The 72,089-nt window shown below is 37.7% G+C and overlaps 3 protein-coding genes and 2 non-coding genes across 6 annotated transcripts; 4 read left to right on the plus strand and 1 right to left on the minus strand.

Annotated features, from left to right (window-relative positions):
* Positions 1 to 1,539: 1,539 nt before the first annotated feature.
* LOC104889374 (transcription initiation factor IIB-2) lies at positions 1,540 to 8,232 on the plus strand. Of its 2 annotated transcripts, XM_010674574.4 has the most exons (7): positions 1,541 to 2,098; positions 4,407 to 4,431; positions 4,839 to 4,968; positions 5,057 to 5,187; positions 5,281 to 5,369; positions 6,037 to 6,113; positions 7,483 to 8,232. In XM_010674574.4, exons 1-7 carry the CDS (start codon positions 1,746 to 1,748, stop codon positions 7,614 to 7,616), a joined length of 939 nt encoding a protein of 312 aa, XP_010672876.1. In that variant the 5' UTR covers positions 1,541 to 1,745; the 3' UTR covers positions 7,617 to 8,232. The 2 variants fall into 2 exon arrangements, with proteins under 2 accessions (XP_057249145.1, XP_010672876.1); XM_057393162.1 differs by lacking the exon at positions 6,037 to 6,113 and having other exon boundaries at positions 1,540 to 2,098.
* A 140-nt stretch (positions 8,233 to 8,372) lies between these two features.
* On the plus strand, positions 8,373 to 12,973 carry LOC104889375 (putative disease resistance protein RGA3). Its single transcript, XM_010674575.3, has 2 exons — positions 8,373 to 12,212; positions 12,737 to 12,973. Exon 1 carries the CDS (start codon positions 9,586 to 9,588, stop codon positions 12,205 to 12,207), a length of 2,622 nt encoding a protein of 873 aa, XP_010672877.2. The 5' UTR covers positions 8,373 to 9,585; the 3' UTR covers positions 12,208 to 12,212; positions 12,737 to 12,973.
* Positions 12,974 to 31,713: 18,740 nt separating this feature from the next.
* LOC125496147 (small nucleolar RNA R71) lies at positions 31,714 to 31,820 on the plus strand. The gene has a single exon (XR_007272850.1). It is a non-coding gene; the product is annotated as a small nucleolar RNA R71 (small nucleolar RNA).
* Positions 31,821 to 46,284: 14,464 nt separating this feature from the next.
* Positions 46,285 to 46,430, minus strand: LOC125496207 (small nucleolar RNA snoR135). Its single transcript, XR_007272904.1, has one exon. It is a non-coding gene; the product is annotated as a small nucleolar RNA snoR135 (small nucleolar RNA).
* A 13,517-nt stretch (positions 46,431 to 59,947) lies between these two features.
* LOC104885164 (zeatin O-glucosyltransferase) lies at positions 59,948 to 61,639 on the plus strand. The gene has a single exon (XM_010669869.4). The coding sequence runs from the start codon at positions 59,975 to 59,977 to the stop codon at positions 61,412 to 61,414; it is 1,440 nt and encodes a 479-aa protein (XP_010668171.2). The 5' UTR covers positions 59,948 to 59,974; the 3' UTR covers positions 61,415 to 61,639.
* The last annotated feature ends 10,450 nt before the right edge of the window (positions 61,640 to 72,089 follow it).

A 72,089-nucleotide genomic window follows, 5' to 3' on the forward strand; every position in this document is an offset into this window, starting at 1 on the left:
GTGGCGGGTGGTGTTGCGGTTGATTCCTGGCATAATCTGTGGATTCGAGAAGCTTGGCGGACGGGGATGGGTGGTTTATCTCACTTTGTGCCGTGATGGCTTTTGTGGTTAGAGAGAGAGAGTCTCCCCTCTCTCTAGACATTCTCTCACTGAATAAAATTTATTATTTTACAATAACCTTGCTCTCCTGTTTCACCCGATCAACCACATGGAAATGATGGAATAGTTTGGTGAATATTTTCAATAACCTTGCCTCTCATGTTCATCCCATTTAAAATAAGTTGAACTCAAAGTGAAGAGGACAACATTAGCTTAAATACATAATATCATCTCATATAGAAGTCAAGATGAAGCCTAAGATTCTAAACTCAAGAAACATTCGAAATCGTAAGCAATTTTACATTTCATTGAATATATTAATTTCCATGAAGGTTGTATGTTTGGAGGAGAGAAAGAAACAATGTAAGAGAAGAATTTGGAGGTGAGATACAATGAAAGAGAGAAATCTAAAGGTGAGAAACAACGAAAGAGAGATAAATCTCGTACTTCCTCCGTTTCGAATTATATACAACAAATGCACTTTTTCAATATTCACACTATTCACTTTGATTAAGATATGTGATTTATATGTAATGAAAAACATAGTCAAGTGAAATCTTGTTAGATTTGTCTTGTGACATACTTTCATAAAATGTAATTTTTAATAATTTTTACTGATATGTAATTATAGATATTTGTCATCAACATAATGCATTAAGATGCATAAAAGTGCATTCGTTGCATTTGATTATGAACAGAGCAAGTAATTAGTAAAAAACATAATGTAGAAGAAACTATTGAAGAAGAAAATTCGCTCATTTGAAAAATTTATTACAAAATTGTCCATATATAAGTGCACCATAAATAATATATATACGCTCAAATCTACCAAGTTCAGATCCTCTAAAGTTTTAATAGAACTCTATAACACAGAGTTGCATCAAAATCATACATTTTAAAATTAAAGGCTCATATTAATGGGAAGGGGAAAATTAAAAGGTGTATTTTGATGAGAACAAAATAAAAGGAAAAGATTTTTCGAAAAAATTACTCAAACTTACCTAATACAGTTGTCTTACAACTCTAGAAGATCCAAACATAAAATCTACAGTATATGATATATGTACACTTACACACAATCACCCGAGTCAATTGGTTATGGTAAGAAGTGGGATTAACTTAAGACAAAGACATTCCAAGATAACTAGTTCTTTCCCCTAATAGTAGGTCTTTTGAAGTTTGAATGCACAATAACAACGGCAAAAACCGCATTAAAAAACGTGGTAAATATCATTACAAAATAACGTAGCAAACCTACCATCGGTCCAATTAACATTTAGACGACTTTCATGACTAGTAAAGTTACAAATTGGTGGGTCCTATTAATTAATATTCAATATTTATACACACATCAGTTTCCAATGACTTTCCTAACTATCCAACAAACAAACAAACCCCACACCCTCTCTTCCGTCTATAAATACTCTCTTACCCCCTTACTTTTCCAGATTCTCTCTCCATTTTCCCCCTTTTTTCCCCCAATTTTAGAGAGAGAGAGAGAGAGAAAAATCATAATCATTCACAATTCGTAATTCAATCGAATCGAATCAATTGAATAATTGAATAATTGAATAATTGAAGCTCGATTGTTGAATTATCGAACTTTCTAGGGTTTGTTTTGAATTGATAATAAAGTTAGGAGAATAATGGGGGATGCGTTTTGCAGCGATTGTAAGAAGCATACGGAGGTGGTGTTCGATCATTCAGCTGGAGATACGGTGTGTTCAGAGTGTGGACTTGTATTGGAATCTCACTCGATCGATGAAACATCCGAGTGGAGAACGTTTGCGAACGAGTCGAATGATAATGACCCGGTTCGTGTTGGTGGACCAACTAATCCGTTGTTATCTGACGGAGGGTTGTCCACCGTTATATCTAAGCCCAATGGTACTACAGGAGATTATTTATCGTCGTCGTTAGGGCGGTGGCAGAATCGCGGTTCTAACCCTGATCGAGGCCTCATTCTTGCCTTCAAGACCATCGCCACTATGGCTGATAGGTCTGCTTTTATTCCCTCATTTGTTGTCATTTCAATTTCACTATGCTAAAGGAATAAGAAATGTTCTTTTTGTTTTTGGGAGATTTGAATAGATATATTTGGTGGAGAGATATGTGTCGATCTAGTTGGTTTTGTTGAAGGAAGTTTTTTTTTTTTTTTTTAAATTTTTTTATGGAGGAATTAGGAGACAAATTGAGTGGTGATTTAATCGTAGTGAGGTACTAAGCTGAGGTGTATTGTATCCATGTGGTTGATCATGGTCTGAAACTGTGAAGTTGAACTTATATTGCACCTTGATACACGAGTAACAGAAAAGGGGGAACTTTTTAATTTTTTTCGTGGAACGAGTGATCAATATGTGTATAATTGAATGAAAGTTGGTTTAGGGGAAGGGGTGAAGATCTTTAGTCATGATTTTAGGGAAGTGTTGATTTGGTCTGTTATAATGTTCGGGGAAAATATTGGAAATTAGTATGGCTAATTTACTCGGAATAAATATTGTTTGAGGGAAATGTATGGAGTTGAGTGATTCTTATGTTGGATAGACTAAGCTGTGGTGTATTGTAATATTGGTGCGCGTTAAAGATGAACTTGTATTGCACCTAATATGAGAAAGGGAATCTAGTGGTTTAGGATTAGGGGTGAATTTAATGGTCTTATTCATGTGAATGTGTTGATTTTGTCCGTAAATTTGGTTTGTTGATTGGTGTAGGATTTTTGGGAGAAAATATAAGCAGAATGATACTTGGAGTAGATAGTATTTTGGGGAAATGTAGCCAATAGGCCTAGTATGTGGAAGAGACTACACAAGTTGTGTGATATGGGTAGTTTGTTTTAAACTCCTACATTTGAGAATTTAACATATTTTCTGCATTTCTAAACATACTGGCATTGCGCTGCAAGCTGTTTTATCTTGATGAGTGGATTTTGTCACCTGTCTATTATGTGATTAGCTGACTTTAGAGTATGAGGCTATATGTTTTGGGTGCCAAGAATGGATGGATGGTGGGAGCTGAGCTGAGTTGAGCCAGGAGTACTTGTTTTATAATTTGCAAATGGTCCTGCAGAAGTGTATGTGTGGTGTTGGGTTTGTTACCTGGTTTTGAGGTTCTTGGCAACTTGTGGATCTTCAATGTATGCTGAAGTAATATTTTATGGTACTGCTATGTGTGTAGATGTTTCCTTTAAGCTGAAGTAACTGGGAAGGAAATTTGTGGCATGTTGGTCTTGCTGACTAACTCTAGTGAATAGTACTTTGAGTAAATTTTGACATGAGTCACTCTGAAGTTGAATCTCTTTTGTCTTATTTAACACTTGTGGTATAGAGTTTGGAATGTTAGTGCTAGAGTTGTAACTTTTCCATTAGATGTAGCTTGATTGAGAGAAGGGGCCAGGGGGGAGGTGAATTGAGATGGAAATTATAACCTGCTTAATATGGTATTATTTAGACATAAAAGAAACATCTATTAATTATTTGAATATGCTCCTGTTGTTTAGCTTGGTGGGAGAAGTACTTGATGTGTTTTCTTGCAATCCCAAAGCGTTGGTGCGCTTTCATTACCTCCCTCTCATGGAGGTGGTTGTGAATTTTCGAAGCAATTGCCTACAGTTTAGTCTTTATATTAAAGGAGGTTGTGCTGTTAAAAATTCTATTTTTTTTGGTTTCCAAGATTATTAGTTTCATTGTCCTTCTGATAAGTGCTCCAGAGTTTGTCATATGTCAGTAGAAATTTGAATTGATTATGCTGCAGCTTCATGTCAATTAGTTACCTTCTTCTTGCATCTGATTCTTCACCGTCTCCTCTTCTCCCCTGCCCTTTTTTCTTCTCTCTCTCTCTTTCTCTTCTTCTTCTTTTTTTTCCTTTGTACTTCTTATGCTTCAATACAAGTACTGAATTCTTGCGATACGTACTTTAAGGAGTCTTATGTTCTCTTTTAACTAGTTTCTTGCTAAACTTTGACTATATGGAAGCTAGTATATGCAGATCTTTTTTTACCCCTCCATAAATAATTTGTTGCTGGGTTGTAGATTTATCTTCTTTTGACTGAGCAATGTGCTGTTTTTAAACTCACTCAGTGTATGAATTGGCACTTGCTTGTGTCGATTATGTCAAATCAGAACACACTGTGCTCCCTTCCTTGCACTAAAACCTGGAAGTTGTATTAGATTATTCATTGCAATTTCTGAAGTAAGAAAGTGTGGATGTTTTCCTGGTGATCTTTTACATATCAACCATTACGCTTTTAATTAGCGTTTTTGAAATCCAAATTATGAACTTCATCTAACGGGGATCTTTCTCCATTTCAGGCTGGGCCTTGTTTCAACTATAAAGGTATGAATTTTACTTTGGCTTGTTGATAATGGTTGTTTGTGAGAGATGTTATCTAGCTGAAACAACATTTACAATTTTCCATTACTTTCTTATGTTTAGTACTCGGAAATCTTCTGTTCTGATTGATTGACATCAGTGTAAATCTGTTGTCGATGGTATAGTTAGACTAAGAGGATCTGAACATGGGTGCTGTGCACTTTTATTACTGTGACTGTGGAGCTTGAAGTTTTTATATGGTGAACTTTTGAAAAGATGTTTTAAGAAATTTTTTGAAATATTGTGCTAGTATTAAATGTTTTCTTCTTGCTGAACTTCCCCGTATAAAAATGTAATTACTCTTGAGGTTTCTTTCACATTTGATTTTGTATTGTTTTTACCTGATATGAGGGTTCTTTTTACCTTTACAGGATCGAGCTAGTGAGATATACAAGAAGGTAGAAGATCAGAAGTCTAGTAGAGGAAGAAATCAAGATGCAATATTGGCTGCATGCTTGTACATAGCTTGTCGGCAGGAGGACAAACCTCGTACTGTAAAGGGTACATCCTTAGATTCTTATAAATTATGGATCTTCCTCCCTTTTTTGTGTCTGAACTTCATTTAAAAAAGCACATGGATTTCGTATAGAAATCTGTTCTGTCGCCAATGGAGCGACGAAAAAAGAGATTGGTCGGGCAAAAGAGTACATTGTGAAACAGCTGGAGAGTGAAATGGGGCAGGCAGTTGAAATGGGAACTATACATGCTGGAGACTTTCTGGTGAATACCTCTTCCCTTTACAAGAAAACTTTCTGGGACATTTTTAATATGTTGCTGTGAGATATTAATCATATGCTACTGACAATCTTATAGAGACGCTTTTGCTCAAATCTTGGTATGAACAATCAAGCGATGAAAGCTGCCCAAGAAGCTGTTCAGAAATCTGAAGAAATTGATATAAGGTGATACTTTAAGTTTGTGATGTAATTTTAGCTTTGCGTGCGCCTCTCGCGTGCGTGCATGCGTTTTGTTTGTGTCAGACGGTTATATTAATAAGTATCAGAATTGTTCCGAGCGGTTTAGAGAATATGCCGGCCTCTAGTTCCATCATCTGACTTTACATTCTCCAATGCACATCTTTGACCCTAATATTTTAGTTATACATCAAAAGAACATGTAGAAGTTAATATTTTTGAAGTACTCTTCTAAGTAATCTAACACTATACTACATGATAATGTTGTTACTTGTTACATATGTATTTTTTAGAGAATACAATCAAATTATATAAGCTTTCACCATAAAAACTCAAATGGAACATCTATATGAGGATGGAGGAAGTATGGTAATTTGTAGAGGTTCAGGGTGGTGGTCTTTTTATGAGGAGGAATACCTTCTGGTGAAAATGAGATGCATGAATCTGAAAATAGGTTCCTAGAGTAGTTTAGTTTGTTATGCAAATTGTGACAACTTTGTGGTTTCCATGTTGAAGTATTTTGTTTGTAAAAGTTGTTAAGCCACTTATCCTGCTATGGTATTTCCTGTAAGAAATAATATCTGTCCTGCATTTCTCGTTGCACAAATTAATAAGTGTGCACGTGTTGACATGCTATTTCTTGCAATTTTTACAGGAGAAGTCCCATATCTATTGCAGCAGCAGTTATTTATATTATTACCCAACTTTCAGAAGAAAAAAAACCCCTTCGAGGTTTGTTTCTTTGGTTATGTTGTTTGAATGCTTTAGTTGCACATGCAGAAGGCTGTCCGGATTCAGCTTTTGGTAGATTATGACTTGCTGATGCCATTGGTACCATGACCCTAGCATGTTTTTTGGATGCGTAATCTTAATCTGTGTTGGGGTTTTTGCATTTATGTACACCTCTGAAAGTGCTGTTTATTCTATTATGTGGTCCGTGGGAGATGATTGTGTGTTTTGATTAAAGTCTGTTTTCCAATCTTCATAAAACTGTGGTAAAATGGACTCCTTTTGTTTACTTACGTAAAAATGAAATCATCATATGGATTTTGGTAAGAATTTTCCTTAAACTTTATTTGGGACATCAATGTTGTTTCTTGTGAGTTTTTTTGTTGTGGGTGTCTGGATGAAATGGTGAATTGAAGGTTCCTTGGCCTCTGCTTTGAATAGCATGTCGAATCACCTTAGGCTTTGTGAAGTTTGCTGAAAAGATTCGCCCGTTTCCAGTATCTTGGAGTATGAGTTAGCCGAATGAACAAAATGGATGAGACAAGAATAGGGGATTCATGTGCAAGTGTTCAGTAAGGGCATTTTGGTCCTTTAGCCAATTGTTACTTCTGTTAGCCACATGGGTTTTCCTTTTCCTCACAGTAAGAGCAGTGTATCCCTCCTGAGATCATGAGCTGTATTCTAAGAAATTGACGCTTCTTGTTAGGCATTTGGACTCTTTTAATAGTTAGTGAATTATACGAATGGGTACTACCACTAAAATCTTGAATTACCAGTCTAACCCACTTTTGAGAATTCTGGTTGCGTTGCATAAATTTTTACAGCAATTAGAGATTTATGAGTGACTCCTCAAATTTAAAGTGAAGGACAGAAAGTTGGGGATACAGATGCATTTAATCTTTCATAATAAGAGGTTGGATCCACTTGTTGCAGCTGTGTGACTTGCATCTTGTGCTATTAGCATTTAATTCAGCTCCTGAGTGTTGCTTAATTCAATGTGGGTGGACGTGTGCATGACTGGAGTGATGTGGTTTGGTTGGGTTGATGACGGTTGTGCATACAGGTGTATGAAGTGGACGTTGTCCAAAGGCCACCAGTCTCTCTAGTTTCGTGGGATTGATTTTTTTTTTTTTTTTTTTGTCGTTTCTCCTTTGCTGACAACAGTCAACCAAAGCCTAATCTGTGCGTAACGGTGTTTCACACGCAATATTGGCTTGACGTTTTGATTATTTGTTTATTGCCTGAGAAACCAATAATGCACATGAATAGTTTAACAGCAGCAGATATCTTTGTTCTCATGTATCTGAAGATTTAATTGCAAACATGTTTAAGCTCTCCTATATAGCTTGTAAAACCTTTTTTATTTGTGCAGATATATCACTTGCTACTGGTGTTGCTGAAGGTACCATCAGAAATGCTTACAAGGACCTTCATCCCCACATTTCTAAGATTATTCCCACATGGTATGCCAAGGAGGATGACCTTAAAAACCTGTGCAGTCCATAGAAGTATCACGGAAGCATGATAGAAAGTTTGAAGAAGGTTATGAACTGTTCTGATGTGGTCTCTACAGATTTTCTTCCAGTTTGTTGCCTTTTTGGTGTGAGGATACAATTAGAGGCCAGGCCTAAAAGATGTAATTGGCCTCAAAGTTCATAATTCCTCCGGAACGAGCAATTGTTTTTTGTCTTTTTTAACTTTGAAGAGATGCACCCATCTCTGGTGTGGGGGCGACTTACCAATATACACTTCCCTGTCGCGTTTACTCAGCAGATGTAGAATCTGGGTGCCCAGGGATCAATTTGGGAATCGGGATCAAATCACAAAGGCCGGTGAAGAAGTTCTCCGGTTGCTGGGAAAGATGGGAAAAACAGAAATTATAAGTTGACAAAAATTGTTTTTAAGTTATTTTTTAGGGGTTTGCCAATCAGGCAATCACGAACACTATGGTCAATGATGATTCTTTCTCAGCGCAATGTGCTAAAAAAATATTTATTTTTCAGATGAAGTTCATTTATCCAGATTTTGGCACTGCACTTGCTTGTATTGACATATCAAATTTGCATGGATTATGCCATGGATTATTTCATAAACCTTCTTGTGGAGGAGTTATTTATTTTTACTTTTGAGGGTATGCTATATTATATTTAGGGGTGTTAGTGAGTCTAAAATCTGTGAGGCCAGTTTATGATTTTTATGAGTTGTATATAGCTAAGTTTGACACAAAGTTCGCCAACATACCAGAGATATATCTAGTATCTGTATTCTTTTGAGTTTTTTTGCCAGAAATAATTTTTTATAGTCACTTTTTTGCGAAAAATAATTTTTTTTTTTCCGACTTACAACCTTAAACCAAAACTTTTTTGCGAAATGAAATCTTTTTCGATTTTCCGTCATTGACTGTTAACTTCTTCCTAACCATCAGTTTGTTTTATTCCTTTTCTTTTACATTTCATTTTCCTCTATTTTGACCTTAAAGTAAACAAAAAATCCCTTTTGTATTCTCTTTTTTTCTCTCTTTCTCTCTCCTCCATTAAAAATCTACTCTGCCATCCTACTCAAGAGTATGGCATCATCACTCTTCCACAGCAGCTTTCATTGAAAGGGAGACAGGAATTCTGGTCAGCATTTAGTCAGTTTAGTGTTTGTTAGATTGCCTAAGCGACCAAGAAAGCAGAGTGGGAAAAAACTCTATTAAAAAAAAGTTGGAAGAGAGAAAAGATCTGTTTCAATTAGTGGCAAATGAAAATGGTGGCTGAGAAGTCTAAAATAGTTATTCTTGGTGCAGGAATGGCGGGTTTAACAGCTTCCCACAGACTTATAGGGGTAAAAGAGTCATTTGAGTTTGGGGGTGATAGAATTGAGAAGGGTGCCACTTGGATTCATGGGATTTGTGAGAGTCCAATTTATGAAATTGCTCAAAAAAACAAATCTTTAGAATTTGAAAAATAATGGGAATGTATGGATGATTTGTTTGAAGAGAATTTGTCAACTTTTGAGACTAAAGCTGAAGATGAGTTTTTGGTTAATCCTTCAATTGTTGAGTCCATTTCATCACTTTTTCAGAAACTTATCTTCTTCCTCTCCACAGTGTCACCCCCCCACGCATTGCCATCAGAACATCCTTCAAAACAATCGTCGAGTCGTCAAAGATTATGGCATGCATGTGGCTGTTGAGCATAAAGTGGATCTTGAAAATATTATATACTTAGTAATTAGTAGCTCTGTGTCTTTTAGCTTGTGAAACATGTGCATTGGATAACGATGGTTCCCGCGTTATTGCTTTGTGCTTTGGAGATCTGTATTGCTTTAGCCTCTTATGTACTACATTTGTTATATATTCCCCCCATAAAATAATCCAACTACAACTGGTAAAACTCACCCCCTCCTTAATCTTATAACCCACCATGTTTCACACATTTCATCCAACTACAATGCTTTCTTAACCTCGGCTTCAACCTCGGTCACAGTACTGATGGCGGAGGCAATTATATTGTCTCTGGCGACGTCCATTGCAGCAAAGATCGCGCATCTCACAGGTGATGCTATCTATGCCTCTGTCAGTGAAAGACTCAAAGCATCCAAGTGTGCTAAAAAAGATCTTGTGATCATAGCTGAGTATATGCATGCCATTTGTGCTGTTGTTGAAGATGCTGAGCAGAGACAATACACTAACAAGGCCATTAAAATTTGGCTAAGAGATCTCAAGAGCCTCGCTTATGAAATTGATGACCAACTGGATGAAGTAGCATTTGATGCTTTGGAGCGCAGGGTTGATGAAGGCCATTTTCGTTGGTACGACAAGATCAGGTACTCTATCTTCCCCTCAAATCCCACCACTCCTCGCTCTCATTTCAGTCGCAATATAAAAGACCTCCTTGTTGAATTAGAGCATATAGTGGATAAGAAAAATAAATTTGGTTTGACTGAGCGTCCAATTGAAAGCTCAAGGGACGAGATCAGGGATGAGTTAGATGTATGTAGGTTTGTGCATGAACGAGCTGCTATTGGAAGAGATGAAGCTAAACAAGATATAATAAACGAAGTGTTAAGAGCCAGTTACTGTAGTACAAGTAGCCAGCCTTGTATCCTTCCTATTGTTGGGATGGGTGGGATTGGGAAAACTACATTAGCGAAGTTAGTACATCGCGATATCTCTAGCTTTGATCTGAAGCTGTGGGTATGTGTCTCAGACAGATTTCAGATACACACAATAGTAGAGAACATTCTGAAAAACGCCGGTTTTTTTAATACTTCAAACCAAAGTTTAGATACATTGTTGAGCTGGCTCAAGCAATTGTTGGAGGGGAAAAAGTACTTTCTTGTGTTGGATGATGTCTGGGCACATGACTATCGGAGATGGGGAAAACTGCAGAACATATTGACAAACGGTATGGCGGGTAACACAATTTTAGTTACCACAAGAGAAGCAAATGTTGCTTCAATTACTCAAACTATGCCATCCTACGATGTCCGCAGGCTCCCTGATCACGTTTGTTGGTATATATTTCAACAGTTAGCATTTAGGGAAGGTGAAGAAGGTAGATATTACAATTTATACGAGATTGGCTGGTCTATTGTTCAGAAATGTTGTGGAGTCCCACTTCTAGTGGAAAGTTTGGGAAGTTCGCTAAGAAGTGTGAGGGATGAAGACGAATGGCACCGAATAAATTCAATGGGTAGCTTCAGGGAGTTAGATGAGCAATATACTAAAGTAATTGAAGTTCTAAGAGTAAGTTATGACAAACTTCCATCCCACTTAAAACCATTATTTGCTCACATGTCATTATTCATGAAGGACACGAATATGAACTTAGACACACAATATTTGTGGAGTGCACTCGGTCTGTTGCGACTAAGAAATGAAAACAATGAGTTTCATAAACATGCATACTTGTACCTCAAAGAAATGGCATCAAGATCCCTTATCCAAGAACCAAATCTTGAGATAGAGGGAGCTGTATTCAATTTTCAAATGCATGATCTTTTGCACGATCTAGGTGCTAGTATCTTGGGAGAAGAACTAGCCATTGTAACTTGGAGGGAGCTCAAAGTTTCAAAATTCACAAGGCATATAGTTTGGGGATATGAGGATGATGATAGTCTCTGTTTTGAAGAATTTCCGGAAAAGCTTCTTCAAGCCAAGAACAGCCGAACGTTCAGATTTGGTTATATACTTAACCGGCATATAAGTTCCTCATTTCTCGAAAGTATGATATCTACTTTCGTTTGCTTGCGCTTTTTGGATCTTGGTTATAGTTTGTTTGAGGTGTTGCCAAGCTCAATCGGGAACTTGAAGCTTTTGAGGTATCTCAACTTGGCTTATAATTGTGTCCTGAAATCACTTCCAGATACAATATGCAAGCTATTGAATCTAGAATGTTTACGACTCCATGGATGTACGGAATTAGAAGAGCTTCCGAAGGATGTGTACCACTTGCATAACTTGATGGTATTTACAATTACTACAAAGATGAGTTTACTTCACACAAGATTAAATGAAATGAGTTCCCTACAAAAGTTGGGCTTTCATTCATGTGAGAATTTAGAACCATTGTGGGACAATGGTTATGCAGCGCGCCTCCCTTCCCTCCAAAGCTTGATTATCAAAGACTGTCCTCAATTTACATGTCTTCCAAACAGCACGATGTTCCTCCAAGGCCTAGAGATATTACAGATTACTGATTGTGAAAATATGGATTTAAGTGAAGGAGAAGGCCTAAAGGGCCTTACAAGCCTTCGACAATTGGCAATTACAAGGCTCCCAAGGTTGACTACTCTGCCTGTTCGTATCAAATATGCTGCAAGCTCTCTTGAGTACCTCCATCTCATAGATTGTGAAAATTTGACATTTCTGCCAAATTGTTTGAGACGTTTTACCTCCATTCGCATAATTAGAATTGGAAAATGTCCTAATTTGCAGTCTTTGCCCAAAGTATTTAACTACCTCACTTCTTTGCAAAAGCTCTCTATTTGGAAATGCCAACACCTATCAGAAAAATGTGCTGTACCCACTGGCGAATACTACTCTTTCATACAACACATCCCGTTGTTCAAGCTTGATGGTGTTAGTTACACTCCTTATCAAAGTGAATGAATCAGGTATTAATTTCAATTTTAGTTATGACATTATTATTCGATTATGCCTTCTCTGTTTTTTATTAGATTCATCTTTGATGGCTTGTTCATCAAACATAGGCGCAATAGCTATTATAGTAACTATTAGCTGTTGTAGTAGCTATCGCAAGAATTGTTTTAATATAACTACTATAGAAATTGCCTTTAAAACAATTAGTATTCAATAAAACTAGTTGTTGGGTTTCGGAAAATAACAAAATCGAAATATATTTTATTTTCAAAAGCTAGCTAAAAACTTCCTCCAACCCCAAAACTAATTTTCGTAGCTTTTCTAAAGCACTAATTCAACTACCAAAAGCGTTATTCTATTTCACCAAACACTACTTTTCACAATTAATAAAGTTTTTACGTAGTCCAAAACAATAACTAGTCAACTACCTTAAAAGTTGCTGTTGAACACGCTCTAGGACTAGTTGTCGATTTGATTATAAAGTTTTCTCCGATAAAAATATATCGATTGACTTTCTGCTATATAATTCCTGCTTCAGGTAGGAGCTGGATTGTCATGCATGGTTGCAGCAAGACAAGGAAAGTATGTGTTTCCGTGTACGAAGCCGAGTTTAGTTTGCCGTTGATTGTTTCAACTTTCAAGTTATTGTTTTGTCTTTGTGTTTATGTGTTTATTTATCAAGTTCTGGATTGTGTTTTTCAGCAAATAAAGTGAATTTCTAATGTTATGTTGGAACACTTCAATATTGATTGAATTGTAATTCTTCTGAGACCTATATTTGGTGTACGTTATCTCACTTTGCTTTTGATTGTTTTAAACTCTTTGCTGGGTTTCCAGAAAGTATTTAGGTACACGAGTTATACTTGTTTATTAAGTTATACTCTTTTTTTTTTTTTACCTCATTGGGGACTCTTTGGTAAGAAGAAAAGACCATACTGGACCAACACCTCTCGCAGGTTAGTCAGCCCAGCTACACGGGTCAACGCTTGAGAGTAGAAGGATATGAGGAAATTTCCTACTTCTAAACACAAGTAGATAGTGGGGTTCGAACTTGAAACCTCAAAGTCACAAGTAAACTTTTTTTCTTTTCTTTTTAAAGGTAAGAAAAAGGCGTCCTAAATAACCGGACCGAAATCTCGCACAGGTTAACCCGATCGGGTTTGCAGGCAAGGCCCCTTGAGAGTAGGGGGAGAATGGTAAGGGAAAATCCCCATCCCCAAAGTCCTCTAGTGGGGTTTGATCCCACAACCTCAAGGTTGTGATATACAAACCAAATTACTAAACTAAGTACTACTTGGTCACAAGTAAACTAATCTTTTTTTTTTTTTTGATAATTTGGTTCTTGTATTAAGTGGTCGTGAAAGGTTTAAAGCATTACAATTACATATCGAGGTCGAGAGAAGCCCAAAGACATTCTCTGACCCAATCTACATAAGATTAACTAGACATTCAGACTAAACAAACTTGAGCCAACTCCATCCACGCCACAAAATCGTCCCATCTGAGAAGGCCCTGCTTCGCAAGGGAGTCAGCAACCATGTTGCACTCTCTACTTTTGTAAACAATACTAATACCCGGAGATGAGATCAGTGTGCTACGGATGAAGTTTATAATAAAGTTCAGACACCATGGACCTGGACATTCACCGTTACACCATTTCACCGCATTTGCCGAGTCAGATTCTACTATTACATTTGATAGGCGAAGGTGGGAGGATGCCATCAAAATCTTCAAAGCTCTATGAATAGCAAAGACTTCAGCATGGTTTATTTCCATTAGGGGGATTGGGCTTGAGAAAAGACACATGAACTTTCCGTCACTTCCACGAAGAACACCTCCAATAGCGGACTTTTGGGAAAAGGCCTGCAGAGACGCATCAACATTCCATTTTAGTGTGTTAGCTAGCGGGGGAATCCAATGCACCTCACTAATTCTGGAAATTTTGCCGTTTGTCCGGCTACTAGAGTTACCATTGGACCATTGGAGGCATGATGGATTTCGGATGATGTCGTCCGAATTGTAGGGGAAATCGTCGTTCCATCCTTTGACCCACCATGAGAGACGCAGGAGAACAAGATTTTGAAGATGGGCCAGATTATTAGATTTGTTTTCAAAACATCTACTATTTCTTTCCTTCCATAAGTTCCTGGTGATGATGAAGAAAGAGGCGCACCAAACTTTTTTGAAGAAAGGCTTGAGGCAGGGGTGATACCATTGATGAAAGGCCTGATGTAGGGAGGATGGCGGCACCCAGAAGAGGCTCCATTATTGGAGCCACGATGACCAAAGGCCCCAAGAGATATCACAGTGCAACAATAGATGGGTTGGAGTTTCTGGGTAAAGCCCACAGAAGGTGCATACCGAGTTTGCTGCCGGAATGATACCAAGGCGCCCTAATTTGGCCTTTGTGTTTAGTTTTTCCTGAATTGCAAGCCATACGAAAATTTCTATGCGAAAGGGAACAAGTCCTTTCCACAGCCCCTTGAATGTTTTGTCAGAGTGATGAGATTCAGCATTTGTGAGTTCCATGACCACCGAGTTAACAGAGAACGAGCCACTTTTGCTAGGGGACCATATGGTGATGTCCGAATCAAAAGGGGGGAGAGAGACTTGAAAAAGGGCTGCCAGGAGGCCCTGCTGCTCTTCGATATCTTGTGGTCGGAGTTGCCTTTTCCATCCCAGGCACCACTGCCATTCCGAGCCGTCCCATAGGCCCATGGATGCAATGGAGCCCATTTGATTTGGGCTAAGGCGGAAGAGTCTTGGATATGCATATTTAAGTGGCCTATCACCAAGCCACAAATCATTCCAAAACAAGGTATTACTGCCATTACCCACCTTTTTCCGGATACATGTGGAGACCATTTTTGATACATGTGTGTTACGCAGTAGAGAGGAACAGATGGACTTCCACGGCCCACCAAATTTTGGGCGTTGAAAATCAGTAGCACACGTAAGAGCCTTGTATCCATATTTCTCATGAATTACTTTTCGCCACAATGCTTGTGGTTCAGCCATAAACCTCCATAGCCACTTGAACAGAAGTGCCAGGTTTTTATGTAGGAGATTCCCTACACTTAGCCCTCCCCATGTTTTCGGAAGTTGAATTAGGTGCCATGCTATAGGAGGGAGATGTTTTTTCTCCATTGAGCCACTCCATAGGAAGGTTCTTTGGATCTTTGAGATTTTTTCTACAACATCAACTGGGATCGGAAAGAGGGACATATAATATAACAGGAGGCTTGAGAGAGAAGCTTTGATTAGCACTACACGACCACCAATTGAGAGAAGGTTACCTTTACAAGAGGAGAGCTTTTTCCTCATTCGTTCAATAATAGTATCCCATGATGCAATGTTAGATGAGTTGCCCTTAATTGGGAGACCTAGATAGGTGAAAGGTAGATCTCCTGTTTTGCAAAAGAGGCTGTTGGCCGCACTTTGGAGCCATGATTTTTCAACGTTAAGGCCTATAATTGAGGATTTGTGGAAGTTGACTTGTAACCCCGATGCAAGTTGGAATAAGATCAAGGTGCTTTTGATGTTCATGAGAAAATCAATCTTCGGCGGGCAAAATAAGATAGTATCATCCGCATACTGTAGGTCGGAGATTTTCATACCGTTTTTGCAAACTTCTAAGCCTTCCCATAATTTTAGTGATATGGCTTTTATAATGAGAAGGCTGAGAGGTTCAACCACAATATCAAATAGAAAGGGGGAGAGAGGATCACCTTGACGGAGGCCACTCTGCAGCTTGATTGGGGTTGTCGGAGAGCCATTGATGAGTATCGAAGCAGAGGCAGACATTACACAGGTCTTGATCCATCCTCGCCACTTTTCCGGGAATTTCATCTGAATAAGTACCCAATTCAAAAAACTCCATGCTACGCTGTCAAAGGCTTTGTGAAAATCTAGTTTCATGATCACAACCCCTTCTCGATTCCGCTTGTAAGTCTCGATTAACTCCCCTGCAATCAAGGCCCCATCCAATATTTGCCTTCCTTTTATAAAAGAAGATTGATGATGGCTGATTATGGATCCAATAACCTGCTTCAGACGTTGGGCAAAAATTTTGGCCACAATTTTATAAACAACGCCCACCATATTGATGGGCCTAAAATTTTTTAGCCCACAAGCATCTTGAATTTTCGGGATCAAGGCGACGAAGGCTGTGTTAGAGCCCCTTGGGAGACAATTCGAGGTCCAAAACTTGCGGACAATCTCATAGAAATCTGTTTGGATTATATTCCAGGCTTTTTTAACAAACCCAAAATTAAAGCCATCTGGATCGGGTGCTTTTGAGGGGTCACACGAAGCTACAGCCTGGTCTATTTCTTCTGTGGAGAATTCTTCAATAAGTTTAACAGCTTGACAAGGGGATAATGAACTGAATCCAAGATTTGAGAAGATCGGCCTATTCAGAAATTCCTTAGTGAAAATATCTCGGAAAAATCTGCTTGCTTCATTTTTTATTTCCGCAGGAGAGGATATGAGATTTCCTTGAACTTCCAGATGCTCAATGCAATTTTTACGCCTTCTAATTGTTGCCATGGTATGAAAGAAACTGGTGTTTTTGTCCCCTTCTTTTAGCCACTTGGCTCGGGAATGTTGAGCCCAAAATGATTCTTTCCTTTTCATCTATTTCCATAGATCATTTTGAGCATTACGTCTGCCAACTACTTCCTCTTCACTTAGATCACGAAGACTTGCAGTTTGGTCCAATTTATGAATGATGTCCTCACATTTGCGGATATTCTCATCAATTGAGCCAAATTTTGATATGTTCCACGCCTTGAGTTTCCTCTTTACACATCTGAGTTTTTCCATAACTGACCCATTCTCGGTTTGCTTCCAGGATTCTTCAATGACCTTGAGGCAGTCCTTGTGGGACAACCAACAATTAAGGAAACGGAATGGCTTCGGTCCCCATACTTTAATCGAGTTCGCTGCTAACAAAGGATAGTGATCAGAGAGACTTCGTTTGAGGATGAATACCGAAAGTGATGGAAAGGTAGTGAGCCATTCAGAGGTGAGAAAAAAATAGCACCAAATATGACTTCATCTTTATACTCATTAAATACACTAGTTATACACTGTTTCACTAGTTTTTAGGCTTGAGCTACATCCCGAATTAAATTTATCTTTTATTAATATTATCTTTAAAATAATAGCACCAAATATGACTTCATTGAATGGTCAAGACTTTAGTATATAAACTTAGAGTTAGGAGGATCAAATCTTCTACAATGTATTTTTAATTTTTTTTACAATATGTGGATTAAATAGAGTAAAACACCTTAAGGGAGAGTGTCACACGACATCGTTCCTTGTTTAGGAACGCCTTTCAATACTACCTCTTTTTTTTATTAGTTGCAACGACTAAGGCTTTTTTGCACAAATATTAAGGAAAGAGAAGAAAGTATAATTTGACCTAATTGCCCATAATACTCACTTCTATATCATTATTGGCATATTTGATATAGGAAGAACTAGGTCGTTACTAATTTTCCTAATGTCAAATAATAACCTAACTATCCACCTAAACTACTTAAGTGGTAAGCAAGGGTCGAACCACAAGGATCGGAGGGTCTCACTAAGATAGAATCGCTAAGAGTAAGCTAAATCGAAGAAATGGTCAAGTTTGTGTTGAACTAAGTGTTTAATACTATTGGAATCAAATTAGGAAAAACACTAGGAATGGGAAATCGCCACAATCACAAATTCACATCCAAAAAAAAACAAATAAAGATAAGAGGGTTGACATTGTATTGGGAATATGCAAAGGGAATAAGCAGACCTAAACACCTCTAAAATCGTTGTTAGGGAGTTTAAAGTCCTAATTATGGCAACAAAACCTATGTTTCGAGGCGTTATCACCTAACTAGGCCAAGTTAGGAATGAAGCCAAACCCAAGTTTATACCAATTAACAAGTGATGTGCAATAATAAATCAATCAATCATGAAGGTCATCCACATAAAAGTAAACCTTTAAATGGGCAACAAAGGATCAAAAGGTGATGGAGCTCACATCAACTTAGTCACCAATCGACACCAAAAATTGAAATTACACAAATCTCAAGCATAACCAACCCAATAAACTCTACTCATGCAAATAGGATGGAAACAATGATTGGGATACTCCCAATCCTAGTTGATTAACTACTCACTATCCATTACACTACTAGACATTCTAATCATAGAGAAAATAGCAATAAATCACCAATCTAGAAATAGTAAAAAAAATCAACAAAAATCAATAATTTAAAACAATCTAATAAATAAACAAGAAGAAACAATGAGGAAAAGAAGAGTCTAATCTATATTAATAATTAAACATGAAGGTTAAACTATGAAAATATGAAGCTAACAAAGTAGAAATGCATAAAAGCAATGAGAAAGAAAGAAAGGATTGAGAGGATTACTAAGGAAACAAGAAAGTTCAAAGAAATTGTCACTTTTTCATTGATTTCCAATCTCCAAATTACACCTCTTGAGCCAAGTTTTCTCTCTCCCCCACTAATAAACAAGATTAGGGTTCTAAAATCTGGATCCCCTTCTAAAAAGGGGGAGAGAAGTATTTATACCTCTCTCAATTACAGCCGTCGTAAAACAAAAGAAACTCGAAAAATAACCCAACGGCCAGGCGCCCGGGCGGGCGAGACAGGGCCCGGGCGGGCGACAACATAGAGCCCGGGCGGTCGGTTTAATGAGCCCGGGCGGTACAGGGTAGTCAGGCCCGGGCTACCTTCTCGGACGTGCGCCATTTTTCACAGAGGAGGCAGAAAGTTTTGGGGCTAATGAGCCCGGGCGGGCTACCACATAGCCCGGGCGGGCGTCCCAGATCGGGCGAGCCCTCTCGAGCTCGAACGGGCGTCTTTGCTCGGGCGGTGTTTCAGCTTCCCGGCGAGCTTCTTCCTCTTTGCTTCCCTTTCTTTGTTCCCCTCTAAACTTATAGGAGCTTGAACTCCTACACACCAAAGATCAAATAGAAAAATGGGGGAGGGGATGCAAATACACATACACCTACTAAGAGAGAATTAGATAAGAGAGAATTAGATAGATAAAGAGGTGAAATTAGAGAGGAGATAAACTAAAATGCAACATAAAACATATAAAATGGCCTAAAAAACTACCCTAAGAGTGAGATAAATCTCACTCATCAACTTCCCCAAACTTGAGTGTTTGCTTGTCCTCAAGCAAAGTACAAAGAGACATAGAAAGGGAGGAAATGATACGAGGAGGATAGCAAGGCAAAGTTGCAAAAAGAAAATGCACTCAACCGAAAAAAGAAAAAAAATGAAACTATATACACTAACTCATTTTCGTAGGAATCACGGTCATCTTTAGCGCAAATGACAAGCCATTTAAACCCCAAAGTTGCCAATGAGGACGAGTAATGCTCTCGTAAGGGTTTTCTAAGAGTTTTGACCCATAACTCTAGATCTTAGAATGCAAGGCAAGTCAAAATTAAACAAAGGAAGAAAATAAAATAAAAAGGGTGCTCTTAAGTGAGATAAAGAAGAAGCGAACACAAATGGATGCAAGGATTTCTAGACACTAAAAGTAAGCATGCTCAAAGATGTTCATAGGTTGATAGAAACCATACACTAAGCATAGAGAACTAGATAGAGCACATTTCCTCAAATTCTACAACCATACTTACCGCGTTCTCTCAACTAGTTTCAAATTCGCCGTTCAAGGTAGTTTCTCTAAACTCCGAAGAATGGAGCCGATGAATGTAGCAAAGAGTGGAACAAGAGAAGGTTACTCGACATCTCGACATGGCACACTTGCTCAATAGGCTTGAATCCAATCTTCCGCCACTGACAATGACTCAACCCTCTAAGGTCAAAAGGACTTTTTAAGGGTGGTAACGTAGGCTAGGGGTAAAGGGTGTGAATAAATTTGGATAGTGGTGCTCAATCCTAATATAGTGAAGTTTCAATAGGAGCGAAAGAGCTATATAACCATAAATCACAAATCAACTCAACCATTTAGGGGTAGGATTCCCCCAAACTTATTCAAAAACATGACAATGAAGAACATTTCTTTTTTTTTTTTGGATTTTCTTTCCCCTTTTTTTTTTTGTTTTTTTTTGTTTCTCCCTTCTTTCTTTTTTTCATGCCCCTTGCCTTCCTTGACTTTAGGTGGCTTCTCTTTTTTTTTTTTTTTTTTTAAGAGTTTGCAATTGCATTTATTTCAAAATATACAAAAATTTTCACTATACCACAAGAATCTCATCTTTCTTCTTCGTCTTTTCTTTTCTTTTCACTTTTTCCCACCCTTTTTTTTTTTTTTCAAACAACACTCAAGACAATCGCTCTAACTTCACTATTCACTACAAGGGTGAAAAATAAAATGAGGTAATTGGCTTATATAGGGGGTAACAAAAGAAAAGGACAAGGCTCAAAGGGCTAAGAGAAAGGGCAAATGCAAATAAAAACAAAATCAAGAAAAAGAAAGTAAGAATAAAGAGCCTAGAACTAAAATAAAAAAAGTAAAAAGTCACCGAAATGAACGCCTTTATCTTTCCCTAGAGTGGCTCGGTCGCGATCTTGGATAGATTAGAGTCAAGTTCTCAATAAAAGTATGCAATGTCGAGGATCCATGCACTCAAGGTAGATGTTGGGGCCTTTTTAAAGTTCTCACATGTGATTATCAAGCAAATACCACCTTTTAGGTTTCAAATCACTAGAGAGAGCAACACCATCATACCACAATCCATGAATTAAGGCTTTTGTGCTCTTAAAAAGTTCTAACCGCTACCTTAATATACAATATCCTAAAATCAACCATAAACATCTCAAAGCATGCGGACTTCTAGCATCTAGTAATAAAAGCATTCAAAAGAGTGAAATTTTGAAGATTGTTCTTACTCAAGAGCAAAAGAAACAAAAAGAAAGGAAGAGATTTGCCTTGATTCATATGTTTTTTTTTTTTTTTTTTTTTTTTTTAATTTTATTAGAGATACATCATCGAACTCAAGCATCATTCATCAAATATTCACACTAAACATCAAACAATCCTAACCCTCATAAGTACACACCAAATATGAAACCAATCCTCTAGACACTTACACTAAATCATTCACTACCCTTCTAACATCCCCGCCCTTTCAATAATAAGCTAGAACAACCCCCCCAAACTTAGCAAAAACACCGTCCTCGGTGTTTCAAAGATAGACATAGGGGGGAGGGCGAGGGAAATATGACAACGATCCTAATCCTCAACGATCGGGTCATCGCCCGGTAGTTGGGAAGGTGGGGGACCATGGGGGGACCAACCCCCATCAAATGTAGGATCGTCAAAAGGGTAGGAAGGATCGCCCCTTGGATCGGTCCCACCCGACACCATGTAGTCGTATGGTGGTGGTCGAGGGGGCCAAAAGGGGTAGGTCGGTTGGCCATTGTTCCACCCCGGACCGGTCCATATTGGGGCGGCATGTTGGGGTAGTTGACAAATGGCTCAACTAGACCTTGCTCCACATGATAATGAAATATTTTGTTTGTTGGAGCATGATAGTGTCAATGTCTTGTCGCATCCTTTGGTATTGGTCATTGAGGTGACCAAACCCTTGGGATTGAGACAATGCAAGGTTGGCTAGGTGAGCCTCTATTGAGGACATGTCAAAGGAGGGTTCACCTTGGCCGGAGGAGGAGCCGACACGAGAAGAATGAGGGTCGGCTCGAAGAGGAGGGTGTCGTGGAGGTGGAGCATCATCACCACCTCCTTGGGGTTCTTGCGGCCTTTGATCCCCGATAGTTCGATCAATGTAGTAGGGATTAGGCGCGTTTCTCCTGAGAGAAGTGATAGAGGGTTAGGAAGGCGGCACCATGAAGTTTTCTCCGATCCCACCAAAAGAATGTAAGGACGGGTGTTGTGTTGAGATTCACGGATGAAGTTCATGGTCCGTAATTGCTTGATATTTAGGTGAATATCGTTAGAGATAGAGGAGAGGGTGGCAAGCTCATCACCAAGACCAAAATGAAGGGCAATTAGTGTGATCATACCCCCCATAACAATGCCGGACCGGTGTGGAGTACCGTCCCGATGTTGTATCATGCGGGCTACAAAATGTTCGGCAAAGTTGATGGGGGGTGGGTCTTGGTGTTCTTGAGTGCACAACCAAAGGGCCGGCATTTCATGCTCACTTGCCGCGCCTACTTCTGACCGGCCATAGACCGCATATACCATCATGCGATGCACGTAGCGCATTGCAAGATGGATGATGGAGGATGATTTCTCATGACTCCGGTCGAAGTAGTCGCGAGAATCGGTAATGCGGGCCCAAAAACTCTCCAAATTATAGCCGTCGAGGGTGTGCAAATCCGTTCCCGTAGGGGAATTAGGGTCCCACCCAAAACAAGTATTTAAATCCTCAAATGACATATCATAGTCCGCATTGAAGAGACGAAAACGAATTAGAGTTTCGTCTGTCTCATCATCGGTGTCACGTGATAATGTACTTAAGAATTCACTTACAAGTGATGGGTAAGTGGGAGCGGATTTGCCAAGAAATGAGGTCCAACCAATTCGAGCACATAGCAAACGCACATCTTCATCAATGCCCAAAGTAGTGCATGAGCGTTGATGGTAAAATTTTGTAGGTTTATAATCGCGTTTGATATGTGTTCGAAATAGGTTTTTCTCGGCGGCGCTTGTAAGATTGATATTAAATTTCCTCCACGGTTGGGAGGAGTCTTGTTGATGGGAATTGGTGGTTGCATCTTGAGTTGCGTTAGATTTTCGACTTTTAGACGGCCTTGACATTGTTATGAAGAGCGAAAATTAAAAATTTTCGTTGAACTACAATGTGAAGGTCGTTTAATAGTGAAGCTAACTCCCAAATTGCAATCACTAATTAACTCAACAAGTATAATATCACTCTTACAAAGCTAAACAAAAACACAAACACCAATTCACCAATCTCTAATACAATTCCAACTAATCCACAAGCAAAACACACATAACCAACTATTATTGCTCAACTAGAAGTAAAACTATAAAAAGAAAAAAATTAAGAAGACCTTAACTAGAAATTTACCAACAACTAATACCACAATCAAATTACAACTAAATCCACAATCAAGTCACAAAAAGTTATCTAGTATAACAAAGTAACCTCAACTAAACAACTATCCTACACCACAATCAAAGGGGAGCAATAATAATGGGGAAAAACTAGAATGTATCTAGGATATTGAGAAAAAGAAATAAAATCAACAAGAGTTAGAGAAATTTGTTACCAACAATGGAGAAATTCCTTTAAGCCTTGCAAAATCTCGTTCTTTTGTTCCAAAATATGATGCTCTTTGACCCTTGAAGCTTCCTTTGATGTTAATGGAGGAGAGAGAAACTTGAGGTTGTAGGGTTTGTGAAAGATTGGGAATTAGTGAGTTAAAGAGTGAAATTTATTGGGATTTTTGAAGAAAAGAAGGAAAAAGTGTTGATTTTGTGTTTTAAATGAGTTGATTTGATGGAAAAATGAAGATTTTAGGAGTTGAAGAATGAGAGTTTGAGGGGTTTTTGAGTGTAAGATGAGTGAGAGAGTGAGGAAGATGAGTGTAGAGAAGAAGGAAGAGAAAAAAGGAAAGAAAAAGAAAGAGAAAAGGGCTCGTTGTTTTTTTTTTTCGGCTGCCGTACATAGCCCGGGCGGGCGACAAGTAGGCCGGGCGGGCTTTACAAGAAAAACCGGGCGAGCTGAGAAAATAGCCCGGGCGGTGCAGGGTGAGCAGGCTCGGGCTTCTGCACCGGGCGGGGGCACTTTTTTTTCCCTCTTGGCAGAAGGTCCCCAAGATTGTTGGCCCGGGCGGGCGAGCCTTCCGACCGGGCGGCGGTATAGCCCGGACGGTCTTTTTGTAGCTCGGGCGGGCTACCTTTTTTTTCTCTTGGCAGAATGGTCCAGAGTTTTGTCACCCGGACGAGCGAGCTTCCAGTCCGGGCGGGCGTGATAGCTCGGGCGGTCCTTCAAAGACTTGGCCGAGCCACAGTTTTTCTTCCTTTGGACAGAATGTCCAAACTTTGGATAACCCGGGCGGGCGAGCCTTCAGCCCGGGCGAGCTTAAACTCGCCACCTTTTTCCCTATTGCTGCTGCTGCTTTTTTTTTTTTTTTTTTCTTCATGACCTAAAAACAATAAAACAAGAGTTGGTTAGAAAAGTTACCAAAAATAATAGAAATAAAATAAAAGAAAGAAGTAATAAAAGGGGGAAAGTGAAATTTGGGTTGCCTCCCAAAAAGCGCTTGTTTTTAAGGTCTTTAGCTTGACCATGATAGAAGTATGGTTCATGTTGTAGGAGGGGAAGTGAAGTCCCCAAGGATGGTGGTAGAGATAGCTCTAACGAATGCATCGCCGTAATATTTCTTCAATCGATGCCCATTAACCTTGAATGGGCTTTGGCTTGGACAAGAGATGGAGACCGAACCATAAGGAAAGACTTCCTTCACTTCATATGGGCCACTCCATCTTGATTTGAGCTTTCCGGGAAAAAGCTTCAATCTTGAGTTGTAAAGGAGGACTTGGTCACCAACATGAAACTCCTTTCTATTAATGTGCTTGTCATGCCAATCTTTGCTTCTAGCTTTGTAGATGCTTGCACAATCATAAGCATCCATGCGAAGCTCTTCAAGCTCATTAAGGTCAAGGAGTCTTCTTTCACCCGCACTTTTCAAATCAAAGTTTATAGCCTTGATAGCCCAATGGGTTTTGTGCTCAAGTTCAACCGGAAGGTGACAAGACTTCCCATACACCAACTTGTATGGAGTTGTACCAATGGGGGTCTTGAAGGCGGTGCGATATGCCCACAATGCATCATCAAGTTTGAGTGACCAATCCTTCCTATTCTTATCCACGGTCTTCTCTAGAATCAACTTGATCTCTCTATTTGACACTTCGGCTTGCCCACTAGTTTGAGGGTGATAAGAGAGACCAACCCTATGGTGAACTCCATATTTAGCTAAGAAAGCTTGGAAAGATTTCTTAACAAAATGAGAACCACCATCGCTAATAATGGCTTTGGGCATGCCAAATCGTGGAAAGATGATTTTCTTGAACAAGTTAGTCACGACTTTGGAATCATTGGTGGGACTTGCAAGACATTCAACCCATTTGGAGACATAATCCACTGCAAGAAGAATATAGAGGTTGCCACAAGAGGATGGGAAAGGTCCCATAAAATCAATTGCCTATACATCGAATACCTCAAGCTCTTGAATAGCATTTTGGGGCATTTCATCCCTCTTGGAAATATTCCCGGTCCTTTGGCAACGATCACAAGTTTTAACAAAAGCCCATGAGTCCTTGAAAAGCGTGGGCCAAATCAAACCACTTTGGAGAACCTTGGCGGCGGTCTTGTTTGATCCCATGTGCCCTCCACAAGGGGAAGAGTGACACATCTCAAGAACTCCTTTGATCTCTTCATTAGGAACACATCTCCTATACAAGCCATCGGAACATCTCTTGTAAAGCAAGGGCTCATCCCATATATAGCATCTTGAGTCATGCTTGAGCTTGCGCCTTTGTTGTGGTGTGAATTCGGGGGGAATTACACCACAAGCTAAGAAATTTACAATATCGGCGAACCAAGGGAGATTTTTGCTCTCAATAGCATATAAGGCATCATCACGAAGATCTTCATTAATCGGGACACCATCCATGCCAAGCTCCATGGGCTCCAATCTAGAAAGGTGGTCCGCAACCACATTCTCACATCCTTTTTTATCCCTCACCTCTATGTCAAATTCTTGAAGAAGCAGGACCCATCGAATCAACCTCGGTTTAGCATCTTTCTTAGACATCAAGTACTTGAGTGCCGAATGATCGGTGTATACAATAGTCTTGGACCCAACAAGGTATGATCTAAACTTCTCAAAGGCATACACCACCGCCAATAACTCTTTTTCGGTGGTGGTGTAGTTGCGTTGCGCATCATTGAGGGTCTTGCTAGCATAGTAAATGACATGAGTCTTCCCTTCTTTCTTTTGACCAAGGACCGCTCCAATAGCATTATCGCTTGCATCACACATGAGTTCAAAGGGAAGAGTCCATTCCGGTGGTTGGACAATTGGAGCGGAGGTGAGAGCTTCTTTAATCCTACAAAAAGCATCTAGGCACACATCATCAAATACAATCACTCTCCTTTTGGAGAAGAGCGGTGAGAGGTTTGGTGATTTTAGAGAAATCTTTAATAAACCTCCGGTAGAAACCGGCATGGCCTAAAAAAGATCTCACCCCCTTAACCGTAGTTGGAGGTGGTAGTCTCTCAATCACTTCAATCTTGGCCTTGTCAACTTCAATACCTTTGGATGACACTTTATGCCCAAGAACAATGCCTTCTTGAACCATAAAGTGACATTTCTCCCAATTAAGGACAAGATTGGACTTCTCACATCTCTCCAAACATCGAGTGAGGTTAGACAAACAAACATCAAAGGAAGAACCACATACGGAAAAATCATCCATAAACACTTCCATGGTATCTTCAATCATGTCGGCAAAAATTGCCATCATACAACGTTGAAAGGTTGCCGGTGCATTACATAACCCAAATGGCATCCTACGATAAGCGTAGGTACCATAAGGGCAAGTGAAAGTCGTTTTTTCTTGATCCTCCGGGTGAATGGGGATTTGAAAGAACCCGGAGTAACCATCAAGATAACAAAAATAGTTATGCACCGCTAATCTTTCCAACATTTGATCAATGAAAGGCAATGGAAAATGATCCTTCCGGGTGGAGACATTTAATTTTCGATAATCGATGCACATTCTCCACCCTGTGACGGTCCTAGTGGGGATGAGTTCGCCAACATCATTGCGAATCACCGTCATCCCCCCCTTTTTAGGGACTACATGAACCGGAGATACCCACTTACTATCCGAAATAGGATAGATAATCCCCCGAAGCAAGTAGTTTTAGGACCTCTTTTTTTACAACTTCCATCATGGAAGGATTCAATTTCCTTTGCCTTTCTCTTGAAGGCTTTGCTTCATCTTCCAAAAGAATGCGATGCATACAAAGAGTTGGGCTAATCCCCTTCAAATCATCGATTGTATAGCCTAACACACTTTTATGCAATCGCAACACATCAAGCAATTTGAAAATTTGTTCTTGACTTAATTCGGCATTTACAATAACGGGATATGTAGAGGAAGGGCCAAGAAAAACATACTTAAGGTTCGAAGGTAGAGGTTTTAATTCTACTTCCGGAACCTTAGCATCACTTTTTGAAAATTTTCCCTCTTCCTCATCAATAGCCAAGAACACATTTTCAAATGATTCAAGAGTTGGGGTGGAGTCAAGTAGCTCAACTATTGACTTCACCTCATCAATGCCACAATCATCATCATCAACCAATGCAAGTGCAAGAAAATCATTATCATAAACATGCATGGGTTGGGGCACATCATAATCAATTGTCTCGACTTTAAAACAATCATCCGTAAATGGTGGACATTTCATGATTTGAGAGAGGTTGAATTCAATCTTATCATCTCCTACCCTCAAGGTTAGCTTGCCATTTTTTACATCAATAATCGCCCCCGCCGTAGCTAAGAATGGTCTACCTAGGATGATTGGAACATTTGGATCTTCATCCATTTCAAGCACCACAAAGTCCACGGGAATATAGAACTTTCCCACTCTAAGGGGGACATCTTCTAACTTTCCTATGGGCATCTTAACCGATCTATCGGCCAATTGAAGTGAAATGTGAGTGGGCTTCAATTCTCCTAAGTTCAACCTTTTGCAAACGGAGTGTGGCATCAAGCTAACACTAGCTCCCAAGTCACATAAAGCTCGGTCAATGGTCATGTCACCAATAGCACATGGTATATCAAAACTTCCGGGGTCCTTCAACTTAGTGGGCAACTTGTTTTGAATTATAGCACTACAATTCTCGGTCAAGTTAATGGTGTCCACACTATCTAAGGCTCTTTTTTTTAGATAAAATCTCTTTTAAGAACTTAGCATAAGTTGGCATTTGTTTTAGTGCTTCGGTGAATGGGATATTAACATGGAGCTTTTTCAAGACCTGATAGGCTGTCGTACACCCGTCAAAAATAATTCCTGCAAAACCTTCTAACAATGTAGTAGGGTAAGTAGGGTCGAATCCACAGAGAGATGGTCGTTTTAATCTAGTTTATAAGGTATAGAGAAACTAAACAAGATCAAGAATAAGAATAGTAAAGTTCTAAACTAATCAAATTACGAAAATCAAACTAAAAAGATCTAGGGCAATGGTTCACCATGTTTATAACTATAATCTATCAAAATATCATCAATGGTTCAATGAATCAGATATCTAGAGCACAGGTCAATCCTTGGTCAGCATTAACGCTCTCAAATCAACATATGCTAGTACGGTCGCTCAACATAATCAGATTTGCTAATTGTAGGTAAGCCTCTAAAGAGTACTATCTCTCGATCTATGACTCGATATTAACAATATTTAATCAAACAAGTGATCAGATTGCAAGATTAACAATAAAACACTAATCAATTAGAGAAATCAATAATTAATCAAACCATGAATAAATATAGGGAAATTTCCTCAGGTACCCCTGAGATTTGGCGTAATTCCCAAATTACCCCCCACATTTGGGGAATTCCTCAGATACCCCTGAGGTTTGTGTTTGTGCTCAAAATACCCTTACTATGGATGGAAACCTAACGCCGTTAGGTTTTCCTCTCCTTCTCCCCAATTTTCTTTTTCTCTATCCATCCATCATCCTCCATTGATAAACATGGAAGCTTTCTCTCTCCTCCCACCCCACTTTAAAGCCCTAACCACCCAACCCCCACCACCTCCCCTTCCCCCACCCCCTGCCCCACGCTCAGTCGCAACCCCTGCCTCGGCCGCCGCTCGCCGGAGTTTCGCCGGCCACCAGCATCCTCGTACTATCTCTCCTTCGTCGCACTCTCTCCCTCTCTCATCTCCTTCGTCGATTTGGACGGGTTGGGGTGGGGGCTGCGGGGGAAAGACCACGAGTGAGGTGAGAGAGAGTTGCGAGCTCCGACAAACGAAAAGTGAGCAGCAGCGGTGGTCTCCGACAGGTGTGGCGCGCACGGGTCGCCGGTGCTGCTGTACGTACAACAGCATGACGAAGGAGAGGAGCGAGAGAGAGAGTGCGATGAAGGAGAGAGAAAGCTTGGAGGTTGATGGGGGATGGTGGGAGGAGAGAGAAAGCTTGGAGGTTCATCCATGGAGGAGGGTGGGAGGAAGGAGAGAAACTGAGAAAGAGAGAAAAAAAGTTAACGGCGTTAGGGCTCCGTCAAGAGTAAGGGTATTTTAGACCCAAACACAAACCTCGGGGGTATCTGAGGAATTCCCCAAATGTGAGGGGTAATTTGGGAATTACGTCAAACCTCAGGGGTACCTGAGGAAATTTCCCATAAATATAAATCAAATCATAGCATATAAACATGGATTCCCAAAACCCTAGAAATAAAAACTACTCTATCATGAAATAAATAATGAAATCTAAATCTACAAGGAAAAGCATAATTAAAGAAATCAAGGAAAGAAACTAAAAGAAATCATGAATTAATGAAGGAGATGAAAACTAGGGTTTACTACAAAAAACTAGAGAGAAAAAGAGGAGAGAAAACTAAACTAAACCCTAAAACTAAAAATAACGTGAAAGGGGAGAGAGAGAAAAAAGAATGAAAACCAATCTAAATAATATCTTTTAACCTAATATGACTAGGAAAGTAATTTACAAGATAAGGAAAGTCTTAATTAAATCATTAATAGGCGGATTAGTGATCCGCGCGTACGCGTGGCAGATTCCAGCAGAAACAGTGCAATCTTCCGAAAGGCATAACTCCTTGACTAAAAGTCTCCTCGGGACGTGCCACCTATCGTTGGAAAGCTCTTCAAGTCTAGTTTCCAAATATGCTAGAATTACTGGATTCTAATAAGCACATCAGAAGTTATGATCAGAAGAGTAGATGTGACTCCTTTTTCACATTTCTTCTAATGATTTTTCGCTTCGTTTTTGCTCAAACTCGTACTATGACATATCCATATGATCCTTATGCATTGTAACTTCTTTCCAAGTGCTCCTAATCCTTAAGCTTAGCTAATCATACTCCAAATACGTCCTCAATGCCTGAAATTCATCAAAAACAAGAAAACATACCGAATAGGAGTAGAAAACTATAACTTAAGAATATAATGCAACAATGGACCTAAATATGAAACTAAGTGCTCTAGAATGCAACCTAAATGAACCTAAAAACTATATATAAATATGACTTATCAAACCTCAAGGAACTTAGCAAATTGATCATCAAGCTTAGAAGTAGCAAACCTACTTGGGTAGGGGAGTTTTGCTACATAAGGAGGAGGGGTGCTTGTGACTAGCTCATCATCTTTGGCTTTTGGTGGTGGTGTAGGGGGTCATCATCTTTCTCATCTTCATCATTAATCAAGTTATTAGTCAATTGATTGTCATCTTTCTTTACCTTACCCCCATTTACACACACATCCCCAATTGTCTACCACTCCTAGTGATTATAGCATGGGCTTGTTCATTGGGATTTACACCTTGACTAGGAAGTTGGGTAGTGGGAGCACTCTTCATAGAACCCGCCATTTGAGCAATTGAGTTTCAAGCATTTTATTATGAACTTGCATTTGTTTTATGCTCTCTCTCAACTCACTAGTCTCTTTAGCTTGATTGGTCATGAAAGTTTGCATCATACTCTCTAGATTAGTGGTGGTGGTGGGCGGTCCCAATTGAAGAGGTGCTTGTGGAGGGGAGTTATAATTAGGCCTTTGATTTCCTTGAAAACCCGGGGGAGGTCTAGCATTTGAATATTGGCCTTGATTAGGATACGAACCACGGTATTGACCTTGGTTGTATCCATGTTGGCCTTGATTTTGATTAACATGTTGACCCACATTTTGAAATCCATTTTGATTAGAGCTTTGACCTTGATTTCTCCACCCAAAATTCGGATTATGACGCCAACCCGGATTAAAGGTGTTGGAATATGGGTCAAATTTTTGATTTAAGGAATTGACTTGTTCCATGGAGGAGGAGAAGTGGTGTTAGAGTCCACAAAGTTGCATTGGGAAGAATAGTGGTCATATGCTCCACAAGTATCACAAAACAATAAATGCATGGGCATGTTAGTATGACCGGAATGAGGGGGTTCCCATAACTATTCACATGAGACATGTTAGGAGGGGACATGAGTTGGGTTTTGGGAGTGACCAAGCATGGAAACATTAGATGAGGAGGGGGACATAGTAGATGATTTTAATTGATTAACTAAAGCATCTACTTTAGAAGTAAGTAAATCAATGCTATCAACTTCATACCTTCCACCTCTCTTGGAGGTTGAAGCGCGCTCCCCTTTGTTCCAATCTCGGTCATTTTGAACCACATGCTCAATTGCTTGAAGAGCTTCATCCGCCCCTTTCATCATTATGGGTCCACCCGCCCCGCGTTTAGACTCATTTTGTTGTGAGAAGAAAGCCATTGTAGAAGCAATGTAGTTGCATCTCTTTTCCCATGTCATGGTGTGGACACTCCCTCAAGAGGCCTTTGAATCTCTCCCACGCTTCATTTAGACTCTCACCTTCTTTATCGTTGAATGTCACAATTTTAGCTCTCATTTCGGCCGTCTTTTGCAATGAATAAAATTGACCCAAGAAAGCTTTGGTGACTTCTTCCCATGTGGTGAGCGAATTAGGAGGTAAATCCATGAGCCAACGTGATCCTTCATCTCTTAAAGAGAACTTGAACATGCTTAGACGGATGAAGTCTTGTGTGACTCCATTGTGCTTCACCGTTGAGCAAAACTCAAGAAATTTCCTCAAATGCTCCCGAGGGCACTCATGGCAACTACCCCCAAATTGATTATTCGAGATGAGTTGAATGAAAGCCGGTTTGAACTCAAAATCATTTGCTTGTGTGGTGGGTGCAACAATTGCACTTGTTGGAGTATATGCCATAGGAGCACCATAGTCTCTCAAACTCCGGTTGTTTAGGTCCCCCATTTCTTGATCAAAATCCTCGTGACTAGAGGAACTTGTAGAACTTCGAGGACTTTCAATGGTGGCGGTAGAATGCGATTGCTCTTGCACTCTCGGGCCTCTCAACCCTCTTCTTATAGCTTTTACGGTTCTCTCAAGCTCCCTATCAAATGGAATAAGGCACGATTGCTTCTTGGCATACAAGACCACAAGGCTCAAGAGGGGTACTCAACAACTTAGCAATCAAAAGACACCAACACACAAACAACAAAAGAACAAGAAAAGGAGAATAAGATTTAGACTCACAAGCAAAACTACTACTCAATGAAAATACGCCGATCCCCGGCAACGGCGCCAATTTGATATAGGAAGAACTAGGTCGTTACTAATTTCCTAATGTCAAATAATAACCTAACTATCCACCTAAACTACTTAAGTGGTAAGCAAGGGTCGAACCACAAGGATCGGAGGGTCTCACTAAGATAGAATCGCTAAGAGTAAGCTAAATCGAAGAAATGGTCAAGTTTGTGTTGAACTAAGTGTTTAATACTATTGGAATCAAATTAGGAAAACACTAGGAATGGGAAATCGCCACAATCACAAATTCACATCCAAAAAACAAATAAAAGATAAGAGGGTTGACATGTATTGGGAATATGCAAAGGGAATAAGCAGACCTAAACACCTCTAAAATCGTTGTTAGGGAGTTTAAAGTCCTAATTATGGCAACAAAACCTATGTTTCGAGGCGTTATCACCTAACTAGGCCAAGTTAGGAATGAAGCCAAACCCAAGTTTATACCAATATAACAAGTGATGTGCAACAATAATCAATCAATCATGAAGGTCATCCACATAAAAGTAAACCTTTAAATGGGCAACAAAGGATCAAAAGGTGATGGAGCTCACATCAACTTAGTCACCAATCGACACCAAAAATTGAAATTACACAAATCTCAAGCATAACCAACCCAATAAACTCTACTCATGCAAATAGGATGGAAACAATGATTGGGATACTCCCAATCCTAGTTGATTAACTACTCACTATCCATTACACTACTAGACATTCTAATCATGAGAAAATAGCAATAAATCACCAATCTAGAAATAGTAAAAATCAACAAAAATCAATAATTTAAAACAATCTAATAAATAAACAAGAAGAAACAATGAGGAAAAGAAGAGTCTAATCTATATTAATAATTAAACATGAAGTTAAACTATGAAAATATGAAGCTAACAAAGTAGAAATGCATAAAACAATGAGAAAGAAAGAAAGGATTGAGAGGATTACTAAGGAAACAAGAAAGTTCAAAGAAATTGTCACTTTTTCATTGATTTCCAATCTCCAAATTACACCTCTTGAGCCAAGTTTTCTCTCTCCTCCACTAATAAACAAGATTAGGGTTCTAAAAATCTGGATCCCCTTCTAAAAAGGGGGAGAGAAGTATTTATACCTCTCTCAATTACAGCCGTCGTAAAACAAAAGAAACTCGAAAAATAACCCAACGGCCAGGCGCCGGGGCGGGCGAGACAGGGCCCGGGCGGGCGACACATAGAGCCCGGGCGGTCGGTTTAATGAGCCCGGGCGGTCAGGGTAGTCAGGCCCGGGCTACCTTCTCGGACGTGCGCCATTTTTCACAGAGGAGGCAGAAAGTTTTGGGGCTAATGAGCCCGGGCGGGCTACCACATAGCCCGGGCGGGGTCCAGATCGGGCGAGCCCTCTCGAGCTCGAACGGGCGTCTTTGCTCGGGCGGTGTTTCAGCTTCCCGGGCGAGCTTCTTCCTCTTTGCTTCCCTTTCTTTGTTCCCCTCTAAACTTATAGGAGCTTGAACTCCTACACACCAAAGATCAAATAGAAAAATGGGGGAGGGGGATGCAAATACACATACACCTACTAAGAGAGAATTAGATAGATAAAGAGGTGAAATTAGAGAGGAGATAAACTAAAATGCAACATAAAACATATAAAATGGCCTAAAAAACTACCCTAAGAGTGAGATAAATCTCACTCATCAATATTTCATATCATTTTTGAATTATATCATGTCATTTTTTATAAATTTGTTTAACATCATTTGTATAAAACTCTTTCATGTCATTGTTACCGACTTCTATGTCGTTTTTCAACAAGCCTGTATCATTTTCCCGTATTTATTATTATTTGTCAGCTCTTTATATACCATATCATTATTACTCAAATCTATGTCATTTTTTAGCAAACTTGTGCGATTATTACTCACTTTTTATATCATTTTCCACCACAATTGTATCATTACTATTTCTTTCTCTCTCCTCCCACCATAAATCCAAAATTTCCCAATTTTACATCGAGACCCTAATTCTCATACTTAAATCAACAAAAAAAAATTAGACAGTGCACTTGTGAAGCTTAGACTAACAATTTTCACATCAAATCGAGTGTTTCGACTAGTGGAAAAAAAACGCAAAGGCTACGGCTCATTGCAAAACACAAGCCTTAATATTGAAGGGTTGCGTTTAACCCAAAAGCACAACAATTTAGTATTTAAGGACTGCGTTTTTTGGACTAACCGCAATCGTTGATAGTGAAGGGCTGCGATTAGCTCAAAATCGCGACCCTTTAGTAATGAAGGGCTGCGTTTTTTGCCAATCACAACCCTTTATAATTAATTCTCGCTGGGCTGGGCCACTTTTAAATGAATTGGCATGCAACAAAACGAACAAATCTCACGTTTATCTCTCTCTCATTCGTCTCCCTTCTCTCTCATTCACGGTGCTGCTGCTATTGTTAGTGATTTGGTGCGTGCCTTCTTCTTTATTTGTGAATTTGATTTCTTCTTGGTGTTTGTAGATGTTTAAGTAGTTTAATTTTGTTTTTAGTTATTTGATAAATTATTCTCTTGTGGAATAGTAGTACTGATGTGGCTCAGGATTTGCACGAGGTTTGCTGAAATCTGGTGAAAGTGTGGTATCATATTAGTAATTAGATAGATATATTAATAATATAAGCAGTATGGTTTGATTTTTCTTGCCTGATCATTAGTTACTTCTGTGTTTTAAGAAGTATATATGGCATATATTCGTTTGGAAAGGAAAACTTCTTCCACCATTAACAAGGAAAATATTAAAATTTGATCAGGTGCAAATGTGAAATTATAATTCTTACTTGTTGCTTTTCCATGTATGAGCTATGACTAGCTACCTTTAATAGAATATTTTTGACTACCAATATGGTACAACAGCTTAGAGTTGAGATCTGAAAGTAGAAGAAATTGAAATTATTTGAATTGTTTCTTCTTGTTCATGGGCTCTTTTTCTTGCATTATAGGACATGTATGATGGGTTTAGTGATGACACATACTCGCCTTTCACAAATTTAACTAGTGATTAAGCTCGGGCTATGCTACGGGTAAGAAAAAAATTCATTTATTAATATTGTACTTTAAAATAATAATATTAAATACAACTTGGTCTAGTGGTTAAAACTTTAGTATATGAATCGTGAGGTCACGGTATCAAAACCTATACTATGCAATTTATATTTTTTTGTTGTACATGAATTATTACATGAACGAAAACTCTATAGGGAGAGCGCCAGGCCACATGCCACATGACCGCTTCCGTCAAAGTAGTAAAGTCCATCCTTTATATGTCACGTTCCAATCAGCTCCTTAAGTTGGTCCATTATGGCACACATAGATGGAAAAAAAATTGAACAATACAGTGCAAATCATTAGTGAGTTGAGAAATAGAAAGTAAATTGCAACCGAACTTGGGCACCAATAAGACATTAGAGAGAGTAATAGTGGGAGATAGGCACACATAGCCCTTTTTAATAGCAATCACAGAATCACCGGTCACGAAGACCAACGGGACAAGGATCAATGTCAATTAATTTAGAAAACCAAGATGAGTCACCTGTGACATGATGAGTAGCACCGATGTCAACGATCCAAGAATTGGAATAAAGAATACCATTAAGCCTTCTAGGAGGCAATTGAGCAGTGCCAAGAAGTTCGGCAAGAGCCTTCCATTGATCAACGGTGAAAAGTGTGGATGGGGAAGACGGAGGCGAAGATGCGAGCAAGGAAGCTACGGCGTTGGTCTTTGGTGGGCCTCAGCCATGGCCTGTAGAGACACGGTCCCCGCAAGTTGGACAGAAGTAATTGGCCTGTTTTCTGGATAGCCCATGAGCCCATAACAAGTTTGGATCTCATGGCCTGTTTTATGGCAGTGGGAACACAACAGCTTTGAGCGGCAAACCGAGGCATCATGACCCGGTTTGTGACAATAAGAGCGGGTGAACCGGTCTGCTCAGCCGCACGAACGAGGCTGGTAAGCGCGAGCCACAAAGCCGAGAACATCACTCGGCTAGACCAAATCAGATTTTGTAAGACGGACCCTCTCGTCTTGCGACACGAGTTGGTACGCTCGGTCCAAGGAGGGAAGAGGTTCGGTAGATATATATAATATTTGGGTACGAAGACGAGAATAATATTCAGAATTTAAGCCCATTAAAAAATCATGTAATTTTTCAGTTTCACGACGAGTTTCATCATGAATAGAGCCAGCCGTACAATTAGAGCAACAAGTGCAAGAAATTAATGGAAGATGATGGAGTAATTCCTCCCACAAAGCATTAAGTTTGCCATAATAAACAGAAACATGCATAGATTTAGGTTGTTCACAACGTGTAATTGAAGAACAAAGTTGTTGAATATGTGGGCCATTAATGGTAGCAAAATGGATTTTAAGGTGATCCCAAAGGCGTTTAGCCTCCCGAAATTTACTTAACGTACTTTTAACCTCGGGATCAATAGTGTTCATAATCCATGAATCATGATACAAGCATGGCGTTAATCGTAGTCCAGTCGGAAGATGTGAAGGGTGGCGCGACAGCTATGATTGTGCCGCCTAAAAATCCGAACTTGCATCGTACTTCGTGCGCGAGTTGGATATCACCAGACCGTTGGTCATAATTATCGATTTTGAGGCGTGTGGGGGTGATGAAGTCACCCGATCGCCCGCCCGTACCAAGGTAGATGGGAGAGGCGATATTAAAGTGTGGCGGTTGCGGTTGAGGAGGGGTGAGGGCGGTGTGTTGGAGTCACCATCGCCAGCCATAGTAAGATGGCGTGAATTATTTTTTTTTTGCTTCTTTAGGTTTTACTCATTATTCTTAAGGTTTCAAACGTAATATATATAGTACAGTAGACAAAGCCTAAGCCAAGTAGGATAATGAGTCCTAATAAAAAAAAATAAGGTTGTTGAGAGTCCTACATATGTTATATTTCCTATTGCTAATTTGATTAATCATTTATGGAAACGTAGCTAAATTGGCGAAGGTCAACAATATGATCAGGTGATATTGTATACATTGTAGGTAAATAACCTGTAACTTGTCGAAATTGTTGTATGAAAACAAAGAATTAAACAAGAAAAACAAGCAAATAAGTTGCATCATTCACGAAATTCTTGCATGAAAACAGAGAATAAAATGAAAAAAAAAAAAACCTAGATTGAAGCCCCTAATTGCATGAAAAAACCAAACATTACTTGATTTAGTTGTTAAAACTTTTGTGTATAAGTTTGAGGTTATGGATCAAATCTTATAAGATGCATTTCTCCTCATGCGAAGGATCTTCTAATATCTTTTTTTACCTTGCCTTTATACAAATACCTGATGTGTTATGAAATTGCACCGGCAAAAATATGACAGGGGAAGTTTGAAAGAATTATGTCCTCAACTTTAATGCAAATACTAAATATAACATAGATCGTATTACAGGGATAAAAAGTTCATTAAATTGGGTCGTCTATACGTCATGCTAGAGAAAGTTATAGAACTTCAAGTTTAATAAATAATATAACTGAAGCCCAATTAAATGGATCCTACAAGGTCACACTAAACAATCTGGATTAACAACAGAAAGACCTAGAGTCATTCAGAGCCCATAAATGACTCTAGGGTGGCCGACCAAAGAGGAGTAAGGGGAGGGGATTCCTAACCTAATTTGTTCCTATAATTAGGTGGAGAATTTAGAAAATAATGTAGTTAGTGTCTCTCATTATTTTCTATCTCTTTCAAAAGCTACGTAATATTAACTCCAAGAAAAGAAGAGTCATTTTTCATTCCAACTAGCATTAGTGTAGTGTTGATCTGGATTGTGGACCAAGTAGAAGAATCACGGTTGATGTCCTATCTCCGGATCTCAACGAGCTTTGTGAAAAGCACGCTTCAAAGTTAAAGCTATTATCTGATCCTTGGTTGTATGTGGATGAGATCGTGTTTTAAGTGCTTATGAATATGATTCATGAAATTCCGCTTATAATATTTATAATCCTACAAAGTTGAGGAGTTATGATGATCATAAATTCCTAACTCACGAGGGATGGTTTTTTTTTGGGGAAGAGGATAAGGGTTATGAATTAGGGTAATTAACTTAAGACGAGGTTAGTTAGGTCTAAGTGGATTAATTCTACTTCTTCCGCAACAAAATAAGTTCAACAAATGAATATTTTGTGGAAAAATTAATAGGAACAGTCCCAACTATGTGTTTTTTGCCATTTTCAGTTCCAACTAAAGATTATTTCTGAGCGATCCCAACTATATATCATTTTTTCTGAAATTGGTCCAAGCAGATTAATGACCTGCTACAACAGGTAATACAAGTTCTTTTTTTGCCACAACCTGTTTCTTCTCCCTCCACCATGTCCTTCTCTCTCCTGCACCCTCCCTCCATCATGCAGTGGCGGAGCCAACTGGAGGGACATGGGGACAGATGCCCCCCCACTTTTAAAAAATAATTTCTTTTAAAAAAACATGCTCACGCTCAGTAGACGTGTCTCTTCATTATGAAAAAAAACACGCTGAAGAGTGAAGAGAGAGACTGATGAAGAGAGAATGAGAGAAACCCTAAACTCGGCGGCGGAGGGACGACGTCGACTGCACATTCACAATCGTCGGAGCCGTCGGCGACGAGCGGTGACGAACGAAGTCATGAAGAGGAAGCGACGCTGCGCCATCTCTTTGGCATGCTAGGTTGGGTCATCCTGGCTCGTCTGTTGTGGAGTCTCTTAGGCATAGTAATCTTATTGACTGTAATAAAAGTAGCAAGTCTGATTTTTGCTATTCTTGTCCTCTTGGGAAACCTGTTAAATTGCCCTTTATTTCGTCCACTACTAGTACTTTAATGCCTCTTGATATTATTCATTGTGATATTTGGACTTCTCCTGTTTTGAGTTCTAGTGGTCATCGTTATTATCTTGTTGTGCTGGATGATTATACGAATTATTTGTGGAATTTTCCTCTTGCTAAGAAGTCACAAGTCTATTCTACGTTCCTTCATTTTCGCACATATATCCGTACACAATTTGAACGGGAAATTAAAAATATTCAATGTGATGATAGGCGGGTATCTGATAATGCACCTTTTTGGGACTTTTGTAAATCTCATGGACTCTCTTTACGTCTCTCTTGCCCATACACTTCTTCTCAAAATGGTAAAGCGGAACGAAAAATACGTACCATCAATAATATTGTGCGTACTCTTCTTTCTCATGCCTCGCTCCCCTCTACCTTTTGGCATCATGCATTACTAATGGTCACCTACCTTCTGAACATTCTTCCTACTAAGACACTAGCTTTTGAGTCGCTTCTCCACATCCTTTACCACAAACGACCCTCTTACTCTCATCTTCGAGTTTTTGGCTGTCTTTGCTACCCTCTTTTTCCCTCCACCACTATCCATAAGCTCCAAGCCCGATCCACTCCCTGCGTATTCTTAGGATATCCCACTAATCATCGCGGGTATAAGTGTTATGATCTTTCTTCCCGCAAAATTATCCTTTGTAGACATGTGGTGTTTGACGAAAAATCCTTCCCTTTTTCGTCCCTTCACACTCCTTCCTCCTCACATTATGACTTTCTGAATCAGCTTAGCTCTTTAGATTCTCCTCTAAATTCGGCCCGCACTCCACAAAATCCTCGGCCCTCCTCTCTTGTGACTACGGCACTGCCCAGCCCTTCTTCTCGCTCGTCTGGGCCTCCTGTCCAACCCAGCATCGTGCCCAGCTCCCCTCAACGCTCGTCTGGGCCCCCTGCCTAGCCCAGCAGCGTGTCTGGGCCCGTTTCCCAGCCCAGCAGCGTGTCCTCCCCTTGCCACGACTCTGGTCCCAACTGTCGTGGGATTCCTCCTCGCCCCACATCTCCCCCGACCCTTCTATTTCTCTTCAGCCACCCACAGAGAAATCCAAGCCTCGTCATCCTCGTCCTACCGACACTCGTCCTGTTACCCGTAGTCAAAATGGTATTTATAAGCAAAAGAAAATTGTTTCTCTTGTTACCCATGTTGACCGCTCCCCTATTCCCCGTAATCCCGTGTCGGCCCTTCGTGACCCGAATTGGAAACAGGCTATGGATGATGAATATCATGCTCTTATTAAAAATAAGACTTGGGAATTAGTTCCTCGTCCTCCCCATGCTAATATTATTCGATCTATGTGGATTTTTGCTCATAAAGAGAAATCTGATGGTTCTTTTGAGAGGTATAAAGTTCGTCTTGTAAGTGATGGGAAGACTAAGCGTGTTGGCATTGATTGTGGGGAGACTTTTAGCCCTGTGGTGAAACCTGCTACCATCCGGACCGTGCTTAGTTTGACTTTGTCTAAACGATGGCCCCTGCACACCAGCTTGATGTGAAGAATGCTTTCTTATATGGTGAGTTACATGAGACCGTTTATATGCACCAGCCGGTTGGTTATCGGGACCCCACCTATCCTGATCACGTCTGCTTGTTGAAAAAGTCTTTATATTGTCTCAAACAGGCTCCCCGTGCCTGGTATCGTAGATTTGCTGATTTTGTTACTAAGATTGGTTTTGTTAAAAGCAAGTCTGATCATTCTTTGTTCATCTACACTCCGTCAGTCTATCATAGCTCTTCTTGGCTCCGAGTTTGCTATGAAAGATTTGGGAGTGTTGAGCTATTTCTTGGGTATTGCTGTGTCTCAACATGCAGGTGGACTTTTTCTGTCTCAACATAAGTATGCTGAAGAGATCATTGAACGAGCAGGCATGCACTACTACATTAAAAGGCAAAGGCAACACACAAAAATCGTTGCAATAGGCCCAAAAGTCGTTGCAGTAGACCTATTGCAACGGTTTTGAACCATTGTATTTGGAGGCGTTGCAATAGGCCTAGTACAACGACTTTTGGGGCCTATTGCAACGGCTACGACAAAGCCGTTGCAATAGATATAAAGAGTCGTTGCGTCATCTATAAGGTCTATTGCAACGCCTCTATATCTGTAGCAACGCCATTCGATAGCTATTGCAACGACCCTAATATTCATATTGAGTCCCATTTTGGCTTCTATAGCAACGCCTCTCTATATATTACAACACTTTCATATAGCTTTTGCAACGCCTTTATGACGAATATTATGCCATTTTAACACCTATTACACCACCTCCATAGCCAATGCAATTGTAATACTGTAATAGCCTCGTAGTAGATTAATATATATATAACTATATATTTATAAATTTAATTTGAAATATTATATCCTAAAGAAAATTTATGCATACATTATTCATGCCGATGGGCAAACTTACAAAATATATACACGTCTATTAACTAATAACTAAACAAAATTCGCAATAAAACTTCTACATACTAAAAGGCTCTAATAAATCACTCTACATCCAAAGTGCTTCCATGCCTTCCAATTAACAAGCAACTAGTTTATTAAACATAGTGTTCCATTTCTTGTTTAGGGATCACCTACAAAATCAAACATATATAATTAAATTAATGAAAAATCAAACATTTCTAATTGATTACCAAACATAGAGTTTAAATAATAGATAGATATATTCAAGACATTTTACAAGCTGAGCATCATCAAATAGTTCAACAAAAATTAACTTCCTTAGCTATATAGATTCCTTCTCATAGCAAATTCAAAGATAAAAAGGACCATTACCTATAGTTACATGCTGACTAAATATAGAATAAACTATCACCTTAATCTGACCAAGCTGAGCAAATATAGGAATGCATATATCATAAAAAAAAAGACCCATTCTCTTAATCACAATTGATCAAAGCTTAGCTTTTAGCTTCATTCGGCATCCATAAGAGTTACTTGTAGAGAATTAAATATACAAAAATAAGTTAGTTTAAGATCGATGGACTAAGCAAGGAGTTCATCACCCTTATATAAAAGACAAAATCCCCATTTTTGATGACAACTTAGCTAGTGGGACCTTGGTATAGTTCCCTAAGCTTCTTAGGAAGTCCAAATTTCTATGTTTATTATCAACAAAACAACTCTTCATTATTTTGTACCTTAGGAATTTCTACTTTTTCATGATTTTGTATGTCAACCAAACAAACACCTTTTGTAATTTACTTACAAGCTATACCTGTGGGCTGTGGTTGAAAGCCTTGGGAAGAATTCTAAGTTGAAGTTAGTTTGTTGACATGTTTTAAATCTGCAATAGTTGAGGCAGGTGAATAAGCGTATGCTGAGATTGAAATTTTGAACCGGTCAGTTTGTCTTGATGCCTATATTATTAGCTTCAGTTCATCACAAAGATACCTTCTTACTGGCCTAAAGTGTGAATAGACATGGCAGTGTATGTGGTCGACATGCGGCAGCCTTCGCCGAGTACCATGGCCCTTGGCGTGGCACATCCCACATGTTCTGTTCGCCTATGGTCTTCTTGTGTTTTTCATTTCTCTATTCCCAATTTGATTGTAGTCATGCCAATATTTGCAATATGCAGCTAGTGGCTCACTAGGGGGGCCTAGTTCCGGGCAGTGCCTTCAGTGTGCTGGTGTGGTCCACTACCAAATATATAGATCTGTTTTTCTTTTCTTTTTCTGATGCATTATGAAGTGTTCTGTTTCCTGGAATTACCAAAGTGTAATAATTCAAAAGGTACACCAGAAGTCAATTTAATCAACTACTTTTAATTTTGAAAGTACATAGAGAATCTATCTAGCTTGCATCTCAAAACTAAGATGGAAGTACCTGTTGCTTCAAATTGTGATAACCAAACAGTAAAGCCTACATAAAGATGCTGCCATTTGTTCGAAATCATCCAGCAGCACCATGCTTGCCACTTAATGTTGCAACAACAGCTCAAACATGGCTGAGAAACAAGAATTCATAAGCAATGGTTGATTCTCACATACATAACCAAAGCATGTCTTGCTTATGTTAGAAGATTACCTACTAAGACTCTCTAAAACTGCTTCATCTGCTTCTGCGACACCGTTTCAGAGTTCAGACTTCGAAATTGATCATGTAAAACTAAATTGATACTTAGCAACTGTCAAGTTTTGAGTCGAGTGGTGTAATCAAATTAATTACAAAGATCACCACATCTTAACTATAATCATACCTCAAATCACTACAGAAAAAACAAAATCAACTTCAACCAAATTACACTCCATAAACCCTAATCAAGTTGAACAATTCGAACGACAGAACCAAAAACCGAAAATCACAGTGCACAACTTGAAAAAAGCAATCAAATCAAACTCAATATTGAATGAAATTGAAAATCAAGAGGAGGGATAAACCTCAATAAGAGTAGAGAGCCGTGCATATCTTGAAGTGCAGATACGAAGAAATCCGCCATAACTTCATTGAAAGAACGTTATTTTGAAGTAAGCAGCGAAAACACCGCCTTCGAATCTTCGACACTGATCATCGTCCAAGTTGTGGTTCGCTGGAAAGTACAGAGGAGAGAGAAAGAGAAGGTAGAGGAGAGAGAAAATGGTTTATTGGTTCAACTTTGAAGAAGGAGAAAGAATCAACGCCATTTTCATTTTCATGGTGTTAAAGCTTTTGGATTTTGGTCGAGGGTTCCAAGATATCTAGGTTTTAAGTTGGTGGGTTGTTGTTTTCCACCATTTTTATACAGGTTTTGAAGTGGCGAATTGGCGATGATAAGTGGGGAACTGAACAAGGATTTTGAAGTTGGAGGAGAGAGAAAATGATTATCTGCGCACTGCATAATCGCCGGTTTGAGAACTTTGTAACAGAAGTTTATGGAGCAATTAGATAAAGAGGGGTGTGACGCGTGTGTTTGAGTTTTGAATTTTCGTAAACAAAAAGTCGGTAATTAATAGACTAAAATTATTTGGGCGCGTACCGTTGCAGTAGCTATTTTAACACAATAACACTTAAGATTAACAGGGGCATTTTCTCAATCTAATGCAACGGCTATAAATCAGTCGTTGCAGTAGCCCAATCAATTATGTAGTCAGTAATGGGTTGTTGCAATAGACCATCTATTGCAACGGTATTAAAAGAACCGTTGCGTTAGCTATCTTTAAACCATTGCCTTTGATCGAAAATGTAGTAGTGATGTCTGCTTGTAAGCCATCTCCTACTCCTATTGATACTAAACCTAATCTCAGTGTCAGTCTGCGGTCTCTTGTAGTGATCCTTCCTTATACAAGAGTCTTGCTGGGGCCTTGCAGTATCTTACTTTCTCTAGAGCAGACATTTCTTATGCAGTTCAACAGATGTGCCTCTTTATGCACCAGCCTATGGAGGATCACATGAGCGCTCTTAAGCGCATTGTTCGATATGTAAAGGGCACACTGGATTATGGACTCCACTTGTATCCCTCATCGATCTCGACTCTTATTTCCTATACCGATGCCGATTGAGGTGGGTGTCCCGACAGTCGCCGTTCCACTTCAGGCTATTGTGTGTTCCTTGGTGATAATTTACTCTCCTGGTCCTCTAAACGGCAAACCACCTTGTCTCGTTCCAGTGCTGAGTCCGAATATAGAGGTGCAGCCAATGTCGTCTCGGAATCTTGTTGGTTGCATAACCTCCTCCTTGAGCTTCATTGTCCAATTCAGACGGCTACTTTGGATTATTGTGATGATGTCAGTGTTATTTATTTGGCCGGAAATCCAGTCCAACATCAGCGTACTAAGCATATTGAGATGAATATTTATTTTGTACGTGAGAAGGTTGCTAGAGGCAAAGTTCGTGTGTTACATGTCCCCTCCCGTTATCAGATTGCAAATATTGTCACTAAGGGTCTTCCATTGATTCTTTTTGAAGACTTTAGGGACAGTTTCAGCATTCGTCCTCCTGCCATTTCAATTGCAGGAGTGTGTTAGATAATATGAAAATAATTCTGATTTTCATATATCTTGTATTTCTATAAATAATGTTGTGCAACTTCTTTCCTAGTTTATAGCCTCTTTTATAGCTTAATTATTTGTTGTAATCTTTAGGATCTTTGGCTAGTATATATCTTTAGGTTATAGCAACTAGTCTTACATGCACGCAATGCGTGTGATAACATGTGATAATAAAATTAATTGAGTAGAAAAACCGTCTTTACATTTTATATTCTCAAAAAACTGATGTTCAGTTTAAATATCCTACTTTTCCCTTTTTTTTCATTCAAATAAAATAGTTAGTTATCCTCTATTTTTTTTTTTCTTTTTTCCTTTTTCTATTTTTTGGTGTCCTCATATGTTGCCTTATATAATAGAGATATTGAAGATTAAGGAATTATCTTCTTTCAATTGCGACGAAGAACCGTGGAATCTTAGAAGGCTGGGTTAGTTGGTGTTTCGGGCGACTCACGGTAGTGCACTGGTGGTTGGAGTGTGGAGGATTTATGGCGGCATTGTGGTGGTGCGTGGGTGGCCGACCCAAACATAGGAAAGAGAGAGGAAAGCGGTGCGAATCTTAGGACTTTCAGAGGACTGCGTATTCTGGAAAGATATTAAAAAAATTAACCTGTTATTCCTATCAAGTATCAATTTTTCCATATTTTATTTGAAGAATTTCCCTATTTCTAAAGTTTTTTTTTTTCTAAGTTGAGGTTGGATAATGAGTTGCATCAAATATTTATATGCCAATCGGAAAACTTACCTTCTTCGCCACTGCTTTTCTGATAATTGTTAGTATAAAGTTAAAAAACAAAAAAAATCCACGCTTTGATGAGAAATGTTACATTTCTTCATTGCCAGAGCAGGTTGCGACGATTATCCATTTCAAGTTAGTGGTTTTAAAATTTCAATAACTGTTACATTCAATTTAATTATCCAACTTTTGTGATACTCTACCCAGAGAAAAAATATGGGGAAGATGATTGTTGAAAAAATCAATAGAGAATTGAATCACAACTGCCCATCTTCCACTGAAATTAAATATTGCAGGGAACTCTTTCGACTAATTGGTGCATTGTATGCACCAAGTCGATACACACAATCCCTGCTTTTTTTTAATTATCAACACAAAATAACTAAACCCCAGATTTCAGATTTAATAACAGAAGACAGAAAAATTAATGGTTTTAATGAAGAAAAAGGACGACTGCAGTTTATAACTGTAAGTTGAATTGTGCGATGTTTGGTATTTAAAGAAGAAGAAGAATTAGGGTTTTTCTGGTTGGTTCATTTTGAGGTAATGGTGGAATGAGTTTTGGGCCATGGGATGGTTGGCCTTTCTTTTTTGGCCCGTAAAATATATCACTACGCGTTTTTTTTTTTTTTTTTTTTTTTAAATTAACATTAATTTATTAATTCAAAGTCATACGACATCTACAATAAAAATTAAAACTAAACAAATATATATCAAATGAAATACATACAATTCTAATATGATAAAACCACGATCGTTGAGTAGATCTAACACTTCTGAAAACCTTGTCTTTCACATTGTTGTCTGATGCAGCCTTCTGCAAGGGAGTCTATCGATCTTTTGTAGTTTTGAAGTAGAACCGAATTCAATTCAAGTGATTGTAAAGAAAGTCTTGACATCTGTTGCAACTCTGCACAAATTTCGATCAACAAATCAACATCTTGAAATACACAAAAACCCAAAAACAAATTCTCTAAACTCTCACATGGAGAGAGATAAAACCCAATATATGGGTAGACATAACCCAATATATGGGTAGAAAAACCCTCCATTAGAGAGAGACTGAGATTTATTGGAAACATAAACATAAAAAGCTAGTAATAAAACGAGAAAAAGGGCTTACCACCGCCCAAAAGGGTGATGGTATCCCCTAGGTTGAAAATTAGGGTTTTATGGGAGAGAAGAGAGAAGAGAGAAAAAGCAGGAGAGAGGAGGCGGTACTACGCCTTGGTTATCATGTTCAGTTGTAATGGGGTAATATTGATTTTCCAAATTCAAAACGTTATAATGATACTACTATTGTCTATTAGGCCTAGGGGGTGCTTATTGGTTGAGTGAATCCCGAACTCTTGTTAGCTTGTCGCGTGTTCATTTAAGATTATTCGAATTCGGGCTGAGCTGAGCTGGAAATTTGATAAACTTAGCTGTGACCAAGCGTTGACCAAGTCGTAATCGAATTGTTAACGAATAAGCTTGTCCTATTATTATCTTTACCTTACTCGTCTTCTGTATATATTTTTTTTAAATATATTTGTTTTTTGAGTTTATTCTTTGACAATAAAACTACCACAAATTAATAGAATCAGTCTAAATTTAACATAAAATTAGACGAACCTAAGACTGAATTTTTCTAACAAGCCCATTCCATTTCACTCTAACCCAACACTATCCTAATTATCCCTTCTCTTCTCCTTTTTTTTTTCTTGATTATCGAACTACAATAGACAATTTCAAAAAATAACTCGATAATTTTATCGAACAGATTAAACTAGTCACTAAATAAATTAAACTCGTCACTGAATGGATTAAAGATTGTCAAGACTGTATAGATTAAACTGGTCACGAAATAAATTAACCTGGTCCCTAAATAGATTAAACTAGTCACTATATTGAAAAAAAATGACATATTCTCCTAATATTAGGCTTGGGTCGTGCATAATTTTAAGTTAAAATTAGGCGGTCTCTTACAAGACCAACTATAAAACTATTAACTTATTGTTATGTAATGTTTAGAATAAATATATTTATACATACACACAAAATACATTATTTTCATATATAAAAAAGTAATCAAGCATGTTCACGAGCCTTTAGAGACGAGCTTGTCATAACTCTGTTTGGCTCGTTAAGGTTTTAAGCCGAACTTGAACATGAGTGGAACCATAACGAGTTGAGCTTTAACCCAACTGAGCTCGAATCGTTCATGAACATGTTAAGATCATTATCACCCCTAATTAGACTCATATGTTTGTAGCTTTATTGTTGTTGTTTGGGTTGCTAGGTTTATTTGTTGCCCACTTTGTGAATGCATTTTTTGCTAGTGTGTGCTATGTAAGGCTTAGAGTTATCCTCTATTAAATCCGTAAATTAAAAGTTATATTTCCTCCATTCTAAAATAAACGAAATATAGGATTGAGGTACGAGGATCTAGTAGAGGAGAGAGATAAGGAGAAATAAAGAGAGGGACACATGTGATGAAGAAAGAGATAGAGAAATAAATGCCAAATAAATTAGCATATTTCATTCTAAGTCGTTTCAAGGATATGCATGTAGCAATTAATAACGAAAAAAGAAAGTATATATATACTAACCATTTATCGTCAATTCGTCATTTCAAATTAAATGAAACATTATTTTATTTGACATTTACTTCACTTTATCTCTCTCTTGATCACATAGGTTCTTTTTTTACCCTATATATCTCTCTTCTCTCCTAAATCCACGTGCCTCCACTCTATGTTTTATTTATTGTAGAGTGGATGATATATTGATAAGCATATCAAAGATAGCAAATACACACAGACAAGCAATAGAAACCACACAAATAATTTATATGCACTAGTAGAATAAATGCTATTTGCTGCGGTGATATTGCTGCGGTTTTAGCCATACGCCGCAATATATCACGTAAAAAAAAAGTAAAATATGAAATAAAGATATTGCTGCGGTTTTTGCTTAAAACCGCAGCAATATAGTGTAAGCAAAAATTTTTTTGAAAATAGTTGACTATTTGACCAAATATATTGCTGCGGTTTTTGTCAAAAATCGCAGCAATATAATAATTTTATTAAAAAATAATATTTTAGTATATTGCTGCGATTTTTGACAAAAATCGCAGCAATATTATTAAAAAATATTAAAAATATATATATAAAGGCGTGGTTTCACTTAGGGTTTCAGTTAGGGTTTTTTTCATCTCTCACTCCTTTCATCTCTCACGCCTCTCTCTCCTTTTCTGATCCTCTCTCTCCTCTCTCTCTTTTCTCATCTCACACCTCACTCCTTTCATCTCTCACTCGCCTCTCTCTCTCCTTCTCTCATCCTATCTCTCTCCTTCACCTCGTCGCCATCATCAACCTTATCTCTCATTCGTCGCCGTCGGAAATGGTTCGAAGTAGTTTAGTTTCGTGTCTTACTCAAAGATCTCGAAACTTTTTCGCACAAATTTCAGTTTAACTCAAAGATCAGGTCTTGGGTATGTCTTATTCAACCTTCTCTCTCCTTCGTCGCCGTCGAAAATGGTGCGGTTGTCGATGTCGGCGGTGAAATGTCAGCGGTGAAATAAATAAAATGAAGTAGATCAGTTTGAGATCTTGGTTGCAATTAATTTCCTTTTTTTTGTTCGAAGTAGATCAATAGATCTTGGTTGCAATTAAGAAGATTTCGGCGGTGAAATGTCGTTGCGTCGGAAATTGTTCGAAGTAGATCGATTTTTTTGTTGTTAATTCTGTAATTCGATTTTATTTTACATTTGTGTGTATTTCTATTTTTTTCTTTTTCGTTTCTTTTAAATTTTTCTGTATTAGTCTGTTTTTATTTATTTTTATATATTTTGTAATTAGGTTTTGTAAAATATTATTTTTATTGAATATATATATATATATATATATATATATATATATATATTATATTAGTTTGGGTTAGTTACTTTTGTGATGCTATTGTACTGCAATAGCTTCTTGGATTTAGAAATATTTATATTATAAGTGTATTATAACTCCCAACAATTCACGCCTTGAGTAATTGAAAAAAAAAATTTTTTTTTTACCTGCCGTGCCTATATTGCTGCGGTTTTGGGAAGAAACCGCAGCAATATACCTGTATTTTTTAATATTTTAAAAACACATATTGCTGCGGTTTGGCCTAAAAACCGCAGCAATATTTGTCGATATTGTTGCGGTTTAAAACCGCAGCAATATAATTAATACCTATTGCTGTCCCCTTAATTGCTACGCGCCCAAAACCGCAGCAATAGGGCACTTTTTAACCGCAGCAAATAGCATTTATTCTACTAGTGATGGAAACCCACGATCATGAGTGAAAAATACCAAATGCACTAGGACTTTGAATTTTTCTTTTATCTATTGGAAACATCTATCATATGAGATCATCTTTTTCGATTTATTCAAGGTATTTTCATTTTGTTTCCTTTTTATAATATGTAATAATAGTCGTCAAATGATTGTATTTGAAAAGAAGCAAAGACTCAAGCTTTGATTTTTATGGAAAAAGAGTTTCAGTTTTCTATTTCATTCAATAATGGAACTTTACAATCTCTGTTGTATGTTCTACTGCTGCCTATACAAGAAGTACCTATATATACATTGTAACCTAAGAGAAACCCTACCAATATTGTAGGAGATGTACAACAAGACAAGACACAAGGGGACAAGGGGACAAAATAACGATTACCAAGGTGTTGATCAGCCAAAACAAAAACTAGGTACAGAAAAAGAGAGTAAAGAAAATATCTATAATGTCCTACATGAGGGTGTAAGAAGTATATTACAATGTACAGTTGTAGAAAAACTCTCAATAGTTCAATGTACCCCCCTCAAGTTGGACTAGTGGTGAACATGCCTAACATGGAAGAGAGAAATTTGTGCTGCTGCTCACTCAGACATTTGGTCATAAGATCAGCAAGTTGAAGAAAAGACCTAACATGAAGCACATTTAGAAAGCCAGAAGTTAGATGATCTCTAACATAGTGACAATCAACCTTTAAATGCTTTGTCCTTTTATGAAAAATGGGGTTATGAGCTAAGTAAATAGCAGACTTGTTGTCACAGTATAAAACAATAGGAGTAGGAATCTGAAGAAAAACCAGATCACTGAGGATGCCATCAAGCCAAACAACTTCACTGGTAGTTTGAGACATGCAACGATATTCTGCTTCTATGGAAGATTTTGCCACTTTATTTTGCTTCTTTGTTTTCCAGGAAATAAAAGATTTACCCAAGAAAACACAATAACGTGCACTGAAAGCACAATTCCCCCAATCTGAGTCACAGAAGGCCTGTAGCTTGACTTTAGATTGGGCAGAGTAAAATAAACACATATTAATAGTACCTGCTAAGTACTTGATCACATGTATGGCAGCTTGTAGGTGAGGTTGTCTGGGTTGAGTCATGAATTGACTTAATTGTCGGACTGAATAGGAAATATCAGGCCTAGTGAGGTTTATGTAAATAAGCTTCCCTATGATACTTCTGTAAAACTCAGGGTCTTGAAGAAGCTCACCTTGATCAACAGAGAGCTTTATGCCAAAGATGAATTTTCAAGTCTCAGTTCCAGTGCTTTTCAAAATGTCAAAGATGAATTTTCTTTGGTTCAACATTATACCTTGTTCATTTCTTGCAACTTCTATCCCAAGGAAATACTTCATGATCCCCACATCCTTTATAGTGAAGGCACTGTCTAAAGCAAGTTTGATTTGAGAAATTTCTTCAAGATCATTGCTAGTGACTAGCAAGTCATCCACATAACACAAGGATGATGACCTTTGTGCTTTGAAATTTCTTAGAAAATAGAGAGTAATCCTTCTTCGATTGCTCATATCCATGCTCAATGAGAAACTTGGTTAACTCAATGTTCCATTGTCTGGAGGCGTGTTTTAATCCATAAAGACTTTTCTTCAATTTGCAAACGAAATCACCAGTTGCATATTTGTACCCTTTAGGGGGTTTCATGTAAACCTCTTCATCTAGATATCCATGCAAAAAAGCATTGCTGATATCAAGATGATGAAGGTGCCACTTTTGAATAGCTGCAGTGCAATCAAGGTTCTCACATAAGTGAATTTAGCCACCGGTGAAAAGGTATGTTTGTAGTCCTTCCCTTCAACCTGTTTGTCACCTCTGGCCACTAGCCTTGCCTTCAGTATATCAATGCTTCCATCAAGCTGAAATTTTATCTTGTATACCCACTTATTGTCAATCACACTTTTTCCTGCTGGCAGAGTTGTCATTTCCCATGTTTCATTTTTGTCAAGTGCATCAAGCTCTTCCTGCATTGCTTGAGTCCATCCTTCATCCTTTGTTGCTTCATTGTAGTGCAGAGGCTCTCTTACTCTCAACACATTATTGAGAGAGCATAAATAATTTGGGCAGAATATCCCACTTGTTTCAAGATCTTTCAAGGCTTCTATGTATGCATTTGCATTCCCAGTTGAACTTCCTTTGTCTGGGATATCATATATGAAATCTTTGAACCTTGCTAGGACTTCACTTTCTATTGAAGATTTTCTTGTGACTGGTTGATGTAGAGCTGTGTTTTCTTCTGCAATAGGCTCAGTTACTTCATTGGTCTCTTCTTCATTTTCACCTGCCACATTAATCTCATTTTCTTCTTCCTTGTTAACCTCATGAAGTATGTACGTTAGTTCATCATATTGCATATCATAATTCTCATTCTCATTTGTAAAGCGTCTATCATTATGGACGTTGTTACCTGAAACACCTTTTTTTAGCAGGAAAGGAAATATTTTATCTTTGAAAACAACATCTCTGCTAACAAATATTTTCCTAGTTGGTAGATCCATCACTTTATATCCATTTTGACAGTATGGATATCCTAACATAATGCATCTTATCCCTCTGGAAGCAAACTTATCACTAGGTTTTTTTGTGAGGGCTTGCATAACATAGACAACCTATCATTTTAAGATGCTCATAAGTGGGTTCCTTCTTCATGAGTCTTTTGTAAGGAGTATCCCAGTCAAGCACAGCTGTAGGTAATAAATTTAATTATCAAGTGTGTGGCTGCAAGAATGCATTCACCCCACAAGTAGTTAGGCATACCTGCATGGAGCTTTAGTGCTCTGGCAATTTCAAGAAGAAACTTGTGTTTCCTCTCTACTCTTGCATTTTGTTGTGGTACTCCTGCTACACTTCTTTGCTGAAATATCCCCTTTTATGCAAACATTAACTTACATTTATCCTGAAAAATCTCTGTACCATTGTCACTTCTCAAGGTTTTCACCCTGGTGTTGAAATGATTTTCAACATGATTTAGGAAACTCAATAAGGTTCCTTTCACCTGTTCCTTGTTAGATAAAAGTTGAGTTCAAGTGACTCTACTATGGTCATCCACAATAGTTAAAAAATAGATAGCGCCACTTAGTGCCTTACTCTTGTAGGGCCCCCCATAGATCAACATGAATTAATTCAAAACAACTATTAGCAATAGATTTGCTTAAAGAGAAAGGCAACCTGTGATGTTTAGAGATAGAACATGTATCACAAAAAAAATCCTTCAAGTTTTCACACTTACAAAAAGCCAAATGTTGCATTTTAGACAAGGAGACATGATCTAGCCTAGCATGAATAATGTTCAAGTTAGCTACACTATTACAACTCTTCAAATTCTTTAAATCACAAAAAACACCATCCTTCTCTGCTTCTTCCTTCTTCACAAGTTTATAGAGATCCTGCTCTTTTGTTCCAAACAAGATACCCTTCTCAATGGAAAGGTCCTATAACACATAACCATTTTTATCAAATAGGAGCCTAAGGTCATCTTCTTTCAACAACTTAGCAACTGAAAGCAGGTTGTGATGAAAATCTTCAATATAAAACACATGTTTTAGAGTAATCATGTTGTTTAAAGGCACATCACCAATCTCAGTTACATATTTTTCACTTCTATCTGGAAGGCCAACCTTTATTTTTCCTTTTTACTTCTTACTATTGATTAACAAGTCTTTGTTTCCTGTCATATGGTTACTGGCTCCGGAATCTATTAGCCAGCTATGAGATTTTTTTAGAAATTTCTTAACTACAACATTAGAGTTAGAAATCTTACCTGTAAAATTAGCTTGAGAGCTTGTCCCTGCTTGCTTTTCTGTCATGGCCTTAAGCACTTCTTGTACAATGTTGTTCACAAAAGTGTTGTCCAATTTGGTTACATTTGCTTTTTCCCCATTGCTATTGAAACTCAGTGGATTGTCTTCCATTTCATCTTCTGCATTTCTGACTACATTTCCAGCATGCTTGTAGTGTTCACCTGGTTTCTTGTACCATTCAGGATATCCCACAATCTGAAAACATTCTTCCTTCAAATGTCCCTTCTTCCCACAATATTCACATGTTCTTCCCATTTTTTCCATCTTAAACTTTTTATAATAGTCCTTCTTCTAAAAGTGCTGTAGAGGTCCTAAACTCTTAGGTTGAAATCTTCTGGTAGTAGCTAGAGCACTTGCTTCCAGACCAGCAGTGATCTCTCTTGTGATTTGTTTTTGTCTTTCAACTTGAAGCATCAAGTTATAGGCTCTATTAACAGGCAATAGAGGATCACTACTTATCAGGTTTGTCTTTATCTGGTCATATTCACTGTTTAGTCCCATGACAAACTTAATCAGTCTCTCTTGGGCTTGTAAATCCATGACCTTCTTTGCAAGCTCACATGTGCACTTCAACATAGCTCCACAACTTCATTCAGGAATTCCTTCTAAGTCTATTATCTAATCCAAATACCTTTGAATTAGCAGTAGTTTTCACTGATGCTCATATTGTTCTTCTGTAACTCCCAAAGTTCCTTTTTTAGTTGGAACAATTGTGGAGCATTGTTTAAGCATATCTCTCTAGGATTTCTTCCCATAGTTGCTTAGTTGAATCCATGTTAACCAGACTTCCAGCAATGTCTGGCTTCATTGTAGCAAGCACCTAAGATTTGACCAGATAGTCACACCTTACCCATTTTTGAATCTCTTCAGAACCAGTTACTGGTTTGCTATGTTTTCCTTCAAGGAAACCCAATTTGTTCTTAGCTCCAAGAGTAATCTTGATGCTCTTACTCCAACTCATAAAATTGTTTCCATCAAACACAATGCTTCCTAGAGAGGAAGAAGCATTGTCACTCACTGCTATAAAAAGAGGATCCTTGTAAGGATTGTTGTTGTTTCCTTCATTCTTCGAACTTGCTGCATCACCACCAGCCATGATAAGAAACTTAAGCCTTTACAACTTTTAAAAAAAGAAAGAAAGATCAGTTCACCTTGCTCTGATACCATGAAAAGAAGCAAAGACTCAAGATTTGATTTTTATGGAAAAAGTTCTCCAGTTTTCTATTTCATTCAATAATGGAACTTTACAATCTTTGTTGTATGTTTTACTGCTGCCTATACAAGAAGCACCTATATATACGTTGTAACCTAAGAGAAACCCTACCAATATTGTAGGAGCTGTACAACAAGACAAGACACAAGGGGACAAAATAACGGTTACCAAGGTGTTGGATCAGCCAAAACAAAAACTAGGTACAAAAAAAGAGAGTAAAGAAAATATCTATAATATCCTACATGAGGGTGTAAGATAAGAAGTATACTACAATGTATAATTGTAGAAAAACTCTCAATAGTTCATTAGTATTACTGATCATGAAATTACAGATCATAAGAAAAACAGGATTATGAGGGAATATATGATGTACTATCTTACTTTCTTCGTTATGTATTACTTGCAACAAATGAACTTTTACATTATTTATACACATTCTTTTTACCATCTAGTATTTAATATGTAAAGTTAAACATAATTATGTGAGATTTGTCTTAATATATACTTTCAACATTAACTTTTAATATTTTTTACTTACAAATGATACAACATACTAATGGTTAAAGTTGTGCATTAGGACTTGGGAGGCGAAAGAATCCTATTGTTGCAAGTAAATTAGAACTAAAGTAGTATTTTATTTAATTTAGTTATATATTGTTATTATTGTCAAAATTATTATAATTCTATCGTTTCAAAAAAAAATTATTATTCTATATATATGACTTTTAGTAAATAACAATTGTTTGCTGATTAAAATGGATCTTTACTTATCAAAATTCAATTTACTAATCAAAACCGATTTTAACTATAACTCATTTTTCTTAAGTGATTTGATGATTAGAACTAATTTTTACGCATTAATACTGATTTTACTTAATATTTGTACTTAACAGTGTTGCTATACTAGTAAATGTATGAGACTTTTTAATTTGATGAGATAAAAATATTGTCTAACATGTGACTTTTGCCAAATGTATTATTGTTTTTTTTTTCATGGGAAAATGTGGTATCCATTTTGTTGTTATATAGATGTTCTATTTTAACTTGCACATTTATCAATATACAACTTAAAACATTAATTTTTCTAATTATCCTGTACTAAAATATTATGAAAAATTAATATTTTGAAAATATATTTCGAAAGTCCTGATATTTTCTGCTCGTTGTGTATACAGAGGAGTGATTCCTCCATACACTTATTATTCAAATGCTCCTTCACACTGTGAACGAGAACTTGTAATAACTTGATTGTGTGTTAGCTGGAAGTAGGGGAGAAGATATAGAAGCAAAAAAAACATTAGACATGTTATGCCAGCTTAGTAGCAACTTTTAGTGTTTACCACATATGGAAAGCAAGAAATCATGTCTACTAGAATGCAGCAGTGGTCAGAGCAGAGAAGCTTACTAAAATCATCAAGTTTGATATTTGAATGAGAGTGAAGTGTAAAATGAATGAGAGGTAGTGGAAGAGCACTGATACAGAGTGGTTTGGCTCCTCATTGCAGATGGCCCTTCTTAGAGTAGGTGTTCTTACAGCTACTTTACTTGTTTGTAATGGAGTGTGGGTTGTAAGTTGTTTTTGTTTTAGTTGCTGAATCATGAATGGCTCTAGGTTGTATTCCTTACATTTAAAAAAAAAAATATGGTCAAGTTTTTTTTTAAAGGTAAGATAAAGTTACTTGTAAAATAGGGGAGAAATTGAAGATCCCTCCTTGCAAGGGTGAAACTCGATCTCAAGATATTTGGAATTAACGATGATGCCAACACCACTAGACTATCACTTGCTGCTCAAAAAATATGGTCTAAATAGAATATATAAATAATGCAAAAGTTAAAATACATTTCATTTGAATTATAAAGACACTAACCAATTAATCTTTTTTTTTTAAAGACACTAACCAACCAATTCTACCATCTCATATTGGTATTTGTGGGGGAAAATATTTGAGGACAAGATAACATACATCCAACAATTGTTGAATTCAGTAAGTCGTAAGTAAATAGAAAACTCACAATTACATCCCATTAAAATATGGTCTAAATAGAATATATAAATAATGCAAAAGTTAAAATACATCTCATTTGAATTATAAAGACACTAACCAATTAATCTTTTTTTTTTTTTAAAAGACACTAACCAACCAATTCTACCATCTCATATTGGTATTTGTGGGGGAAAATATTTGAGGACAAGATAACATACATCCAACAATTGTTGAATTCAGTAAGTCGTAAGTAAATAGAAAACTCACAATTACATCCCATTACTCGAAAATGACAATTTCATATCTTTAGACACAAAACCAAATAATTCGAATAAAATAAATTTATGATGAATCTTTTTTTTTTTTTTTGAAAGTATGATAACTCTTTTAATCTCTTGTATGAATACTGTTCATTTCAAATGTATGTCAATTGTATTTTTAGCTTTCATCGTCATGTTTAATTAAACAATTGATTTTATTTTCTAGTATTTTCTAGATCACTAACAAAATATGTATACATTCTAAGTTACAAGTGATTTTTAATTACAATTCTACACGTGTGTATCAAATTGACTTATCATCATTTCTTTTTTGTTGAAAGTTTTTAGTTTGACTTTAATCAAAAAATAAATAAAAGTTTTAGCTTGGTGATTGTCCCCTTAAATTAGGATTCAATTTTTCTTAATAATAAAAGATGACAAATTGGTTCATATTAATCTGTATACTAGTGTAACTATCAGAAAATGTATTGTTTCAGAATTATTATATAATAGTACAAAATCTAATATGACCACACATTAATCAATATAATGATATGAGGTAGTGTTCGTGCCAACAACTAATTTGGATGCAAAAACACCAAATGAATTAAGACTTAAAATAACATTTTTTTTTTTAATCTATAGGAAACATTAAGCTCCCTTTTCAAATTCATTCAATGTATCGTCATTCTTTTCACTTTTTATAATCTTTAATAATAGTGGTCAAATATTTGAATTGGTGATCATGAAATTACAGATTACAAGAAAAACAGGGTTACGACTTTAAGAACAAATATATTACTCCCTCCGGTCTTTATTAGTTTACTCATATTTTTTTTTTTTGGAATGTCCTTTATTAGGTTAACTTTTTTTTTTTTTGAAATGAAAACACTAAATTTTCATCATACATACATTCAACTTTAATATAAAATAATAGTTTATCTTTCTTTTTATGTCCCACAATATTATATCTGCTAAAACTCTATGCAAAAGAAATGGGTAAACTAATAAAAAACAGAGATAGTATATAATACTCTTATTCTCTACGAACATAACTACATCAAGAGGGTAGACTATCCGCTTTTAATAGATCATTACAAAATAATAATAATGATGAACTGGATTTCATCATATATTAAATTTTATCGGCAGCGAGTAAACAACCCACTTGGTAGATTAAGGTTTATATCCACTTTCTAATAACTCCTCTGTTCAACATATTCTTCCCATTTAATTTTTCACATTTGTCGATGTTCATTTTATATCATTAATATCTTAATTACATATTAGTAAAAATTACGAAATTTTGTTTTTTAATGTACTCATCAAGATGAATCAAATTAGACCCCACATGACCATTTTTTTTCCTTATATATTGAAAAGAATTTAGAAAGTTCTCTTTACTTACAAGTAGTGTCAAGATTTCAGAAAGGTAGAACGAAAAGAAATAGAGGCAATAACTTGTTTCATTTATTTAGATATTATTATTTTATATGTATGACTTTTAGTAATTAACGATAGTCAATAGATTTTATGTTTGCGGATTAAAATGGATTTTTCCTTATCAAAAATAAATTATACTACTCAAAAGTGGTTTTAACTAGAACACATTTTACTTGAGTGATTTGCTTATTAGAATTAATTTTTACAGATTAATACTAAATTCACTCAATAATCAATATTATATTTGTTTAAGGTGAAGAAAGCAAGCATTAGTTATACTAGTAAATATATGAGACCTTTTATATCCCCAGATAAAAATAGTCTACCATGTGAATTTTACTAAATATATTATTATTGTTTGGTTTTTTGATGGAAAATACAGTACTCTGTACGCTTTCAATTCAATGCTTCATTTTAACTTGTAAGCTCGCCAATGCACAACTTAATTAAACCATTAATATCTCTAATTATCCGATCCATTACTAAAAAAGTAGATATATTTGATATTTTGAAAATATACGTCGAGGCAAATTCAATATCTTTTTTCTTGCAAACATTATTGGGTTTTATACATCCTAGGAAAATATAGTCAAAGTATAATCTATAAATACTCTAAACGTCAAAATGAAACATCTATCTACAAACAGAGTGTTTATTATTTAGGTAAGGTAACGGAAACAAATCGTTGGTTGTACCCATAAATATGTTTTCTAGCATGTCAGTTTGCAGTTCATATTATGTGGAGGTAATAGACCATGGGTCATTTGTTTTCCCACCCAACATTCCAACCTACTTCACATATATAAAGTCTACAAATTATAAGTAAGTGAACCATTGACAAGTTCAACAAGAGAAAAAAAATCACCCTAAGAAGTAAGAATGGCTGCCCATATTGGTGATCATAGTGGATACAAGCATAACCAAGTAGCAGTTGTAGCAATCCCTCTTCCAATTCAAGGCCACCTCAATCCACTCCTCCGTCTCTCCCACCTTATCGCCGCCTACGGAATCCCCGTCCACTTTGTTAGCTTCGCTAGCCACAACCAGCAAGCCAAAGTTCGAGCTCATGGACTAGACCAAATAAACTCAACTATAACCATGATCAATTTTCATGATCCTCATTTCATTCCTCTACCTTCCCTTACTAATACTAAACAAAACAATTGTACTACTAAATTTCCTATTCATGTAACACGCATTTGCGATGTTTGTCACCTTCTTGAACACCCTATATCGGAACTTATAGGATCTCTTTCAGCCAAGTTTAAAAGAATCATTGTTATTCATGATAGTCTCATGGCTTCACTTGTTCATCAAGATGCAGTTAAAATTATCTCAAATGTTGAGTCTTACACTTTTCATACTAGTTCCGCTTTTACTATATTCTTTTTTATGTGGCATTCAATGGTTGAAAAACCATTTAATCTGAGCTCTGACATACCACATTATGTTCCATCAAGCAAAGGTTGTTCTAGTCCAGAGTTCGAGAAGTTTGTAGCTGATCAATATAAGCTCGCAAACTTAAGTTCCGGAAGACTATACAACACTTGCAGATCACTGGAAAATAAGTACATGGATCTTCTTACACAACTTCCAGCTAACAAAAACAAGAAGCTTTTTGCTATTGGACCTGTTAATCGATTGATTAATACGAGTTCGAACACAAGCAAGCATAAGTGTTTAGAGTGGCTAGATGAGCAAGAGAGTGACTCAGTGATCTATGTCTCGTTTGGAACCACAACATCAATGACAGACGAACAGATCAAAGAATTGGCAGATGGGTTAGATAGAAGCAATCAGAAGTTTATATGGGTTTTACGAGAGGCGGATGAAGTGAACATCTTTAAAAAAGATGGTACAGCAGTAGGAGAACACTATGATCAGCTGCTTAAGGGGTACGAGGAGGCGGTCAGGGGCCGCGGATTGATGGTTAAAGGTTGGGCACCGCAGCTTGAAATCTTAGGACATGAGGCCATAGGTGGGTTTATAAGTCATTGTGGGTGGAATTCTTGCTTGGAAAGTTTAAGTATGGGTGTGCCAATTGCAGCATGGCCTATACATTCTGATCAACCAAAGAATAGTATGTTGGTTACAGAGGTGTTAAAAGTTGGTGTGGTGGTGAAAGATTGGGCGAATCGCGATGAGCTCATAACGTCGAGTGTTGTTGAGAGTGCAGTTAGAAGATTGATGGCATCAAAAGAAGGAGAAGAGTTAAGGAAAAGAGCAAGAGAATTAGGAGCTTCTGTTAGAGGTTCAGTTGCAAAAGGTGGTACTTCTTGCTTGGAATTGGATTCTTTTGTGGCTCATATTACAAGATGATCACTGAAATTTTTATGTTGTAGAATATATTTATGTATTATTAGTTCGTGACTTATATTTACCTAAATAAATTGAGAATTATTTAGGGTAGTGTTTGGGAATGAGTATTTCATTTGAAATGATTCATTTGAAATTTGTATTCTCAAATCATGGAATTTAAAATCAAATTCATTGTTTGGTAAACTTAAGAATTTCAAATTTAGGATTTCAAATCCATTTCCATTGTTTGACTTAACATAGAATTTACAAAGAGAAGAGTGTTGGAACATTTATAGGGTAATGGGTTTGAAACTTATAAGGGTATGTACTAGAAGAGGAGGAGGTCTAGTATGCAAAAGGCTAGAGTGCATCAAGTGGCAAAACGCATTGATAAACCAAGGGAGACAGAAGACTGGCCGCGAGTCGCAACAACCGTCGCGAGTCGCGACCAGTGGCCCGTCGCGAGTCGCGACAGGCGTCGCGGGTCGCGACCAGCGCCTCGCGACTCGCGAGCTTCTTCGCGAGTCGCGACGTGTCTTCTGCCTTGGAATGCGAAAAGATGCCTTGACGGTTTTATGTCCGTTGTGAGTTATGGCTCATTTTAATGACCTTTAAGGTCCTTAAATCAGTGATTAAAGGCCTTTGATGGGTGATTAAAATGGGGGTTATGGTTTAACTACTCTAGTCAATGAAAGGTTTATTCTTCCTATATAAACCTTGGGATTCCTATGAGTGAGAGGTTAGAAGAAAAATCAGATTTATTCTATACTCTCAAATACTTCTTGCTTGCTTAAGAGAAAACTTGCAATCTTCTCTTGAGTGTTCTTCACAAACACAAAACACAAGTTCTTGTTGATTCACTTAGAAGATCATCTAAGTGGATTGTTTCTCTCCATTGTATCTCATTAGTTATTTCGTGTTAACCCGGTGATCCTAGAGGGGCGAAATTAAACTAATAGGAAAGCGTAGTTTCCGTGCCTTGGAGTGGATATCCGGTTCTCTCATTGATCACTCACTAACAATCTATTAGTTTAATTTCTCTTTCTTTTCGGATATGGCTCAACACTCAAGGACATGACTATGAACTTCCAAAAGTTGGATAAGTTTGAGGGGTGGGCTATCGAGGTGGCAAAAGAAGATGCACTTCTTGTTGACCGCCTTGAATGTGGTGTATGTGTTATCAACTCCTATGCCACCACTCCCGGAAGATGGAGAGGAAGAGCCTCTTGAGACTACTAGGAAGAGGATAAAGTGGGAGAATGATGACTACATTTGTCGTGGTCATATTCTCAACTCTCTCACCGACCCGTTGTTTGATCTCTACCAAAATGTGGAGAGTGCAAAGGAACTTTGGGATGCTCTTGAGGCCAAGTACATTTCGGAAGATGCTTCAAGTAAGAAATTCCTTGTTAGTAATTTTAATTCTTTTAAAATGACTAATGATCGGCCTATTATGGAGCAATTCCATGAGGTTCATCATATTTTGAACCAAATAAGATCACATGGTATGGTGATGGATGAGGCAATTGCGGTTGCCTCAATCATTGACAAATTACCAAATTCTTGGAAAGATACAAAACATCTTTTAAAACATAAAAAGGAAGACATGTCCATGGAGCAATTAGGAACTCATCTTCGTATTGAAGAGGGGATCCGGGCTCAAGATGGGGTTAAGGATACTACTCCTAGTATTCCTAAATCTACCGTTAATTTGGTAGAGGTTGGTGGGTCTAGTAAGACCAAGAAATCCAACAACAAACAACAACAATAACAAAACCAATGTTGCAAACAAGAAGAGGAAGACCCTCTCTTGTTGGATATGCAATGGTCCTCATCTTAAGAGGGATTGTCCTTCTAACAACAAGAAGAAGACAAAGAACACACAACCTAGTGTTGTTCAAAACCAAGGTAACAATGCACATGTTAATGTAATTGAAGAAATGCATTTTGTTGCTATGATTTCTGAAATTATGTGTGTGCAGGTTGATGATTCTTGGTGGATAGATTCGGGAGCCTCTAGACATGTGTGCAATAACAAGGATTTCTTCAAGTCTTTGAAAGATTTGGATGATGGTCCAATCTTGTATATGGGGAATGATTCTACGGTAAAGGCTAGAGGCATAGGCCAAGTAGAATTGTTGTTAACCTCGGGAAAGACTTTAACTCTCCGGGATGTTGTGTATGTACCGGAAGTTAGGAAGAATCTTGTGTCAGGAGGTCTCTTGAATAAGTATGGTTTTAAAGTTGTTTTTGAGTCGGATAAATTTGTACTTTCCAAGGGTGGTATTTTTGTTGGACAAGGTTTCTTTTGTAATGGAATGTTTAAATTTAGTATTGATAATAAAATTGGTACTAGTTCTATTTACATGCTTGATGTTTCTTCTCTATGGCACAATCGTTTATGTCATGTGAATTATCGTAGATTATATGACATGTCTAAAATGGGGTTAATACCTCCTTTCGATTTAAAGTTAGAGAAGTGTCACACTTGCGTGCTAAATAAAATTACAAAAAATCCTTATCCTAGTGTGACTAGACAAACGGTATTGCTTGAATTGGTGCATAGTGACTTGTGTGACTTTCATAGTTCACCTTCTTTAGGAAATAAAATATATTGTAACTTTTATTGATGATTTTTCAAGGTTTTGTTACATATATTTATTATTTACTAAAGATGAAGCACTAGAAAAGTTTAAGACCTTTAAAATCGAAGTGGAACTCCAACTTAATCAAAAGATTAAAAGACTTCGAACGGATAGGGGTGGTGAATATTATAATCCAAGTTATTTTAGTTCCATTGGTGTAATTCATGAAACAACCGCCCCATACTCACCTCAAAGTAATGGTATAGCGGAAAGGAAAAATAGGGTCCTAAAAGAAATGGTTAATACCATGCTTTCTAATTCGGGTCTTAATGACGGTTTTTGGGGTGATGCAATTTTAACTGCATGTTACATTTTAAATCGAGTTCCTAATAAAAGGAATAAGACTACCCCTTATGAACTTTGGTGTAATAAAAAGCCTAATCTCAATTACCTTAAGGTATGGGGTTGTAGGGCAATTGTCAAATTGACGGAACCTAAAAGGAAAACTTTAGGTGAAAAAGGAATTGATTGCATTTTTATAGGCTATGCGGTACATAGCAAAGCCTATAGGTTTTATGTCATTGAGCCCAATGACTTTGTCTCTATTCACTCCGTGATAGAGTCAAGGGATGCAATATTTGATGAGACTAGATTCTCATCGATTCCAAGACCAAAGGACATGATACCTAGTACTAGTTCCAATGTTGTAGATGACATTTCAATTGATCATGATACTACAACACCGGAAATTAGGAAAAGTAAAGAATTAGAAAAGAGAAATCTTTTGGACCGGATTTTCAACTATATTTAGTTGAAGGGTCAAGGGAGTCAATTTCGACTCAAATTTCATATTGTTACAATATGGAGGAGGATCCTAGGTCCTTTGATGAGGCTATGAAGTCTCATGATTCTGCTTTCTGGAAAGAGGCAGTGAATGATGAAATGGATTCTATAATGGGTAATCACACTTGGATTTTAGCTAATTTACCTCCCGGTTGCAAACCCCTAGGTTGTAAATGGATTTTTGTAAGGAAAAAGAAAATCGATGGAACCATACTAAAACATAAGGCCCGGTTAGTGGTCCAAGGTTTTAGGCAAAGATATGGTATCGATTACTTTGATACTTATGCTCCAGTAGCTAGAATAGCTACTATTAGACTATTGATAGCATTAGCTGCGATTCATGGTCTAGTAATTCACCAAATGGATGTAAAAACTGCTTTTCTTAATGGTGAATTGGAGGAGGAAGTGTACATGAATCAACCTGAAGGGTTTGTGGTTAAAGGTCAAGAAACTAAAGTTTGCAAATTAGTTAGATCTTTGTATGGTCTTAAACAAGCACCTAAGCAATGGCATCAAAAATTTGATGAAGTTGTGTTGTCTAGTGGGTTCAAAATAAATCAGTCCGATAAGTGTGTATATAGCAAATTTGATAATAACGGTAAAGGAGTTATAATTTGCTTATATGTTGATGATATGCTTATTTTTGGGACTGATTTGGAACAAGTGGAAAAGACCAAAGTCTTCCTTTCCTCTAGCTTCTCCATGAAAGATTTGGGTGAAGCGGATGTTATTCTAGGTATTAGAATAATAAGAGGGAAAGGGTCGTTTTCTTTATCACAATCTCATTATATTGAGAAAGTGGTCAAGAGGTATAATGAGTCAAATTCGACTCATTTTGCTACTCCTATGGATCCTAGTATTCACTTGGTTCCGAGTAGTGGTACTCCAATTTCACAATTGGAGTATGCAAGCTTAATTGGAAGACTTGATGTATGCTATGACTAGCACTCGGCCGGATATAGCCTTTGCTATTGGCAAGCTCAGTAGGTATACTAGTAATCCTAGTATGTTGCATTGGCAAGCATTGAGAAGAGTGTTAAGGTACTTGAATAAGACCTTGGATTATGTCATAACATACAAAGAGAACCTTCTATCTTAGAAGGTTACTCGGATGCTAGTTGGATTTCGAATAAGGAAGATTATTCATCCACTAGTGGTTGGGTGTTTCTTCTTGGAGGAGGTGCCATTTCATGGGCATCCAAGAAGCAAACATGTATAACGGATTCCACTATGGCATCGGAATTCATTGCTTTGGCTTCTTGTTGCCAAGAAGCGGAATGGCTAAGGAATGTGTTGAGTGAGGTGGACTTATGGGTGAAACCAATGTCACCTCTTGCTATCCATTGTGATAGTGCATCAACCATAGCTAAAGCATATAGTGAAGTCTACAATGGCAAGTCAAGGCACATTGGAGTTAGACATAGCTATGTGCGGGAAATGATAAGGAATAGTTGTATAACTATTAATTTTGTTCGGTCTAGTTTGAACTTGGCGGATACGTTTACAAAACCGTTGTCAAGGGAACTAGTGAACAAAATGAACAAAGGGATGGGTCTTAAGCCTATTGATCAACCTATGGTGAAGGAAAACTCTATTTGATGTCTAATACAACGTTAGATCTCAAATTCAAGGAGGATAGTACTTCTCTAAGAGGTTGGGAGCACTTGTTTAATACATCCCGAGGTTAGTGCTTGTTGCTACAATGATAAAGAGGTTGAATTTTATTCTTAATAAATCTTTGATAAGGTGCTCAATTGTAGGAGCATGTCCGGAAAGATTTACCTATGTAAGCTAGAAGTTTGGCCGCTTCATCAAGTCTAAGGCTTGACTTGGAATGCTTATGAATGGATATGGACACCAAGGCTTCATAGGTGTCGGAGGTTTTAAGAACCTAGTTTATGTTTTGTGTATTAGTAACTTCAATAATTTGTAATGGTTATATGATTCAAAGCTTTGTCTATCATTATGATCTAAATTATTGTAAAGATTACTTTTACTAAATGGAAATTCAATCGTTAGATATTTCCATGATGCATGAACATGTGTGTTTGCGATTTATAGCAAGTTGAAAAACTTTTCAACATTACCCTATAAATGGGAGGAGGATTGTTGGAACATTTATAGGGTAATGGGTTTGAAACTCATAAGGGTATGTACTAGAAGAGGAGGAGGTCTAGTATGCAAAAGGCTAGAGTGCATCAAGTGGCAAAACGCATTGATAAACCAAGGGAGACAGAAGACTGGCCGCGAGTCGCGACAACCGTCGCGAGTCGCGACCAGTGGCCCGTCGCGAGTCGCGACAGGCGTCGCGGGTCGCGACCAGCGCCTCGCGACTCGCGAGCTTCTTCGGCAGTCGCGACGTGTCTTCTGCCTTGGAATGCGAAAAGATGCCTTGACGGTTTTATGTCCGTTGTGATGTTATGGTCTCATTTTAATGACCTTTAAGGTCCTTAAATCAGTAGATTAAAGGCCTTTGATGGGTGATTAAAATGGGGGTTATGGGATTAACTACTCTAGTCAATGAAAGGTTTATTCTTCCTATATAAACCTTGGGATTCTTATGAGTGAGAGGTTAGAAGAAAAATCAGATTATCTATACTCTCAAATACTTCTTGCTTTGCTTAAGAGAAACCTTGCAATCTTCTCTTGAGTGTTCCTCACAAACACAAAACACAAGTTCTTGTTGATTCACTTAGAAGATCATCTAAGTGGATTGTTTCTCTCCATTGTATCTCATTAGTTATTTCGTGTTAACCCGGTGATCCTAGAGGGGAGAAATTAAACTAATAGGAAAGCGTAGTTTCCGTGCCTTGGAGTGGATATCCGGTTCTCTCATTGATCACTCACCTAACAAAGAGCAAATAGTTAGAAGCTAGAGATTCGTTAATGGAGGAAAAGAAAGCTAAGAGATTCGTTAATGGAGGAGAGAAAGTTAGGGTTTATAATTGAGGAGAGAGAAAGTTAGGAATATGTTGAACACTTGAAGAGGAAAGTAGAAAATAGTTAGGGTTTATAATTGAGGAGAAGGAAAGTTAGGAATATGTTGAACACTTGAAGAGGAAAGTAGAAAATAGTTAGGGTTTAGAATTTGCAAATCACACCCTTGCACATGGAATTTCAGAATTCTTAAAATTGGGCTATTATTATAGAGGTTGGAATTTGGTTGGAATTGGGCCAATTCCAATTCCAAATTTATGGATTTCCCAAACATGTCATTTGGCCCAATTCCACATTTAGAAATGAAATGCTCATTCCCAAACATAGCATAGAGTTAATTATAAAAGCTAGCAATAGTTTACATGGTTTAGTGTTGTACTTCTGTTACTATCAAACACAAAGACTGAGTAGTGAGTAATGTGGAAGTGTTTCGCTTAACTTCGCCTAACTAATACTTCCTCTGTTCATTTTTAAGTGCAACACTTTGACTTTTGCACTATTCACACACCTTATTTTGATCATGTTTCTTTTTTTTACTAATAAATAAGAATAAAAATGATCATATAAAATGTTGTTGGATTTGTTTCAATAATGAATATGTAAGAATAGTGACTTGAATGGTGCCTTGAAGGTGTTTGGTAGAATGCGTGAAGAAGGAATGACATAAGGCTAACTTTGAATGGACATATCTCTCAATCTATAAATGATTTTGAGGTGATTCAAAGTGGAGGTGATAGCTTGTTCCGAGAGCTTTCCAACGATAGGTCATATGCCCAATTCCGCTGATAAATGAGAAAGTTATGACAGTTTTACGAAGTCGCCCAATGGCATTGGGCGAGGTCGCCAGATAGGGCGGCTGACCGAATAACGACCGGGCAAGCTTCGCCCGATCGGGCGCGCAACAAAACTGGGCAAAGGGAAATTACCGCCCGATCGGGCGGCTGACCGGGTAACGCGGAAACGCGTTTTCTGTTGTGGATATAAATATGTTATTTATATCTTAGGGTTTAGACTACGAAAACTCTCTCTGTTCTTTCTGTAATCTGGTTTTCCTCACATAATAAAATATTCTCCCTCTCTCTGCCGTGGATGTAGCCAAATTGGTGAACCATGTAAATCTGTTGTATGTTTTTATTGTTTTTGCATTCATATTTTGTTTCTCTCTCACGTCCGTTATAACAAATTGGTATCAAGAGCTTTGGTGATCGATCTGTGTGAGAAAGATGTCTGGGATGAATGTCAAAATCGATAAATTTACTGGGAGGAATAGTTTTAGTCTGTAGCAAATCAAGATGCGGGCTTTACTGAAGCAACAGGGGTTGTGGGCACCGTTGGCCAAGAAGGCAACGAATTCAGTTACCGCTGAGATGGAAATTCTGGAGGAAAAGGCGCATTCAATAATTATGTTGTGTCTGTCTGACGACATAATTACTGAAGTTGCGGAGGAGGAAACTGCTGCTGGTTTGTGGTTGAAGTTAGAGAGTTTATACATGACGAAATCTCTAACCAACAAGTTGATGATGAAGCAACGTTTGTTCAGCCTGCGTATGCAGGAAGGTACGTCTCTAAGGGATCATCTAGATAAACTGAATACCATCTTACTAGATCTACGAATTGATGTTAAAGTAGATGATGAGGATGCTGCTTTAATATTGTTGGTATCTTTGCCTATATCATATGAGAATTTTGTGGATTCCTTTATTGTTGGTAAAGATAGTTTGTCGTTAGAAGAAGTAAGATCTGCTCTGCACACTAGAGAGATTCGTCATAAGGCGTCTGGTACAGGTACAGGCGATCAGGCTGCTGGATTAGTAGCCAGTAGTAATGGACAGGAGAATTCGGGGAAAAAATCCAGGAAACCGTCTTTTAGGGGTCCTAAATCTAGTGATGTCTGTAATTACTATAAGAAAACGTGGCATTAGAAAAGGGAGTGTCCTAAAAAGAAAAATAAATCTGGGTCTGATGAATCTGGGTCTGGTTCTGCTGCTGTTGCAGCAGAAAATTTCAGTTCTGGTGATGATATTGCTTTAGTTGCCAATGAACAAACACATTGCAGTAATGTGTGGGTTTCAGATTCTGGAGCGTCTTGTCATATGTGTTCGCGCAATGAGTGGTTTATGAACTATAAACAGGTTGATGGAAGTATTACTATGGCCAACAGTGAGGTCTGTAAGACAGTTGGTATAGGGTCCATCAGAATTAGGACATGTGATGGCAAAGTTTGTACTTTGAATGATGTTAGGCATGTTCCACAGGTTACAAAGAATCTGATTTCACTTAGTCTGTTAGACAAGAAAGGGTTCAGTTTCAAAGGTGAGGGTGGAGGGTTGTATGTCTACAGGGGTTCGAAGATGATTCTGAAAGGGGTTAAACGGGAGACATTGTATGTGTTGCAAGGGTCTACGTTATCTGAGTCTGGGGTTGCTACATTGGCTGTTTGTGATAGTGTTGAGAAACAGGTGGAGCATAGAGGCACTTTAGGTTGGAGTGGTGGTTCACGTCAGGGAGAAATCTGTCAACACTCACAATCTGAATATGAAATTCCGTGTTCTTCGTCATCAAAATTGGGTCAGTCAAACTTGACTCCTGGTCAGCATGAAATCTTTGGGAACTCTCCCCAAAGGACGGTTGTAAGACATGGGGGTTTTGCACTGTATGTCGAGAGGTGAATATTTTGGCCGTCCAAGGAAGGTGTTACTTGTGCTAGAAAGAGTATAAGGAACACATCTGTTCGGATCTGATTCCACAGGGTAAGTTCCAAGGTTGCTTGGACTTACAAGCTGTTCGTGATTGTTAGTTGCCCTTTTGGGGCAATTCTGGGGTCCTTAGGGACTAATATGGTCTGGTTGTTGATGTATCGTATTTTTATATAGGTTTTAGTTGCATTTAGGTTGCATTCTAGGAAAATTTAGGTGTATTTTGGTTCATAATTGCACGCTTTTACTTAATTTGCGAAATATTACTCCTCTTGTGCGTTTTTGGTATTCCTTAATGAATTTCAGATATCGAGAACATAATTGGAGCATTATTGGGCAAGCTTGAGTACTTAGGATCAAATGGAAGCAAGCTACATTGATAAGGATCACTTTGGATGTATTTGAGTGCAAATTGGAGCTCAATTGGAGTTGGAATTCATTGAGATAATTGCGAAAATCGAGTCATGCTCACTCTTTTATCCATAACTTCCGACTTGATGCTGATATTTGTCTGATTCTAAAGGCATTGGAAAGTAGGCTTGAAGAGCTTTCCAACGATAGGCTATACGGCCCAAGACGAGTTATATTCTAAGAGATATGGGCCTTGCAAGTTAGCCCAGTTTTGCTGAAAATTCCTACGCGCGCGGGCTGCACGATTTCCTTAATGATTTAGTTGGATCTTCCTTATCTTGTAATTAAAAACAAGGCCACGATTATTAGGAGGAGGAGATTGATTTTTGGAGATTTGGATAGGGATAACGTGAGTTTTATTTTGTTCTTTTGGGGGGCTTCACGTTTTTGAAGGTCATTCTCCATTATTTTCCTCAAGTCTTTTGTTTCGACATTCAAGTTTGCAATTTCATCAATTAATTCAAGTATTATTTTCTCTTCTCTATTCTATTTATTATTATTGTTAATCATGCTTTCTTTTAATATTTATTTTGTTTATTCAATCATCATGTGTGAGTAGTTTTCTATTCTAGGGTTAGGTTGAACCCTAATATGAATTGATGCTTGTTTAATTCCCAATTCCCAAACTTTAATTAATTTATGATTCATTTATTTTAGGGTTGGTTTTAATTATCAATATATGACTAGAAATAGTATATATTGAATGTGATTATTTTTGCAACGAAAGTTGATCTTAATCGAATCTAGAACCCTAATTTAAGATAAAGGAAATCATCACGAAAGTAGTTGATGGAATTTATTAGGATGTTAGGATGCTATGTCTAAAGTCCTTAATTTGCATGACTCCATGAAAATAGGCATGATTGCATTGTTAGGGAAGCTATTGATTGATCGAAAGAAATCCTTAGTATTATTAGGGCGCGTCTATCCTATGAGTTATTTATTAGTTAATTAAGGGAAAAGGGATTGTTTGTGGCATTAATTCGTATTAGTGGGGATACTTAAACCTAGATGTCTTTAGTCTTTGATTCACTCTTGATAATTTCATTTGCTTTAGTTATTTAGATTAGTTCATCATCACTTATTTGATTACTTGCTTAGTATTAATTAGAGTCAATTTAACTACTTTGAATCAGTTAGTCTCTTGGGATTCGATCCTTACTTGCCCGACTACATTAGTTAGGAGGAATAGTTAGGTTATTTTTGTTAGGTACGCGATAAGCC

This window comes from Beta vulgaris, chromosome 3, assembly GCF_026745355.1.
Source record: "Beta vulgaris subsp. vulgaris cultivar EL10 chromosome 3, EL10.2, whole genome shotgun sequence".
Classification (NCBI taxonomy): Eukaryota; Viridiplantae; Streptophyta; class Magnoliopsida; order Caryophyllales; family Amaranthaceae; genus Beta; species Beta vulgaris.

Coding starts and splice junctions, on each gene's coding strand:
- LOC104885164 (XM_010669869.4), top strand. CDS start 59,975: ATGGCTGCCCATATTGGTGATCATAGTGGATACAAGCATAACCAAGTA.
- LOC104889375 (XM_010674575.3), top strand. CDS start 9,586: ATGGCGGAGGCAATTATATTGTCTCTGGCGACGTCCATTGCAGCAAAG.
- LOC104889374 (XM_010674574.4), top strand. CDS start 1,746: ATGGGGGATGCGTTTTGCAGCGATTGTAAGAAGCATACGGAGGTGGTG. Junction 4,969..5,056: donor CAAACCTCGTACTGTAAAGG/GTACATCCTTAG, acceptor GATTTCGTATAG/AAATCTGTTCTGTCGCCAAT. Junction 5,188..5,280: donor TACATGCTGGAGACTTTCTG/GTGAATACCTCT, acceptor ACAATCTTATAG/AGACGCTTTTGCTCAAATCT.